Below are 60,948 nucleotides of genomic sequence, written 5' to 3'. Positions count from 1 at the left end.
GTGTGTGTTTGAGCCTCTACGAAACAAGGACAACAAGACTAATGGTTCAAACTCAGAAACTAACAAGAAGCCCTGTGAATCTCTGGCACTGTGGATCTTAGACCCTGTGGATCTCGGGCACTGTGGATCTTGAGCACTGTGAATCTTGAGCACTGTGGATCTTGAGCACTTTGGATCTCGGGGGCCTGTAGATCTCGGGCCTTGTTGATATCAGGGCCCTGTGGATCTTGAGCACTGTGGATCTTAGGCACTTTGGATCTCGGGGGCCTGTAGATCTTGGGCCTTGTTGATGTCGGGGCTCTGTGGATCTCGGGCACTGTGGATCTTGAGCACTGTGGATCTTAGGCCTTTTGGATCTCGGGGGCCTGTAGATCTCGGGCCTTGTTGATATCAGGGCCCTGTGGATCTCTGGCACTGTGGATCTTGAGCGCTGTGGATCTGAGGCCCTTTGGATCTCGGGGGCCTGTAGATCTCGGGCCTTGTTGATATCAGGGCCCTGTGGATCTCTGGCACTGTGGATCTTGAGCGCTGTGGATCTGAGGCACTTTGGATCTCGGGCCATGTTTTGCCAGGTCAGGGGTGCAGCTCTCCTCGCTGTGACTCAGGGATCATTCAGACCACTTGGGGGACTGTGGATCTGGGGGAGGAGCCTGAGTTGGAGGAAGTAGCTCCACAGATTGGATGTGTGTGTTGAGTGTGTGTGTGTGTTGTGTGTTAGGAGCAGTTACCTCTACAGTGAGAGAGTCGCTAACCACTGGACTGTAAACGGGGAAGATAAAGGAAGAGCCTGGGGAGGAAAGAAGCCGAACAACCGCAGATTGTGTCCGTGTTTAGTGGCCGACCCTCGGTCCTGGTCGAAGCGGTGCAGCCGGTGGAGCTGACGCGGGCAGCAGTATGCATTCAGACTGCAGGCTGCTATGGGCAGAGCGGTAATGGTGGGCAGGAGACCGACAGGGGCCCGGGTCCTGGTCCTGTCGCTTCTCTTCATCCTCACCGCGGACACATGTCGAGCTCAGAAAGGTTGGTTCCGCTCGACAACCCGGAGGAACCGAGCACAACCAAACACACACACACACACACACACACACACACACACAGACGCCGCCATGCTGCTTTAAAAAAACGCGTGTACACGGGCGGGTTGAGGTGTTGCGGAGAAAAGCTTTTGTGTTGTTGTTGTCCTCCACACCTCAGCCCGCCTCGCATGTCCGTGTGGACGCGGGCTTCCGAACGGTTTTCGCCGCTTGCCGCCGCCCGCCACGGTGTTTTTTTTAGTGGAGGACGGGACAAGCTAAACCAGGCAAACCGGTTCTGGAAAGCCTGATTGTAAACGAATAACTGCTTATCTGAGGATCAAATGCGCGCAGAATCAACACATCGCTTTTAAACTATGTGATAATCGTTTAAAACTACAGGTTAAACTTTGTTTACCTCCTCTGATAAGCTAGTAAACGTTAAATTGCGATTCTTCTCACCGGAGTATGGTTTTTAAGTTTCCTGTGCGCGAGACAAACAGCTCATTTTGGGAGCCTGTGGCCTTGTTGTGCTTCCAGGTTGCTCAGTTTCCGTTTTTACCTAGATTCTGATTACACAGTCTCCGTAAATGCTTCATATTTTGATTGATTAAAAGATAACTTTACACACTTGTGTGCCCAAAGCCGTAGAATTAGTAGTTTTCCTTAGAGGCCACAGGCAGCTTCAGGTGGCCAGGGATTGGGGGTAGGGGGACGCAGCCTGTGGGGGTATGAGTGTAAACACGTGGACACAGTTTGTCAGAACTTTAAATGTAAAGTGTCTGAACACGTGGTGGGCGGGTAGACGTTTAAGGTGAATTTCCGTCTTGAGGAAGTTGTGTGTTTTGGATGGTTGTAGGTGTTGCCCTGATGAACTCCTCCAGAACACCATGCAGTTGTCCCTGGGCGTCAGTGAGTCAGAGTGAGGCTTTTTGTTGTTGTCCTGTTCATCTGGATAGTGTCCACTGAGGGCCTCTTACATAACTCCAGGCTGGACCGAACATCCACTTAGCACCACGGAGCGTGACTGCTGAGTGTTATCTCAGAGCCATGAGCCCACAACATCATCACACACTCACACAAACCACGTCCGTGCTTTCTGACAGCTCAGAGATGCAGCACACGCCAAATTCAAACCTCCTCCCTCAAAACTCTGCTCTCATAATTGTCGTAAAAAGGTCACAAGGCTGTAAAAATTGAAGTTGAGTCATTAAATTGTCTTTAAAATTAATTATTTGGTCGTTCATGGCCAGAAACGAATATAATCAGATGGCTGCTTCTTAAATTTGATGTTTTAGTCATATTTAGTTGCCTTTTCTTCACAGGGCAGCCAAAAGGTTTGATTGGCTATAAAAAATGCAAAGCCAACCTAATGCGTACTGAATTATTGTGACATTAATTTGGCAGATGCTTCTATGCAAAGCAAATACCATCTGTTTTACACTAAATCCACACACAATGTGGGACAAATCAACAATTCCACTTACCTGATGTCCTGACCTGCAGAAATAACCCTAAACATAAACCTCCAACGCACCAAGCCTCGCATTAAAAGAGATAATGTAAGATAAGGGCTGCAACTAACAGTTTTTTTTCAACATTAATTTATCTGTTGGTTATGTCTACTTATTCAAATTATCTTGATTTGTCTATCAAAATATAAAATGCCTTACTAGGTGACGTCGTCAGGTTGCTCATTTTGTCGGAGTTAAAGTGCAAAACCAAAAAAGATATTCACTATGCGATTATACAAATGAAGAAAAAAAAACGGTCCCCCTGCAGAAGAAAATCAATCGGAAATGCTTAATAGTAAATCAATGGTCTTTCCAACCCTGTTTAGATTGATTACACTCTGTGATCCCTTTTATGTATTGTGTATACTTAAGGAAACTAAAGTCACTGATACAACACGTATTTTGGTAAATAAACTAGATGAAGCACAAACTGTGTACATGTAAACTCTCAGATTGGCCTCAACACAAGTGGATGATAGAAACTTAAAGACAGGTAAATTAAGGCTTGTGTTGTCCACTATTTTTCTTCTCAATGACAACTGATCTGATGATAGGACAAAAACAAGCATCACCCTATCAGCCTCTTCAGTCACAGACCCATTTTTTTCATAGAAATTTGAATGAAAGATTAATAAAGGAACCTTGCTATAATTCTTATTATTGTAACTTATTTGTTATATTACAAGAGGAATTAATTCAAAAATCTTGATCCAAAAGTCTAAAGTCTTTATTCCTCCCACTTACTTTTTCCCAACTCTGTTTGTGTTGCTCTGCAGGTGACGGCTGTGGTCCCAGTGTGCTTGGCCCCAGCAGTGGGACTCTGTCCTCTCTGGGTTACCCGAGGACATACCCAAACAACACAGTGTGTGAGTGGGAGATCAGCGTGCCGCGTGGCCACAGGATCCACTTTCGCTTTGCGGAGCTGGACATAGAGAACAGGGACTGCCAGGTCAACTACCTCCGCCTCTTCAACGGCATCGGGCCCAAGAGGAATGAGAGTGGTGAGAGCTGTCGATACCGGACTGTACCCTCTGTTTTTATTTATTCAGTGTGATCAACCATTTCCTAAACTGATGTGCACCATTATCTCACAGTACTTGTTTGAACATATGCATGTGAGGCAAGAGCACTCAAACAAATTAGGTTTAGTCACATAATGTTTTAATATGATCCACAATAACCTGGTTTAATGGTCCCATTTAGGTAGTGGGAATTGGATTGTAACCGAATTTCACTGTGAGAATATTGCTGCTTTCACACATGTACTGAGGTCAGGACCTTCTCCTGAAAGGATCTGGAGAAGCTGTGTGTGAGAACGCAAATGTCCAAATCACTTTGCTTTGGAAATTCTATGGAGTTTTTCTGCCAACCCCCCAGTAAAATGGAAATGGATAAATAAGCCGGTTTGAGAATACAGCAGGAAAATGTCCTGACATTTTTAACAATTTAAAAAACAATCTAGCACAAACATTTATTAACCCAGGAGTATAGTCTATTTCAGCTGTCTCATCCGGCAGTAGATTATAAGTGAGAACCAGCTGTTGGTTCTTGTTATCTACAGCTCAGTTAGTTACACTAACCACCACACAAGAATCATTTCTGTATTATTATTCATTACAACGAATGGTCAGTTTGTGGGTGTAAATGTTAAACTAAACCAGCTTGTGTAACTAACCAGACCCTGTTTCTCTACTTGTGCTATTTAACAGTGAAATACTGCGGTTTGGGTCTGAAAGTCAAAGATCTCATCAATTCCACCGGCAACCAGGTCACTGTCCAGTTCATGAGTGGGACCCATCACACTGGACATGGATTCTACCTGTCCTACTCCACCACTGAACACACAGGTAACCATCATACATAGGTCCTGGCCAGAGGTGACTACAGGAACAATGTCTGTGTTGTTTCTGTTTTGGTCCTGGTTGTAAAAGTCGCTTGTGTGTGACTGTCAAGTCACAGCTTATTGGACATATTTCTGCACCACCTTATGTTTGTAACAGTTCTGAAGTTATTATATCGTCCTTGAAAGACACTGATGATTAATGCGTGTGTTTATTATTCTAAAACTTAATCACGGTTGTGTGAGAATTTGATATTCAGCTCTGCCCTGAGGACCATCAAATAGAATTGTGTCTGTTTCTCCATCGTGGTGCAGTTTGTGGTTTTCAGCAGATTCCTGCTCTCAGGCTTTGTAAGAATTCTGAAGGACAAGCTTGACTCAGTGCCACAATATATCTTTTTTTGTTTTTTTCCAAGTTGAAACATTAAATAATGGAAAGTCGAGCTAACAAATGTTTTGACTGCAACCCTCGTTTCTCTGTCATGTTGGTCATAGAACAATTATCTTGGACAAAGCCATTGTTGGATCCTGCTGGTGACAGAGGAGAAGCTAAGTAATTAGTCAGTAAGATTAATCATCTGGGGGCTTTGAATATTTGCACACATGTTAATAGAAACTCGTCTCTTAATTAGGATGTAGGTAGATAATTCGGATTCGTTTGTCAAGAGTGTCGGACGGCAGGTCAGACAGTTGCTCAGTTACCACCATCTGAACTGTTTATATCATGGTGCAAAATCAAAGGAGCGATGCTTGCGAGCTCGTTCAGGAAGTAATCTCGTGCTGCTGTTCTCCCTCCACCCTCCGTATGTGATGGACTATTTAAGCTTTCCCATCGCTCACATTGCTTGTCAATACCTCTGCTGCCCTGCGTCAGTATCACTGCCTGTCGATTCAGCCCCTCCAGCATCCACCTGTGAGCTCCGACAGCGGGCTCAGAGATATTTGCTCATTGCCCCCCTGGTATATCCATGTAATCATATCTGGGGAAGAAATTTTTCTTTTTTTTGTAACATCAGTAATAAGATAAAAAAAAGCTGAATGATATGTTCCAGGCATGATTGTAGAGACCTTAGAGAGAAAAAGAGAGAGAGAGAACAGGCTCGAACCAAAACACATGATGATGAACACGTTTGTTTATTCACTATCGCACAGCATCGTGTCTCCTGATGCATGTGGTCTGGCCAGCTTTCAGTTGATAAAGAAGACAGTTGACTAATTAGTTTCATTGTATTTTAATGTCGGTTTATTTTTTTTATCAAGCAGCAAGGCCCCAAAATGTCACAAACTAGGGAACAATGGCCCTCACAATTTCCCCTGAGTTTGAAATGTCTAATGCCCCCAGACAAAGGCAGTACATCCTCACATTTGGGAAACATGATAAGTCACTGGAACGAACAATAAGTAATGAAAGTTGTTGAAAATGTTTCGCTCTGCTTATTTATAAATTGATTAATGGTGTTAGCACTTTTTTTTTTAATTTGCATACTTAGTGCAGACTTTACACAGCTGCTTCTGCATCAACAGAACAATTAGTAAATCTCAGTGCAAATGACCTCGGCGGACCTTTGCATAGAAAAAGGGAAATGGTTTATATAAGAACTACTCTAACTAACAAATTAAAAAAGGGTATTATGGCCAAGCTTTGCCAATGGCAGGTCCATAAATGATTACACAGATGTAATTCATATTTTACAATCACCTCCACCTCTAGCTATTGTGCTGTATGTAGTTTTCCACCCGGCAGTGGAACAGATACAGTTGGTGGATTATCTCTTTATTAGCACTGTGATTTGTGTTTTTGAAGGTCCTGTTTGTCTGCTGGGAAGACTTCAGTGACTTCAGTTAATTGAAGCCACAAAGCAGTGACGTGTGTGTGCAGGAGGAAAATAATTCAGTCTTGTGGTCATCTGTGTGAGTGAATCACATCGGGAGGAAAAGAAAAAGTCTGTTGAAGAGTCCGTCTCATGTTTTCACCCAAAGTGCAGATGCAATGTTTTTTTGGTCTTGTAACTGACGGGTGAACGGTTAGTAGAGCTGAGTAAATCAGTCACCAGCTAGGTTGTGGTGGTTGAGGGGTATTTGTCAGTGTGACTCACAGGTTGGTTTAGCAGATATATGGGAGTTTTGATCATGTGGTCATGACTCACAGAGAGTGACCTCCACCACAGGGTCCAAGTAGATACAGTCCGAGCAGCCCACGCATCCCACTGCATGTGGTACGCCTCTAATCACCCGAACACTCTTGTCTTTAGGAACCCTCAACATGCGTTCACATTAAGGCTGTATGACTTTGATGTTTTAGTTATTATTCATTATGATATCAAATGGTTATAATATATTTTTTTACCAAAATGAAAGTCCCTCATTCCAACAAATTCGAACAAAATGTTTTTTAGATTTCTGATTGGACTGTTTGAATGTTTCACTTTGAGCCCTTGAACGCTTGGTGATATACATTTTTCAATTGTCTCCGACATCTCCCAAACAATTCACTGGAGTGTGCAAAGAAAACACAGATCTTCACGTTTTCGAAATGAATGGTTAACTAATCTAATAATAAACTTCATGGTTTATCAACATTTTTTTCCATTACCTTTGTATCTATAGAGCAACTGGTTAATGTTGTGAGTGTTTTTGGACTGTTCTAGACTTCTTGAAGACGTCACCTTTGGCTCTGGGAAGTTGCACCGAGTAGTTTGTCACTATTTATTTACCTTTGACAGTTGTTTTCTTTACAGAGGAAAGAGAATTAAAGGTATTCAGGGGATGTGGTTGACAGGAACGTGCAGAGAGACCAGTTCTGACATTGTTTGTTTGCCCTTTCAGATCTAATCACCTGCCTGGACAAAGGAACTGATTTCCCAGAGGCAGAGTTCAGGTAAATAACATTTGCTTTGTTCAGATATCTGTGCAGCAATCAAGTTGTCCAATGCTTATTGTGTATGATCTCTCTTCGTAGTAAATACTGCCCAGCAGGCTGCCTGACGTCCACCGAGGAGATTTCTGGAACTATACCGAATGGCTACAGAGAGGTGAGTGCGTACAGTATGTGCTTACACAGCAGATGTTTTCTTCTGTCTCCAGCATCACATTTCCATGTGAGTCACTGTGCCCATTGGTCTCCTGCAGTTTGGTCACAACCTCCACACTGTAACCACACACAAACCAAGACATCACTGGGTCGTTTCTTACTCATTATTTGTCTCTACCGTTGCCGTGCTGCGAGTTTACATTTCGTTCATTTTGATTCAGCAAGTCCTTTTTTTTTGTGTGTGTAAACGCTCCCCCCGCTCCTCGGCATGCGAGGCCCGGGTCTGATGACCTCACGGCACCCCCGCTGCGTGTGAGTTCATGGGTGCAGAGTCTCTGGCTGATGACCTCATGCTCAGAGCCTGAGGTTTTTTGTCGAAGGGAAGGAGGGCGGGAGGAAGGGAGGGAGGGGAGGGGGCGATGTTGCTGGCTGATGGGAGGACAGGGAGGAGTATCGGGGTGTGCTTCAGGGAGAGTGAGGCGCCCCACAGGAACAGAGGAGGGGCAGGGTCAGCGGGTGAAAGGGAGGTGAGATAATAGTTAATAATAATAATAATAACGCTCTAATCCAGTCCAGCTGCAAGAGGGTGCTGAGCCGAGCTCTCTCTCTCTCTCTGTGTTTTTGTGTGTGCGTGCGTGCGCGCGCGCGTGTGTGTGTTGTTTTGTAGCTGGAGAGTGACTCGGTGTGATGGTGAAGAAAACCTTTGCTTACACATGCCTGTTTTTTGTTTGTATGTAGGCATTTGATTTATTCATGCTGGATCTGTGTTGTGTGTGTGTTACAGTGGGCCTGATAAAGTGTGACTTGAATCTCCTGCCCTACCCACACACTCTGCAGCTTTCTCTTTCTTAATTCTGCCTCAGTATCTTTTACTGTGATACATATGCTGGTCTCGATATTTCCACATTCAGCTGATCATATGTCTTGTGTGTGTGTGTGTGAGAGAGTGTGGTTTCCTCAGATGGAGGCAGGGTGCGGCGGTTTGGAGCACTGCTTTGTGTTTGTGTTAGTGGTTTGGTATGACTCCCTTTAGGATGTGGTGTGTGTTTTTTGGGCAGTTTAAGAGTCACAGGGTGAGTGTTGATTGCTCGTGGCAGCATTCGACTGCTGTGCATGTGTGTGTGAGAAGACATTATGTGTACATGTGCTCGTCACTCTCTGGGTCACTGGAGTTTTCCCACAATCTTGTTGGCTGTGAATTCCAGTGTGGGTCTTTTCCAGTAATAAAATTCCAACTCGCTCGAGCAGCTGTTCATGGAAAGGAGCCTGTTGCCAGAGAGGATCCAGTTTTTTTTGTCCTTTCCTCAGTGATGTGGCAGCAGGTTTGGACAGGAATGCAGTCGGCAGTGAATCATCACGATTGCCACTTGGCGTTCTCTCTCCACAGAGAAGTGACTTCACGCTGACTCATCGTCCTTTATCTCTCCTCAGTCTGAAGGTTAAGCGCTGACAGCATGGCCTGTTCCGGGCTGTACCTGCACAAGGTACAAATGGTGCAGCGCCATTTAATTAACAGACAGATTCAGTCAGACAGCGAAGGCTTTCATCATGGTTCAACCTCATTATGGCCATTCAGAGATGGTTCGAATGCAAGTGTTCGACAAACTGAAAAGTCTGTGAGAAAAGCTAATTGTTGAGCTGAATAGTTTATCTGAAGCTGATCTGACCATCAACAATTAGTTAGACTCATCAATTAGATATCTTCCTGCTACTTACTTTCACTGCAGCTCATCAGAAAACCTCAAGGAGGAAATTCTATACTAGATCCTTAATAGATAAATCTGATACGTGATGAAAACTGGCCTTTGGTAACGGATTCATCTTTAGCTGATATGCAATGATATTAAAACTTATATTTTACAGAATAAACAATGCAGAAAGGATGTTTATTTATATTTGTTTTGTTACATAAAAGTGTTGATGTTAGTCATTCAAGTTCTATATATTTGGTTGTAATTGTATTATTTTTAGTCGTGGTTATCTAAAATAAAATGTATGGTTAAACGGTCAAATATAAAGCCTCACTTACATTTCTTGGTCATAAGGGTTTGTTAACCTCAATTTTGGAATATTGTCAAATGCCTTTTTTTATTATATTTTTGTGATTATTCCAGTATCAGTTTTTGTTATTTTTATAGAATTGATTGAAAAATGTCTTCTCCCCAATGTTGGTGTTGGAATCAGCCCCAAAATAAAAAACTACACAAAGTAAATCTGTCCTCCTCTTGTTCTCCGCAGTCGTCTCCTCTGTGCGTGGCAGCCATCCATGCAGGCGTGGTGTCCAACGCTGTGGGAGGGATGATCAGTGTGGTCAGCAGCAAAGGCATCCCTCACTATGAGGGCACACTGGCAAACAACGTCACTTCCACTGGGTAAGAACTTCTGCTCACATCAAAACCCTGCCTCACTTCACAATTAATCATATTTATGTTTATGTACCTTTGTTTTGAATTGAACCGAATGTGAATCTAATTCTTCATCAATGATACAAACTGGTCACAATAATATTAAATATAGTTTCAGCAGAAAAACTTTGAGGGAGTCAAAATATTGGTAATTATTGATTTGTTAAAAACGGACTAAAACAACAATTTTCAATCCCCATCCTCTAATCCCTCACTTCTCTCCTCAGAGGAACTTTGTCAAACAGCCTCTTCACCTTCAGGACCAATGGTGAGTTTTTCTATAAAGCACCATTATGAGGTAGAATATCTTTGCTGGGAGCTGTCCTGTAAATGTCTGGACCACGAGCAGGGATCTTAAAAACATCACATTAACACCTCCCACATACTTTTATATCGTTATCCATGATGGGCTCTGTGTTCGCAGGCTGCTATGGGACGCTGGGTTTAGAGTCTGGCAGTGTCGCGGACACTCAGCTCTCGGCTTCATCTGTGTGGGAGTGGAACCTTGGTCAGTGGGGCCCGTTTGGGGCACGCCTCAAAAAGGCGGGGCTGCCCTGGGCGCCCGCTCAGTGCGACCAGCATCAGTGGCTGCAGGTCGACCTGAAGAGGGAGAAGAGAATCACAGGTACACAACTACATGCACACAATCACATGATCACACCTCTGTGTCAAATGCCTAGAATTTTTTCTGTGTAGTAGAACCTCTGTCAGTTGACCCACCACTTTTGTCTAGTCTGAAATATCCTAACAGATAACTAATGGGTTGATAATATTGTTTTACATTCATAGTCTCCAGAGAAAGATCTTGTTTTGGCACTGGCCCCTAAAAATCCATATGAGTTGGTCAACACTGAGCGAGTCGCACAAAGATAATTTCATTTTCATAAAATGTCACTAACAACTGTGGGATTTTAAGCAGAAAGTAATGTGCATGCCAATAACTCTAATTCCTCAGTTTCTTTTATTCAGCCTGGACGTCTCATAAATAGTTTTACCTGAGCTAAGACAAAAAGTGGCAGCACCACAAATTAAGACTCATGAAACACATGGGTCTTAATCACAATTACCTTCCTCATGAAACAGTTGTAAATGTAATACTAGAGGATGAAGGCAGCATATGATTTACACTCTATTTCATCACAGTGGATATTAAATATACTGCACTTTACAGAAAACCGGGGAGCGATACTGCCCGCAGCCCGAGTCCTGTTTAAGTCGTCAACTTGGCCCTTCATCATCTTTTGTCTCTGCTGTTTGTCCGAGCAGGCATCACCACCACAGGCTCCACCCTGAGGGAGTATCGGTACCATGCCTCAGCGTACCGAGTCCTATACAGTAATGATGCACAGCAGTGGTACAGCTACAGGGAAGCAAACTCCACACAAGACAAGGTAACACAATCACTAAATCAATAAACCATGCCTGCTCAACAATTACATCATTGGCTTTTATGCTTTTTTTTTTCTTCTTCTTCTTCTTTAAATTAGTGCAAATGGACAGAAATGTCACTTTAGAAGGCCAAGGGACCCGTTTCCATAGCAACTGGTATTGACTCAGATGTTTGTGGCAGGAAATGCGAACAGTCAGTGGTTTGAGTTAAGTGCTGTGGTAGACAAGTCGAGGCACTCGGGCATTAATAATGAATGGATATGGATTGAGTGGCCGGGTTGTTAGGCTGGAACTGCTGCTATCTACAAGTTGCCGGGACTCTCGCCGCCTCTTATTGGGTAAAGTGAAATACTTATGAGCTCGGCAAGTTGAAAAATAATCAGCTTAAGGCTTTTAGTGCATTTGTTCACAGTCTGAAACAAGAATTGCTCTGCTGCAAAACCTTTTCCCTCAACTTCACTACTGTTCTGAACAGTTCAAAAAAGCTGGTTTGTTTCTTATTTCATGGCAGATTTTCCAAGGGAATATGAACTACCTGCAGGAGGTGAGGAACAACTTCATTCCTCCCATCGAGGCCCGGTTTGTGAGGGTCAATCCAACGTTATGGCACCAGAGAATCGCACTGAAGCTGGAGCTGGTTGGCTGCCAAATCCCTGCAGGTAAACGACGTTGGTTAATCAGCAGCTAAAAGGTACATTAAAGGGCCCATGTTGTGTAAAATACATTTTCTGGGCTTTTACTACCTGTAATGACTTGAAGGGAGTCAGCAAAGTATAAAAACAGTCGCCCCGCCGTCTCTCACTCAGTCCATTATAAGAAATATGTTAATCAAACGTCGCGTTTCGTACTTCCTCCCCCGTATGAGTCATACGGGTTCGCACTCGCACCCAACCCAGCCTCCAAATATGTGGCCGGTGTTCTGTAGCGGTATCCAAACATAATTTTACTTTCAGCTGTTTACAGCCAGAGGTCGTCAAATGCGCCAGAATGACACCGGTGATAGGCCTGGTCGCGTGTCACTCAATCCAATAACATTGTGTTGGTAGTGGAACATATACTAAACATGTACTAAATGTACTAAAATAATTCTTGATGTATATTTGTAAAGGGAAATCTTGTACCTATATAGAACATTCTTCAATTTTTTTTTAAAATAACAATTATTCCTAAGTATGAAGTGTCATAACTACATCTCTGACGTTTATAACAAACCAAACCGTTTAAAAATCAGTTGAACAATGTTATGGGTGAGTGAGCTACATCTGGCAATATGGCCGCCATGTGCGGACCTTCGACTCCATTGGCCGAGACATCTAGCCTTTATATATATCTATGGAAGAGAGGACATGGAAATACACTGCAGTACTTTTTAAGGCTTTTAACCACTGATATATCATTTCAGGGGTACCAATACCTACAATTAAATCCAAGAAAGGTGTAAAATATGGTGCCTTTTAAATTCATTTTCATTAAAAAAAAATGAAACACACTGATGAATAACCAATGTTTGCTTTTTTTATTGATGAGACGTGAGTGAAATAACCAGTCAATGCCTTGAGAGAGAATATCCACTTCAACGTTGCAGTTAACAAATGCCAGTCAGAAATTCAAAAAGCCAGGTTGGGGGTTTAAAAACTCCTTTTGAAAATAGAATGTAATGTTGATGAAGCTGAACAAAAATAACAGGAGCTTTATTATCCAAGATTATAAGATGCAATTTCTTTACGCAGCGAGGCCGAGGACCAACGAGAGGCTACCCACGTTTCGTCGAGCTCCCCCTTCTGTGGGAACAAAGCGCCCTCGCCTCGGCCAGACCACACACACCCCGGAAATAAGGAACACCACTATGCCACCACACAACAGCAAAGGTTCGTCAGACTTCAAATATAAAGACAAAAGCTTGTTCTGATCTCCAGTGGGAGACGGTTGTTGTGTGATGCTTATTGTCCTGCCTTTGGTCCCAGATGTGGCGCTGGCTGCAGTTCTGGTTCCTGTGTTGGTCATGGTTCTGACTGCTGTCATCCTGACTGTGGTTTGTGCTTGGCACTGGAGGAACAGGTATGAATTCTTATCATTATAACGTGCAAAATAATAACCTCAGTTTTGGCCTCCATTAGTAACTTTCCCCTGTTGACAGGAAAAAGAGCTCAGAGGGAACTTACGATCTTCCCCACTGGGATCGTACAGGTATGTCATCACTCTACTTCATCGGCTCTTAGCTATGCATGTGACTTGTGAGTGTTAAACTGGAAGGAGTCATATCACTGTGCTCCTGCTGCAGACTGGTGGAAGAGCATGAAGCAGCTGCTGCCATCCAAGATGGTGGAGAGTGAGGATTCAGTTCGGTACAGCAGCAGTGAGGTGGGCCGCCTGACGGGGAGAGGAGCTGTACCAAGACTACACGCTGAGCCTGCAGGTAAATGCTGCTCAATATGGTGCCAGCTGCGGGTTTCTGCTTTCATTCTGTGTGTGTCTGGTACTCTGGAGCCATTAAAGGAGATTTAATTACTACCTCCGCTAGGGAGTTTTTTTGCAGGATTACGCAAAAAAAACGAGTGAACCGATTTCCATGAAACTTTGGGGAGGGATGGGGGGCATGAGCTACGGTAGAACTTAGACAGTTTGGAGCGTTCTGGAGGGATACAGGAATTTGTTTTCTTGAAAATGACAAGATAGGGTGTTATTCTTGGCGTCTAGTTGTTATATGTTTTTAGATTCAGATTCAGTATTGGTCACTGAAATGCTATGTGTGTAATCAACAAAAAATAAATAACTGAGTGCTCTGCTTATCTGACAAAACATTGCAAAACCTTTCTTTCTGTTGTGAAACATTTTCTTCAGTAATTCAGTCTCTGACATTGCAGCCATTAGTCGGCTGTTTGCACAGATCCTTGTGGAAATGAGGAAATTTACGACATCTTGTTTGAAATGTTTAGTCCTTCAGATAAACACCAGTAAGATTGGCCACGACATTCAAAGGTTTACAGATACAGTGAACTTTTCTTGTTTGAAAACTTGTCCTTACAAAACAAATTGTTTTTAGCTTTGAGCTCCAACAAAATGTTTTGCACGTCGTCCATTGTTCACATCTGTTTTCTGCTTCAACTTATCGTCTTTGCAGCATTTGTTGAGTTCACTTCCTGCCCCCATTTGTTGATGAATCTGGCACCTACATGATCGTGGACATGCACAGCATTTTCTCTTTAATTATTAGTTGTAATGTCACATCAGTTATCATCCAAAATCAACTGCGTCTGCACACATGTAGGTTTTTGCAGCAAAAGCAGTACAGAAGATTCCATACACTTTAAATACACCACACTCTGCAGGTTTCTTTTGTTTTGCACTTCAACATGATAGTTTCTGTGGTTGCACAGCTTCACAGACACTAGACCAGACTGTGTGCACATCAGGGGACCTTTAAAATTATTAATACACTTAAACATGCTGTCTTTTCAGAATACGCCCAGCCGCTGGTGAGTGGTGTTACAACTTTGGGTGCACGTTCCACTTTTAAACCAGACGAGGGTCCGGACCCAGGGTACTCTGATCCAGATCTATACGACGCCCCCATTTCACCGGACGTGTACCACGCATACGCAGAACCCCTGCCAGCTTCGGGATCCGAGTATGCTACACCCATCGTGGTCGATATGGGTTGCCATCCCTCAGGTGGTACATCTTTGGCCCAGCCCGCCGCTGTGTGCGGTTTCATGGGGGCCGGGCCCCCCTCCCTGCTCACAAGGACAGACAGCGGCCAGTCGGGGAGGTCAGCGTATGATACGCCAAAGAACGCCACTGGACAGGTCAGTGCGGACCTGACTTATCAGGTACCTCAGAGTTGCACTCAGAAGCAGACGGGACAAAGCTGAGGAGTTGGGATGCCTATGGCCTGACTCCGCCCCTCGCTGCTCAGCACAACCCGAGGGCCATACACAGAGGGTTTGTCAATGGCCGAGGAGGCGTGAACCTGTGAGTCCTGGGGCCTGGGCCTGAGCCTTGAATGAACACTACCTTAGCTTTAGATTCATCCGGAGATGTCTGTATTGCCTAATTGTTCCTGCATGGCCACGATCTGCTTGTGTAGTGCCATTACAGTCCTATCACTGAAAGCACAGAGATGAATGTGTTAGTGCCAGGCGGGAGGGTCGGAAACGGACAACGCTGACTACTATTTGATTAAGACTTTGTCCCTGTTCTGTGATTCTTAGTAGTTCTTTCATTCTGTGAAACTGTGATATCCACTATTCCATTTTTTTTGCCCTGTTACACGCTCAACCAGTTTCAAATGTAATGGTTCTCTTTTTGAATGAATTGCAAGTTGTTCCCCAGGTTCAAGGTCAAATAATTCCTCCTCTCTAGACAGTCTCTAGTTTTCATGGTACGTTCTTAGTCTGACTTTGTTTAAAAGCATGACTTGAAATTGTGTATAGTTATATTAATCCCATTAATGCAGAATCTGTTAAAACTCTAAAGCAATTTACTGATATTTATTTCACATCCTGCTGATGAGGAGAGACTCTCAAATAAAACCCCACATCAACCACTACTCACTGATTACAGATTGAGAAGTTGTGGTTACACTGTCTTAGACTACGATGGATTGTTAGGGACATGAGGAAATAAGTTCTGAGATTTCAAGACTATAGTTGTAAATGAGAAGATCTAAATCGAGAATAAAGCAAAACTCAATTTAGGAAATAAGCTGCAACGACAACCCGTACGTGGCAAAAATCTTGAACTAATCTTATGAAACAAAGCAATGACGTTAAGTCTGTGATTCTTTCTTTAGGAGAGACTCGATTTCTCACACCATCTTTTCAAAGTGACATTTAGTTATTTGTGAAACGTACTAAAGTATAACTTAAGATGTTCTAATTTTAACGCTGACTACAGACTGATCTTCTACTATTCCCCCTATAAAATTACACAACAATTAGGACATTTTTGACTTGTTAAATTTCAACTTTCTTCTCGAAATCCACTTCTCCTTCAACTTGGCCCTGATGCTCCGTAGTAGTAGAAGCCTTACTGACGAGTGTTCCCCCCCCCAGAGATGTACATTAACTTGAAGAGGCTGATTGGGAGAATTCATTCATCAAACTCCTCCAAAGAGAAAATACTTTTTGTAGTATTGGAGACAAATGTTGAATAACAACACGATCATCAGTGCAGGTTTAGCCAAATAAACAGTGAAACAGTCTTAACATAGGGAAAAAACATTGTAAATAAGATGGTGTAGAAAAAGGTACAGAGAGCAGAGGTATCTGGGTGAATCTGTTACAGCTGATAAAAGTTTCCTGTGTGTTTGTTTATTTGTGTATCGTGATGATTGTCTCATGTTGAAATGGGTGCGACGTGTTCCTTCCTTGTTATTAATGTGCATCGACATCTGTATGCGTGGAAAGCTGTTTCCATATTTCAGTCCCGTGTGTGTGTTTGTGTTGTGTGATGATAGTTTTTGTAGCACCAGTAGACTGCATTCCCCTCCTGTCCACCTGTGGTACTGACCCGACCAAACACAACGTGGCAGGAGTGACGATGGAGAAAAATGAAAAATGGGCCGAGCTGCTTTAAAACTTTTTTTTACCGAACAGCGACCTGCCCAGGAGGGAAGGTGTTGTTCCCTCACAGCTGTGCCATCAGTCGGGCTTTGATTTACTGCTCAGTAGACCACGCCGATCGATACGCAGAGTTTTGGTGCTCGCTCCCTGGTCAGAGGGTTTGTGTTTGTGGCTCTCACAGATTGTACATAGAGAAATAAAGAGTTATTACGTCATGTGATGTTTTATTTCAGTCTTCAGCTGTCGTCAAGACAGTCAAAATCAGTACACACTGACAAAAAGTTGTTGAACCAACCGAATATATGCAGATTGCTAACACAAAGTTATTGGGTTTGTTCAAATTACAATCAAAAAGTTGTGTTGACAAACTATAGCTTGGATTTGAAGAAACTTTATTTTTTTCCTTTTATGAAGTTGTCCTTTTTCAGTGCAGTCAACTTGCACATGATTCATGTCTGTTCATCTCAGACATGCAGAGTTCACAATTACAAATGCAGTTTTTTTCCCTCAATCATAAAAAACGTTATGGAAAAACATAATAGAATCATCAGTCATTTTCTTCGATCACAGCTAAATATCTGTTAAGTTAATGACATTTTCAAGTTGTATTTTGTGTCGCCAGACAAACACTGAGCTGGCGCACATAATAAACATACCTGCAAAACAGCATGTTGCATGTTTACTTGAAGCCTTTACCTCAAAGCTGCCCTGAACCCTGAGAGAGCTGCTAACGTGACATGTCATTTAGCTGACGCTTTTGTCCAAAGCGACTTACATTTTTAGAACACTCAGCATTCATGAGGGGCCATTTTAGGGGTTCAGTATCTTGCCAAGGACACTTAGACATGCAGATGGGAAAGGGTGGGATTCGAACCGGCAACCTTCTTGTTGCAGAACACCCACTCTATCCCCCTAGGTCACGCTCTCCCCCCAGAGAGCTGCTAACAAGATAGTGGCTTTTTTGTCTCAGGCTGAATAACATCATCTAGATCTCATGTAAACCTTGACGTAGAAACAGCACGAGCCGAACATTTTATCCATCCATCCGTTTTCTATATTTGAGGGTAGCGGAGGGTAAACTGGAACATATAGAGACAAACCACCATTCCCATTCACACACACACACTCCACACAAAAAGAGCCCGGCCGTTCCTGGATCTGAACCCGGGGACCTTCTTGCCATAAGACAAAAGCACAGATTAATCTCATTAATTATATTAAAAACTACAATTAGGAGTGACAAGGTTGTGTCGGCTGGTGTCTCACTTAATATACATCACACATGTATTAATTAAAATTAATGTAATTCTCTTATAAATATTAACAGTGCATGATGTGTGGTGTGTTAAAATAAAAAAAGTTCTTCAATTCAAATCAACAACTTAACCTTTTTAGAACCATTTTTCCGTTCTGGTATTTTAAAAACAGCAATTATCGATCTTAAGCGGCTTGAACGTTTTTGCCGCTTCTCCCTTCACTCTTCCATGTTCTTCCCGGTCTTTCCAAACTTCCACCACACCACCGTGAGGACGATGGCGACCAGGAGGATCAGACTGCTGGTCACAAGGTAAGCGATGGGCAGGAAATGGTTCTGACCTCCGAACCAGGTCAGCGTGGTCAGCACCAGTTCCTTCCTGCCTTGGAAATGCTGCACAGGGAAGTCTGGGAGGGCAGAGGTCAAGGATGAAAATATTTGATGGCAAAGTGAAGCTCGATGGAGGATGGCTGGCCTGTGTTCTGAAAATAGTCGCTAAGACACAGGAAAGAAAATCACCCAATGGGACGTGTGTGACCTGATTTAACCACGACAGCAGTGAAAGGATACTGTAGGATATCTCGATGGTGTAAGTCCCCGCTGGGAGCCCCTTAGTGAAGGGGTCGTCGCCTCGGTGTAAAACTCCATAGAGCTTCTTGAAGTTGGGGAACGCTGCTTCCCTCATCCACACGATCAGGTCGTCGTTAATGAAGCCGTTGTTGGTTGGATCAAACGGATCGAGCTCGTACACGGGTTTCTGCCAGAACAGAGGCTTAGCTGTGCCTGGGGGAGAAAATTCAAACCAGACACAATGATGGAGTAGAAAGGAATAATACAGATTCTGTGTTTGGTTACACCTGGATTTATTTACCTTCAAACACTTGAGCCAGGGTCAAGTTGTCCATCTTGGGGTTGCGGTACTTGACATTTTTGTCCGTGTACCATGAGATGCCTCTCCGCAACAATGGAACCTTCATTGGGCTTCCCAATTTATTATAGTACAGAGTGAAGGAGTCTGGGAGATGAGAGGGAAATGGGATGACGAAAAGACTGAGAAGGGATGTGATGATCGATGGAGTGATTGAGAAATGGCGTTTTACCGTTGAACATGCTGTTGGCCACAGCACCACAGGGGGCGATGGGGAGTCCGTTCTTCCTGTCGAACGGCATGCAGTAAGAGCTGGGGTTCTGGTGAAGGAACGATATGAACGAAGAAACACTGGACCATTATTTACCATTTATAGCCATTTTAAACTAAAAAGCAGTGGTTGAATTTAACTAATTACAATTAATTAACAACTTTACTTTGTTTCAGAGGGACATAGTGATTATGACTCACTCAACAGTATTTTTATGATATAATAATAGTGGTAAATATAGCCGTAAGTCTGCTTCGCTTCGATCCAACTACAGCAGGAAAATTATGCTCACACAGAAATCATTCAGTGATAATACTAATAAACATTTGATATCAATATAGACTAATTAAACATAATAGCATTTTATTACCTCAAGTATATTTTTGAATAATCCACCATATATAATGATGACATCACATATCCTCTCACCATCCAGAAATGAAGCCAAAATATCGCGGATACGAATGCTGCCATTTTGCACATAGCCAGCCAGAGTTGCATTCGGGGGAGAGGATGTTTTTTTGGGAAATTTCTAATAAATCTAACAGGAAGTGAAGTGTAATATTCTGGTAAATTAAATGGTACATTTCCTGCAGTACCTCAGAGTGCATTACACTACATGTCACATTCACACCTTGACATGCAAACATTTGTTTCGCGCTTACACTCTTTTCAATCAGGGCCATCATGGGCGGTTTAGCCAGAGCCGAGCCAATTAGTACACGGAGCTACCTTTAAGTTGGTCTTCCTACCGACCATCTGTCCATCGTCTCTGGAGTCCATGTATCTGCGGAGGTTCTGGTGGAAGTTCTTGAGGCCGTAATATATAAAGACGTCTCCCTGGAGCAGCAGAGGTGAAAAGATCATCAGGGCAGAAATTAAACAGAACTCAATCTTTGATTTACAGTATATGGAGTTGACTTTGACTTCAAGGGGACAACAATCTGAACAGGAGGTCAATTTACCATCTTCTTCTTCAAAGGTTTCAATCTGAGCTAAACTAACTTGAGGACCACATGCAGCTGAAAGTTCTGATTGAAGCTTCTACGTGAACCTTGAGTAAGATGCCCTCGTCCGACTCCATTTGTCAAACTTTAAGGTTATTTACCTTCAAGGGTTTCTCGATGTTGAGGACCACTTTGCAGATGCAGCTCTGTCCTGCGTTGCTCTCATTCTTAAGCTTTTCAAAACATCCGGAGCAATCCCCAGCTTCGGTGTAATCCATCTGCAAAGACAGGAGAGATAATTGTTGATCTAATTCACAAGCGGACCCCAGACCTTTCCTCTCTGGCACTCCCTTTCTTTATTGCCCACAAGAGGCACTCAGGTTCTTCCTCTCTCTGTATCTTACAAACATACAAAGTATTTAAATACCACATAAAACAATCCAGAAAAGGCAAGTGTTATTTTCACAACCACACACACTCACCTTTATTTCCCGTGTTCTCTGAACTGTGAGAAGCAGCCACACTCCCAGCAGCATACATATCAAAGCCATAAAGTAGAAGAAAGGCAGCACAGTGTTCGCAGTCAGCATGGGAGACCAGGCAGGTAGCCTCTGCTGTTTGAAGGCCGAGTTGTCTGGCCTCCGGGCCAAGGGCCCAGGCTTGCCCTTCACTTTTCCCATGATGGGGACCTTCAGCTGGGGACGGGAGAGGAACTCGCTGCACAGCGGTAGAGCAGAGAAGTTGTGTACGAGGAGGCTCTAGTATCTTCACTTCCTGTTCCGTTTTTCAGCGATATCTCCCTGCACGCACACACACACACACACTCTGCTTGCCAAGAGATTTTCCCAGCAGGCCTTGCAGGGCGGGGAGATTGTTGTGGCCTGTTACTTATTAACCACAATTCTTTACTACGTAACTACCTCTTTCTGTTGTTCTTACTTCTATATTTTCTTTGTGATTAGGTATGTTCTCTACCATTTCCCTCCTACTAGAAAACACACACACTTTCTGTTTATTTACATCTAAATCACACAGAGGATCATTTTATATCTTTATTTTAATTTGCTGTGGGAGATCATCTGTTTGTACTGGTCCTGTTTGTGCTGCTTTTTAAATGATTTTTAAAGGATAAATGAGGCTTCCTAGAGGGCAAGTAAACTCATGATCTCACATTGTCAGTAGAAGGGACTTCCCAAGGTCGGAGTAAACAAACAGAGGGACGCCCGTTCCATTCGGAGTTCGTTTATTCAATGCATCACACTGGGTCATTGTGTTGAACTACAAGAGTGGACAAACATTTGACACGGCCTCTGAGAACAGTTAAAAGCACAACACAGGTTTCACACAGACACAAAACGAAATCAAACAGGAAGAGGCCCCTCGGCTTGTTGTCAGGTCCACCATCGCTTTGAACATCAAGTCGTCACATGGATTGTTTGCAAGTTTTTTATTATGTGCAGTTAAAAAAGTCCAATCTTGAATTTGCCTTCTCTGCAGCCAGTCAGAATGCCGCCCTCCAGCAGCTTCATGAAGTCAAGTTTGATCTGGAAAAAAACAACAAATCCATCGCTTAAAAACTGTGTTCAGGCGTCTTTTAAAGTATAAACATGTACAAAATATGCTGCTTTGAATACTAATTTGTTTCTGATGTGCTTTTTACTTAATGACCCAGTCTCTATAAACATATGCAAACTTTTGCATATTTCCACATTTATTTTAAAGGTTTAACTGCTGAACACAAGATGTGTCTTGCTTCACCAATACAAATAACACATTTTTTTTTTATGTGCAGTGAAGGGTGCAAGTTTCCATATAACTTGTTTTAACACTTTCACTTTCAACGACACAAGGCAAGGCCTGGATGTTGGGCAGCAAATCTTTATTATTGTCATTATGAATTCATCCTTCCATCATCAGTACAATGTCAGAATGATTCATATTATAAATGAATTCCAGGACTTAAAATACCTGCTTATACTATCAAATACTTTATTAAGTCATCTTATGTGTTTGGTCAGAGGAAGCTAATTATGTTTTCAGTCCAGCAGGGGGCAGTAGCTCACCTCAGGAATGTCGACCATCCTCCTGAGCTTCTGGTCCCTCAAGTTCCAGTCCAGAACCACGTACCTCAGTGACTTCAGGGTCAAACCATCTGATAACAATAAGCAAGAGTTTCCACAGATTAGGACGATTTAAAAAACTTAAAATTCAAACAGAATCTATTATGACGTGACCTACCTTTCTCGATGAGAGCACTGATTCTGCCTGGTGTCCCCACGCCAATGTGTGTGACGCCTTTCTGCAGCAGGTTCACCTGCTCCTCAATCTGTACAATAGAAAGACACACGTACAAATACGTTTCTGGTAAAACTGTTCATTGCACAGAATCCACAGGCATCATAACAACCATGTGCCATCTCCAGTACCTTGATATGTTTTGCAAACAGTTTCATTGCTTTGGTTTCACCCTTGAATGTGGTCAGCTGCCTGTGAATTATATAAACAAACAGCACCATGTTAGGTCTGATTAAAAGCTGGAGAGTTCAGAATGTGTCGCTGTGTCACTTACTTGATGAGCTCAATGGCTCGGAGAGCAGAGCTACAGACGATGAGCAGGATCACAGAGCTCTTCTCAGTGTGCTGCTTCTGAATCTTTGCCCATTTGGGACAAACTAATGATGAAAGTTAAAAAGAATATGAAACAAAAATTAAATGTGTTTAGAAGTAACAGATGACAAAAGATCCACCAAAAGGGAACTTAGAAGCATCACTGACCAAGTTTGAGGTAAGAGGAGAGGGTGTGCGTCAAGTCGTTACTGGACAGGAAGCAGGAGTCTGGAGCATATGGGAGGACAGACGGTGACCTTGGTGAATCAACACATCAGCAGATATCGACTGAACCTTCGAGCTAAAGGGGACTGGAGCCCTGACTCACCCTGGAGGGTCAGCTCCTCCTGTTCGATCACAGAGCGCTTGTCTGAGAAGTAGAGAGAGACCATGCTTTGCAGGTCCGCCGCACAGCCCGGCTTCGGCTCAGAGGTGGCCAACACGTCTGTGATGGTCTTCTTCTTCTTCTGCAAAACAAAGTAGGATTGGATGCAATACTCACCGACACTTACTGTGTTCACAACTGCACTGAGCAACAACTGCTGCTTCTCTTTGCAGCAGCAGGTGTCGCCACTCTCACCTTCCTCTTTTTCTTGGGTTTAATTGACTTCTCATCCTCAGTCTCTGTCTTTTGAGGGATTACACACTGACTCTGTGATGAGAGTACAGATAGAACACACATTTCAGGCAAGCGATTGATATGTTGAGAATGTATTTAAATAAAAAAAAGGTGAAAGAAACATCATTCCATGAGAGAAGTGACAAATTTCTAGTTGCGTTTTCCAATATTTTGCATGAGACAGCATTTAAACTCCATCAAGATGCCGCACACTACAAAATTTAGATAAAATAGCATTCTAGGCAGTTTTTTGGATTCACTCGTTGATTTTCTGAAACATATTTGGCCTGATAACATAAGTTTTCCCTCATTAGTAGTTTGAAATAAACATGTTTTTTGGATAAATGTTAAGTTACCACAAACTAGAGCCTTTTAGAGCATCTGTGGTTCATCTCTTTGTGATTGTAGCAGACTTGTTTTACATTGTTATTTTTATTTCAACTATTTCAAAGATTTGGTCTCATCCAACAGCTTCCACTGCTGCTTTTGTAGAAATACCTCTACAACAACTCAAAAACCAAAGACAAAACTGTATTGAGGTCTTGATGACATTATAAAGTAACTTTGGTGAAAGTTTTTTGTACTTCGATATTAACTGTTATAATCACGCTTAATACTGTTATTTTTCCAATACCGGAAGGTAAACTGTTTAGATGAAGAAGAATCTGAAAAAGAGCGTAAACAATCTGAGAAGAAAAGAACAATCTGAGACCAGTCAAAGTCACAGTCCCCAAAAAAAGTTCAAACTTGGTAAGCTTGTATCCCTGAATTGGGATCCAAGGCACATGGAATGTGGGTGACATGGTTTATCATGTGTGAAATCAGCACTCCCAATTGCATTGTGTGAGGATCTAACACAGAATAAAGATCTACTGGGTGAGCAGCTATGACATAGTAATAACACAACACATTTGATACCTCTTCAATCTGTTTCTTCTTCTTAGCTTTATCTGTAGTCTCAGTTATCGTTTTCCTTTTCTCTGGTTTTGTCTTTGTGATAATTTTGTCTGTCGGAGGTATTTCTTGTTCCGTCACCTCCTCCTGCTCCGCCTCAGATGCATCTGAAAATGAAAGAGAGAGTGATGTTCTTTATTTATCTGGACTCATGGAGTTAAGGTTTAATCTGCAAGATGATAATGTTTGGATGAGGCAATTCAAAGCAAAGACCATATTTCAGATCAGTAGAAACCAGGCTTCGCTTGAAACAGAAATGCCTGACCACCAAGACATCTGGGATCCAGACAAACTCCCCTTCGATACAAGCTTACAGTGCTACAATCTGTTTCCATAGTTCCATAGGCCCTAAACCACAGATTTTGTGTTTGCAAATCATTTCTCAGAATGTTTGTCCAGTACACATTTCAGTCACGACAGGGAAACAGAAATACACAAAAGTGACTTGCGATAACAACAATGCAGCAGAGCTCAAAGCATCTGGTTATATTTAGCCTCCCCGCTGCTACCACTTCTCAGTGCATACCTCTGGTTTCATGCTATGATGTCATGCTCAGACCTTTTGATATATACACATGCTTGTTCAAGATACTTTAAAAACAGATGCCAGAATGAACTCTGCAATAAATCTGCAGGTTTTATTGCACTGCCTTGGCCTAAAAAAAAAGTGCTTTGACTAGTTCTTTCTGTGATTTTTCAATATCAAAGAACAAGCAGGCCGACATTGACTCTATGGACAAAGGCTAAAATTCATTTAGGAGAAGTTTCAATTAGTGACATCACAACAGGTAAATGACTGTCGTGAGGTCATAGATTGGAGAAAAGGCCAGAGGAACTAAACTGTCCAGCTCCAAGCTGTAAGTCTGAGTTGAAGAAGCAGGACATTTCTGACAGTGACAATTTGAACTTAAGGATAAGTTGGTTGGTTCAATGAAGTTGGTAGTAATTTGTTGACAGAAAATGAATCCATGACTATTTCATGGTCAGTCAATCATTCTAGTATTCGAGTATTTGTTAAGCAAACTGCCAAAGGTTTCTTGTTGGACCTTCTCCAAATAGACTGCATTACTTTAGACTATAGAAACTTTGGATGTTTCAAAGACAAAATGATTTGATTGAAAACAAAAATGCCAGAAGATACATTTCTAGTTATAACCCTATAAGATGATGTGTCCTTCTTGGTGAAAGATGTACAGAAGGGCAAGAACACTGCAGCAAGCCATGTCCAGTTGGAAGTTCTATCAAAATCAAAACCCAACATTAATTAACATGTGGTTTTCTATGTATCTAGTTTTATTTAATGAGAACATCTCGAAGTACGGCAAATATAGCTTTAAGGCTTTTTATCAATATGAATACAAGGCATTTGGGGTAACCATGCTAACCCAAGTAGCAACCCAGCGTAACATTTTCCTCAGATTTCCTATCCCCCAAATTATTCATCCAATCCTTATAAACAAACCCATCAACTGTTTAGTTCTCCTTTGGTGTCATCTTTGGCAACAACCATGTAACAGACAGATATTGTGACAGATGGATGGGGGATCTTTGTCCACTCTTCCGCTCTCATTCTCCCTCAGGTCTTAATCTTTCTTAAATTCAATAACCACTCCCCTTCATCCCTCACTACAAGACCTTTACTCTGCATCTGTTACAGTCAACTGTCAAGGCATACACCCCTTGTGCTGAAAGACCACCCCAATATTGATGGGCCAAGCCAACCATTCACCAGTCGCTCTCTCTTTCCTCTGCTCCTCATTCCCATCATGTCATTTTCTCATTCTGTACTGTTGGAGGGAAAGTGAGGCGCCAATGACCAAGGAAGAGAGGACGAAAATATACGATTAATTACAGATGTGAGGAGGACTAATCAAAGACAAGACCAAGCCTATAGATGACCAGAGAGCTGCCCATCTGCATCAGGTCAGTGTTTCCCCCCCTCGCTGGTATTGACAATGGTCATCTTAGTCTGGCTTTGGTTTCACTGTGTTCTCTAATTAATGAGGATATACAAACAGCATGGTATTAATCTTTACATATTTAAACTATGAACCAATAAGAACATATATCACAACATTTATCCAATAGACATTTTTAGTGATGATCATCATCGTAAAATGTTTAGCTTATAAGAAATAAATCTTACAATTAATTCATCTTTCGGATGTTATTTGAATCTAGAGGTAGAATGTATGTGCCTGCATTGACAGTAAAAAATCACCTGTCCCCGGTGCTCTGTGTTCAATGAGCTGTGATAAACTCAAGAAATTAACCAAACTGTCAGATGACTGGAAGGTGCTGACAGGGCAGCCACACTGACGTTAAGTATTAAAACTCATTTCTCACCAATAGTGCAAAGAAAAAGGGTGATGAGCTGCTGATTCAGCATTTGTTTTGATTCGTTTTTCGTAGGGAATGGGCAGTTAGAATAATTCATCAATGTGTGTGCGCACCTAATAAAAGGAAAGCACATCCGGTATGTTTACATAGATATGTCCGTGTCACCAATTTGAGAGTTGGTTTCCCTTGGGGATCAACGCTGTCTCAACATTTAAATATGAAAAGCCTGTGTAGAGGAGAAGGATGGCCATTCGAGGGTCGGTTGACCAAAAGAACTATGGAATATGATATATGTTATACTCTGTAGAAATAACTCTTAATTTCCTAATTTACTGTGTGTTTCCACTAAGGCCTATTTACTGTCTGTCAATGTGTTATGTTTAAAGATGTCCTTGTTTGTTATGTTGTTATTGTCTAATGATGTGTAGTGTATGCAAGGTGTTGCTCTTTTCAGATGTGAGTTAAGGGGGTGAATCTGAATATAAATGTGCAGTGTTTGGAATTTCCCTGTATGAGGTATTAAACTAATTAATTAACTAACAAGTAATCATAAATCCATTTATATTTTTTAATTACAAATTCCTCTTTTTCTCCTGGTCTTGGGGGAAAACTATTTCAGCACATCGAGTTAAAATTAAACCAAAATAACACACATGGATAGGTTCTAGAGGTAAAGGAGGTTTCGGGTTAAGTTATTAATTAAAACAGACCGATAATATACTAGTTAATATCACAAAGTAGCGCAAATGTTGTTTGGCAGTCTTTAAAGATTTCTAATTGAAACTAGCACATGATGATAGCCAATGACCCCATCATGCACAGTTACAAAAGCGTGCTAGTCAATTCTTTGCTGGCCACTAACTAACAACCATCGACCCAGGTATCACATATTTTACTAGATATTATAATCTTGATATTCAGTTATTTGTCAGTGGACAGCTGTCTTTACTGAAGACAGGGTAAGAGAATCAGAGTACTAGACTAATAATTCCTGGCTATTACCTTTATCTTTGTATATGCTGTCAAAGGGGATATCTAACTTTTCTGAAGTCTGAGGCCCAAATTTATTTCAAGTACAATCTGCAAATTCAGTCTGTTCGCAATTAGCACCTGACTTCTTAGAGCCTAGCGAAAATGCACTCAAAGAGGCACATATGATCATCTACTGATAAGTCAACCAAAGAGAGGACGATGCTCCTGCCAATGGTAAGTCTTAAAGGACTTATGCGTCTGGACATACATCATCTGTAAAGCAAAACAGTCCATCGTTCTTAGGAGGTTTCTAAAGTGAAGGAGGAGGGATGAACTCCAGTTTACATCATTTTCTGACAGTAGTGTCGTCAATCATGCCAGTACATAATTTTACATAGGTCTTCAATTTGGTTGAGTTACATTACATTGAGTTCAAGCGACTGTGAAGGCCACAGCAGGCGATTTGCCTCATTTTCTTACTCATCAGAACATTCAGTGAATGCTTGCACCCTGTGGATGTCAGAATAGCAATATTACACTCAGTATATCTTGTTAATTTGCTGTGGCCTTCTTCTATGTCAGGGTTGGGGGACATGCAGCCTCGTTGGGCCGCTAGACTGTTTGATCAAGCCCCCGGTCGGAATTCATAAACACCAAAATACTCTCATGAAAGCAATTACATTTCTTCTGCAAAAAAATGCAGATAGTCACATTTTCCACAGCAAATGGACAAACAATTTGTGTTGAAGTAAAAGACAGGCCAGCCAGTGTGCCTAGTTTGTGGGGACATGCTCGCAGGGATGAAAAAGTCCAATCTCAAGCCTTATTCTAACTGGAAACACACAACTAAACTGTTGTGAGGACAAACATGCTTGGATAAAGTTAACTTCCTGTATAATAGTGCATGTACACATTGTTGTCCAATGCAATATCTCAGGAAATAGAAACCTAAATTAGAACAGGAAATAGTCGCTAACATAAAGGACTATCACTAGTCAATTATTATTACTATAAAACTAAATATTTTTATATGAGAACAAGTCGACATATTTCTGCAAGGATGCATCTACCTGCCATGAGCCTTTTATTCATCTGCCAGGACGTTTCTGTCTACATCATGCATCAAAGTAGCAGCACCTGTGTTTTGATACAAGCGAGCGCTTAGCATGCAAGATTAATGTCAGAACAGCAGTTTGAAAGATGGATTGGGGTAAACACTCAAATGTCTGGCATTGCTTTGACAGAGAAAGGGACAACAAGGCTAAATTACATAAATGCAGGTGATTAGCTGCAAGTCAGGTTACGGCTTAAATCTATCTATTCCACATCTAGATATTAAAGTTATCTAAATATTTGATCCCTTTAAATTTTTTTATTTTAATGGAAAATCTGAATCAATAAGAATTGGAACTAAAATTCTAACGTGCACAACTCTGAGCTGAATGAGTGGAGGTTGTGACAAAGACATTCCAAATCCAATAAGTAAAACAGCAGCGAGGAAAAGTGTAGTCTAGAGAAAGCAGAAAGTGACCATGAGAAAACCACTATCTTCACCGTCTCCAAACACTGATTCCCAATATACTCCATGCCACTGTTGATCTAAATGGTGTAGGAGGAAAAGAGTATCCTTTTTAATGCATATGGAGCAATGCGTTTACAGCTCAGATAACCAGAGATCAATGAAGTCAAAAGCAGTTGAGAGAAATCACATGAAGGCAAATGGGGCTTCCTGCTCATCTTTAATGGGATATCAATAGAGGCGACAGCTTTTAATGGATTGGTCAATGGGGGTGACTTGATTTAATGAAGATTAACTGTCAGGAACCAGGAAACAGAGCATGTTTCAGTTCCACACAAAGGCTCTCAGATTTGGTTCTGGATGATGGCCTCACTCATGTAAACTGGCGATTTGCCAACACGGCTGCTTAAAACATTGTCGGCCATGACCTCAAAAGCTCTTAATCACCGCTGCAGCTTAAACTATTAGTCCGATTAAAGATAACACACTGGCCTGTGCTGGGGGGGACGACAAACCAAGACGTCCTAATTATTTACAGGCATGTCCATGCCCAAAGACACTGAGTAAGTTATGTTGTTTTATTTTTTTTCTAATGATTCATTCCATTAAAACCATTGTCAGCAGGCCAATGCAGCACTTGTGTCAACAATCAATCACTCATCTCAAGACATGTCTTGGGAGTGGTGTGGCTGGGTGTAGCACTCTATGGTTTTGGAGGTTTGTAGCTTTTGCTTCTATAAGCAACAATTTGAGCAGGTGTTATTGTTAAATCAATGGGGACTTAAGGCTGCAAGCACAAAATCAAGTGCAGTATAGTGACAGACTCAGTGCTAGAGGATGCCTGGCCATTCCAGGAAATTACTGTGCCAGTAATAGGACTACAGCATTTATTAAAAATGCTTGGGTACCGCACTTCAGAGACAAAGCCATTGTTCAATCTGCTGTCTCTGTAGTGGGTGAGTTGAATTTAATACCTACAAATATTAGAAACTCTGAAATTTCTGCGATGTTTAAAATCAGCTTTAAACCTTGGCTTCAAACAAATCAGTCGACCAATGATGGCCCAGTGTTTATCATAAATTATTTATTTATCTTAGGACTTTTATGTGTTGTGCTTTTTTATGTCATTTATTTGCTGTTGTGAGATTTGTTTTTCTGTACCTGCCCAGGGATAACAGCTGCAAGTTATCTACTAGCCGACTCTGGTGCAATTAGTTTTAATTGTGCAATGTCCCTGCAAAATGAAACAATAAAGATTAAACATTTAAATGAAATGGCTACAAATCCACCTCGCCTCCCACATTCCAACCTCTTACTGTTGGATGCTGCTCTTGTTAGTTTGTTTGAATATATATTTTATATACACATAAACATTCAAAGCTTAGACATGACAAAGGATGCAGGGATGGAGCATGACCAGCAGGAGGAGTATTGGATGCTCAGACAGACAGTCATAAAATGAACAGTCCTAAATCTCGCATAAATTATTTTATGGTCTTTTGGTTGATAGATCTTTGTGGTATCTCCTGATTCATATTGGTCCGTGCTGACATTCATATGTTGAAGCGATGCCAATCCTCCCTGCCAGACTGTGATAGCAGCCCCTGATGTCCTCTCCTCGCAGGAGATGCTAATCACAGACACAAGGTCATGTACAAAGGCATAACTCAAAGCTTTTAAGCTTTCACAAGCACCAAACTAGGAAACCCTTTTCTCACCTTAACATTATATTGTAACTTGTGTAATGTGGGTAGTGTTGGCCAAAAGTAGTTGGGTCTGCCAAACTACAGCTTAAATAATCAGGTTTTGGCCCCTCTTGTCCTGTTCGCATTATAGATCTGTCTCCTGTCCCATTTACTTTTTTTGCACAGGGCTAATCCTAATTCTTGCATCTATTCCTCTCTCGCTCTCTACCCCTAGTGGCAAGTATCACATGGATGATATTAATAACACTGTGCTCATCCTTCATTCTCTATCGAACATCAACGTAACACTGATGTAATACACATGCAATCTAGCATATGATATCAGAGTAACAATAAAGACCATATTTTATTACAGCACACTTCCAAAATGGTTATTTAAATTAGTACTACTATGGATGCGTTTAGGTTAGAACAACTTCATTAAAACCTACTACCGCTCTAGCCCAGCCAACACCACTATATTATAGACTTCAAAGATCACTTCAGCTGTGTGATGGCACTACAGCGTTCTCTTTCTTCATAGATCTTTTGAGTGGGGAAATATTTGATTTCAAGTGGAGCCAAACGCTCTGATCAAAATGAAGCCTTTAAATAAATTGATAACATAAGAAAATGTTTGTTCTCTTTCATTAACCTGAACGTTTTGCAAACCTTTGGCACTTAGCAGTACAGACAGCAGAAAAACACATTCACAGCTGGTGCTCAAAACTTCTCAAAGACGATACAAGGGAAATGAGAGCCAAAGTCAAATATTGAACACTTTCTATTAGGCACATCTAACAAATTGGCACTAAAATACCGTTATTAAACCCTTATGACAAAGACATGTAATTGAGGCTTTTAGTTTGTTTAGTGTATATCAGCAAATTTATGTTTATGTCTGTGAAAGGCTCATATCTGCAGGTTTTTAACCGGCAAACTGACTTTATTTAATACAAATTTTCTGGTAACGTAAATGATTTTGCAATTGCCTATTCAGCATCTCCAGCTTTTTTTAGCTGGCTTGCTACATGTATAATTTCTCTGTTAAAACACTCTTACCAACCATGCCTGCAATACCGTACTGCTGCCAAAACATGCATCAGCCATACAGATGAATTACAGGGTGCTGTGCCAATCTGACCCTGGAAACTGGAGGCCAAGGATGACTCCAGGGCACAGACGGAGCCAGCCTCCCATGACAGGTGGATCCAAAGTGGATATGAGCTGCCTGCTGGGAATGGAAAGCTAGAGCAGGGGGTCTCAAACCAGAATTATCTGGGGGCCACAGGCCAGGTTGTTTGCTCCTACAGGAGAGGAGAGGCATTCAGAGTAAAATTTTCGGCGATTTTAGAAAATAAATCTGAACCATTTTATTCACTCCAGCGATGAACCACTACCAAGCATTTACAGAGCAGTATGCTTGGTAGTGCTTGGTAGAGAAGAAGTTGTTTTATTGTCTCTAGGGATGGGCATAATTAATCGACGATCGATTAATTGATCATTAAGAATTTCGTCGATGAAATAATTTTTGCCCTGAACGCAGCACAGCGAGGATGTTAGCAGCCCAGTGCTAGCCTCTGCTCCGCTGCTTGGCTTCATGTCCGCACACGGACCGTCAGTCCACGCGGAGGGGAACCTGGACAGACTCTGGTCTGGGAGAGGGGTTCCGGGAGTGAGGGTGTGACAACAACCGGACTGAGAGATCGAGAACCGTCAAATCAAGCTAGCTGTCAGCGGCTAGCTGCTGCTCGCTCATCGGGGCTAAAGAGTACAGCAGCGCTTATTTTCAAGTGTAACCATTGAACGGATTCCGTTTAACTGCCACAAGAGTTGTTCATCTTGTATTAAAGGCCATAATGAGGAAACACGCTGTGTTTTTTTATATTTTCACAGCATTTTTATATAGCCTATAAATAGTGAATTTTAATTCAAAAATATTAATGATTAATCGAAAATCGATCGTTAATTCTCCCGACGATCGATTCAGACCATTTAATCGAATGCCCATCCCTAATGGTCTCTAAGATCCACTTCCTACAAGTGGACTGAACTTGTTGCAAATCATATAGTTTATAGTTGTTCCAAAAAGACACTGGGGGACAGAGTGAAAAGCTGGCTGTGATAGAGGTAAGGGATGTGAGACTGTTAAAAACCCAGGATAGTTACACATATTTTAAGACAGACTCTCGAGACAGACATTGAGGTTGTTCAGTGAATGTTTAAATAGTGTAACAAATGACAAAAGAGATCTAGAGAGAGATATTTTATGCCTGGCTCTCCTTCTCACAATTTGACGTGTGTGTGAATGTCAGATTGTCAGTTTGAAAGAAGTTGTCAAAATGGTTAGACACAACCTATCTGCATATTCTCACATCTATACCTCTTCTACACCAAAACTTGCAAGTAAACCTTCTAAAAAAGGATTGACTACTCTCATTCCCCCCCCCCACAATGAGTCACCTTCGATTGCACAGGAAACCAACACATCGGCAATCAATTCATGATTTTCACCACTATTCATGTTAAGACCGGCCACCACTAGTAAATGTGTTCTTTGTTTAGATTATCAAACAATGAGTCATCGATGTTTGTTTCTGGGTGATGGTGGTAGCGTTAGCAACATGGGTTTCCAGTGCCCTTTTATGTAAACAGGAGGGATGCAGCCATGGGAGGTGCAAATAAACAGAGGCAGCCAGCCACATGTGTGGCAGCCAGCCTGCCTGCCAGTGGACAGTCCTCGGTGGGGCAACCCTGGCAACCATTATTAAGACTGCTTCTGGCTTCATCTGAGCCATCTGTTAACTTAAGGAGGTATTTTCACATGCCTGGCATTATGTGGGAGGGTGCTTACACATCAGTATACATGTGCTTGTCTAGACAATACGAACACACCAAAGAAAGAACACTGTCTGAGCCATGTCATCTGAGTGTGTGTACCTGTGTGTGTGTGCTTACGAGTGTCTATGTTTGTACTTGAGACAATTTCTAAATGGTCAGTCCCTATCAGTGTTAGTCATTTGAAGGCCAAGTCGCACGTGTCTCGGCCTGACTTCCCACATTCGCAACACCACTGAATGGGTAGAGATAAAAAGGATATACAGCACAGTGAAGTACACAAAAAACACACCAGAACTCAGACCAACACAGATACAATGTGCCAAAGATTATCAACTCACATGTCTTTATCTTGATGTGCATCAGGCCTTGAAGACAGAGACTGTGTCTCTGGCTGCTTTGCTGTTCAGGAAAATAGTTTCTCACAAGCATCAGTAAAAACTTCTGAGGAGATCTTAATGATCTTAACTGCACTAAAAAAACACAACTGTTACCACATCACCCAATTGCATTTCTCAACTTCCACAGGGCAGGACGACAAAAGGGCGGTTTTTAATGATCTTAAAAAAGTCGAACAAGATCTTGGGAATTAGAGGCGTTCATGGCTTATGTGTGAGCTTGGCCGAGAGAGGCTGAGCTGAAGAACAGTGAGAGATGACATCATCTTTCACTAATATGAACCTGCTTGCTTTCTCGCTCTAAAACTGTGTTGCAAACATTGAGTTAGAGAAAGCTGGCAAGCTGACGCTGTTTAGCTGGTGTGATTTGCTTTAATAACACACATACAAATGGTACACATATTTAGCCTTTACGTATGTGGTCAGTAATCAACTTCCTACTTTTGGCAACTATTTGTACTTTTGTCTGCCAAGCGGACAGTGATTGCTGTCATTGTGCCAAGACTATGACATGACATAAGCCTCATAAAGTAATGCCAGGCGCACACTTATCCGTTTCAGCAACATTAAGGGTTATGACAAGATGCCTCCTGACTTTGGATTAGCTTCGAATGGTTTATATAATCTGCATCAGCCTGTCGCATATTAAGGCCACATAATAACCACTTGTGCTGTAAGGATACAATTCATGAACTTGTGTAACCTCCTTGATCAGAAGCACAACATTTCTCTTTTCCCCTTATTCAGCTGACAGCTCCAATCTTTTCCAAATCTCCACTTCTTTCTAGGCGGGCCAGAGAACACGTCCCTACTTTCGTAAAGGCAGCAAAATGGTTTCTTGGTTTCAAAATTCAGATATGATCATAAAAACAGCTTGCATAGTATATTTAAGGTTAAGTAATTATTCTACTTGTCACACAAGGCCAGAGATGAGGTAATCACTGTGTTGAAATCAGAGAAGATAGATTTGGCTCTCCTTGGGGCCCAGTATGGTTTCAGCGGACCGGAAAAGGTGCTCCGAGCCCTGCAGAGAGACTCCATCCAGGCCCAGCAGGACCACCTGCAGGATGTGTACGAACGACCAATTGCTAAGGTACCAACACAAAAAAACCTAGACACCATATGGAGCGGTTAATCAAATTTAATGAGATGAATGCATTACTGTCTGACAAAAGAGCTTCTAATACTTCTGCTTCATTGCACAATCTTTTTTTTTTCCTGCACTACAGGTGTAGCATGTGCTGGATCTGTTCTTTGCCAGTGACAATGCATCTGTCAACTGTAGCATTGTTTTTGCTTGTTTTCTACTAATCTACATCAACCTCCCTGACATCAATTTGTGTGATGACTATTTCTTAAGGGGGATATAATTTTTCTGAGTGACCACGGCCTTACTTCAATGAAATACCATCTACAACAATGGTTATCGAGGTGAAGGTTTTAAATCTTGAAGGCTCAACAGACCACAAACTATCTGCATTGAATATACATCTCTGTCAATTCATCTTTTAAAAATTACAAGTTATGCAAAGATGCATGAGACAGGTATTGGGCTATTAAAGTAATAATGGAAGAGCTTGAGTTGCCATATTTACATGTAAGCACTACTTCCTCACCTTGAACAACCCTTCTCCTGGTCAAGGTACACCAATATTTTCTTCACATCTGACAACTTCTGTGTTTTGTTTCCTATTATCCCTCAGGTCAACCAGTTGCTGGAAGCCCAAAAGCGTTCATCCAAACTGATGCTTGAACAGCTTGCAGAGGTGTCCCACTCTCACAGTGTTGCCCTAAACAGGCTAGAAAAGCAGGAGAGAAGCCACAGGGCTTTTATCCATAGGAGCAACTGCCTTACAACTCTACTTGAGGACAGAGAAAGGTTGGTGCACCAGACCCTAGCGGCGATTATGTATACCAGAGAAAAACTGCATTGCCTAAATTGGTAGACTGCATTGAAGAAATATCCAGCCATGCCTTTCAGAATCCCTTCTGATGTACAAGAGTTGAGGACTTACAGCTAGAGTAGAAGAGGATAAGGGATTAAAGTATTTCAGCAGTGGAACAAACCAGATCTGAGCCATGTGATGTACACTTAGTCTATGTCGGTTTGCAATGCTCTTATGGCTGAGTGACAGAGAAAAGGCACTGTTGGCTGCTGCATTTATACCAGACAGTGAATGTGACCTCAAGACTGTACATAGACTTATTCCACTCAGACACAGTCCATTACATCCTGGACAGGGTTAGACATTGCGGCCAGCCTGGCTCTGTTCACTCGCCCTTGTAAACACATAAACATGCACTCACATGCAATTACATGTACAGTCTAAATTGGCACCTTGCTCCCAATTTCAACAATACCGCGCAGCAAAGGATAAAGCCTTCTTCTAAACTAAGTAAATGGGTTGAGGGTTTGCTGGTGGTTCTCAAATAGAGAGCACATTTAGCTGTGGACTCTGGAGTATAGCTGAGTCTAATATGAAGGTGGCCACTGGTTCTCATATGCAATTTGAGGCCTACAACAGGGCTGTTGTGTCGAGGTCCATGGTTGTCTCGGCTCATGGACCGCCACAGTCCACTCTGTAATCTAGCTGCACAGAGACTGTATCCATACTGGGCTTGTAGCCTTGGGAGGAGACTAGTTGTCTGCATCTGAGTGCCGATGTGAAAACTCTTTAGTGATCCACACACACAATTTAAGACCAAAAATAGTCATGCCAGTAAAGCGATTAAGTATATTAGAATTCTGACCATTCAAATACAATGTGGAAACCCTAAACATGCACACATAAAGGCTTTGTGGTTCATCTTAGACTAATGATGATTAATACACAAGTAGACAGCATTTCTGTGGTGTGGCGTGCACCCCGTGTGGCGTGTACATTCCTAACTGCTCAAACACATAGGGGTTTGATCTCCCTGCCTGCCCTCCTTTATGTGCCGACAAGATCATCCATCTAAACATCGCAGTTGAATCACATAACACATAACATAAGTATGGGTTAACAGGAATTTAACTTTTGATTTCAGCAAATAGGATTTTTCCCCAAGGTTTCTAAAAAAAAGTTAGAAGAAAGGTGAAGCAAATATGCTCAATTTCATTTTATGCCCAAATTCCACTATTATACCTATAAGAGGGGGTACTTCAGTCACATGGATGTGGTTTAGGTATTAATAGTCTAACCCGGACGGAAAAAAATACTTTTACTTACTATTCTGCTTAGTGGTTGCCACAACAGACCATCACCAACCTCTTTTACCACCTAACCAAGAATTATGTCCAACAGTATGCAGAGAGTTTGCAGATAAAACCACAACAGTACAGTGGGGAATTCAAAAGAAACCCCAGGTTCAGACGTTACAAGGGTTTTTGGCTGTGTTACACCATATGGCAAAGAATTCGGATGATGGAAGGAGGTAAGCAAATGAAAAGCTGCAAAGACATGGCCCCTAGTTTAGCAAAAGGCAGGTGTAATGGATAATGAGGAAATTGCATTTATCAGGATCTGAAAATTCTGTCTTATCGCACAACTCTATCACTGTTGAAGTGTCCTTAAGTAATTCATCAATTTTTTGTGAGTGATTACACTGTGCACCACACAAAATAACATTGGGACTACAAATCTTATAGTGAATAGATTTTAACTGCAATCTTTGTTGTCCTTCCATAGTGTCTGTGATGTAATAGTGTTTGGCTGCTCACCAAAAAAATATTGTTTGAAAGAACGCCAGTGTGCAGGTCACTTTTCTTTTTTATTTCCTCAAAAAGAAATTTCACAAGGTGCAATGTGCACAGCAGATGATCTGTGTTAGCTGTGACGTATAAAGTTAATTCTAGTCACGACATATAATCACTTTATGCCAAGTTTTGATCCCTGTTGCGTGTCAGAGGATGATTACCTCTGCACATCACTATGCAGTAATCTGATTGTTCCAACCTCAGCTATCTGAACATGCTCTATGCCTGCATGTGTTTCCTATGGTCTGTCAATAGGCTGACGACATCTTAGCATTAACTGGACACACATGTTCAGCACACAAAAGACATCCATGCTCTCATCTGTCCACTTGTGTTCTGAATCACAAACACTTCACAGACTCCGTGCTATAGCCCAAAACCACTTTTTAACTCCATCATGTTTTCAGCACCAGATGTGGCCTTCTCATCAATACAGAATGTCATCAATAATGTTTAGGAAAAGAATGCATGTGATCTACAAAGATTATTCTCCAAGACTAAGCCTCGAAAGCAATAATAACAGCCGTGAGCCTGGTTCTAGGCACAGCATTGTTTGGAGCTAAATACTAGAGTGAGCATGCTAACTTGCGCAGTGACAATTTGCCAACATTCTGAAGTTAATCAGGTTCAATGTCTATTACGTTTCACATTGTATTTTTGTGTTTTAGTATCCTAAAAGTTGCTTATTAGCATATATCATAATGAATATCGACGTTAAGTTTGAATCTCCTTTTAAAATTTGACCCGGTTTTGGTTAGAAATAAGGAATCCCCAATGTTAATAGAATACATTGGAGAGGGAGAAATTCATGTTTGTATTCAATTTAAAATACAATCCATCTTATAATTGTTGAGTTATTTCACTCAAAACCACAATCGCCCACCTTATAGTCAGAGGGGAGTTAAAAAGTCAGAGGATTCCCATCATCTTTATATTTCATCCTCTACTGACCATGAATGCTTAATACATATTTAATGGAAATTGATCAGATAGTGGTCGAGACATCACACTAAAAGTCCAACCAGCTCTTGGTGCAAGAAGAAAAGTAAACAGATCATAAAAGTTTAATGAAGTTTACATTATTTACTTGAGAACATGAATATCTGTACAATTGATACAAATCCATTAAATAATCTGCTGACCCAAAGTTGTTCTATCCACCGCTAACACTAAAACATATCCACCATCAGCCAATAATGTATTAAGAGAAGATATCCATAATATACCATAGGAGTCTGGCACCACATTGCTTTAGAGCAGATCTCCTGTGCTCATTGCAAACTGTTGGGACCATTTCCTAACAAGCCTGAGCATATGAGGTCACTTTGGTAATTTCTTCATTTTTATTAAATGCCAACAAATAAAGAGAAGAAAACCGGCACATAGTACATAAGAAGCTCCTTTCTTTTTGCATCTTCTGTAGCCTTTTCCATGACCCAATACAGCAGTGTTTTGAACAACTGGAGGACTTATCAAAGGGAGCAGCTAAAACAAAATGATCTATATCTTAACATTATAACCCTGGTTTAAAATCGGAGATATGGCGAAAGAAGAGAGATTGCTCCTCTCATATAGGGGGGATTTTACACATGGGCAATGTCTGAGGGTTTTCTTGGAAATGCCTCTGAGGAATTGGATCATGCTTGTAATTGAGGACGAGCGGTGCAGATGCCAGCCCCTCCTCTAAGGGACCTCATGAATTCTGGTTTGGGAGTTGGTCTGTGGACAGAAATTGCGAGGAATGAGGCTTTTCTTTCCCCCTCACATTCCACACCAAGAGAAATCTCTCATCTTACAAGACTTTTTCTCACAAAAGAGTCTTCAGAGTCAAGCCAGAATAATTATACAGGTTATTTATATAAATAACCACACCTTCCTTCCCCTCTAGGACCTGTGGCTGATCAGGAGTTTGGAAGTGGTTTTGAATGAAGGCTGGCAAGATCAATTTCTTAATGTGTAAGGTGGAGAGAATTTTAACAGCCTTTCTTCATCTCCAACCATTAGCAGGCTTCGGTTTAAGAGCAGTTTACAAACCACAACAGCACGTGAACACTGAATAAACGGAAAGCAAGAGCAACAAAACTCTTTGGGCTGCGTTTCAAGGCTAGCGTATAAAGAATGATCAAATGGTGTTTATGTAGCTCATAATGAAAAAACGTGTGGATTGGTTTCAAATAAGTCCTGTGATTCAGGTTGGGACGGATTGAGTTTTGACCAAAACCTATGTATGGAAGCAATGTAGTTAAACTTAGGTGCAAATTTTCGCCATTTATATGTTTCACCTTAACGGTAACCTGCAATAAACCACAACTCAGGAAAGTCTGGCAGTGTGCCTAAGGTGCCCATTTTATCTAATGTTGTAATTATTGTTTGTGTTCTGTAACTAACCACTGCAGTCTACTGAGTCACCAGTTGCATTTCAACTTCTTTACTTAAGAGTGAGGAAAGTAACTCCAGATAGGTGTATATTCCTCTGAGTATTGCCATTTTACTAAAAACACTTAGATTAAACTAAGTCTCATAGAGCAGCTTGCATAAATCCTACTTTAGTCAATTTATATCATTAGTGGGGACTAAATATTAGAAACATGGCCCAGTATAATGCAATACTATTCAACAGAACCACAAATTACAGTCTGCAAAAGTTGAATTAGAATCTCTACAACAGTTTCGACAAAACATTACATTTCCATAGCGACAACCCTACAACATTTAACTTTATTCAAAATCAAGACATAGCAATCACAGACCAAAAGAAAGTTGAGATGAAATGTTAACGCATAATCTCTGACTTTAAAACAGGCAGCCAGTGCTGTGCTGAATCAATTAATGGATTAAAGAGAATGCCAACAAAGCACAGACCAGAGGCCTTGCATCATTAACTTGTGTATCTGGCACAGACTGTAACTTTATATATTGAGGCTTGTGAACATAAATGTCCAAAAAGTGAAGTTTAGGCTGCTTTGCAAATTCTTTTGTGATGACAACATGATACAGGGGAAATGGTTCTCCTTTAATTGGGGACTGGATGGGTTTGCTTGACAGAAAGAAATACCACCATCAGTACATTTTGCAGGGAAAGCTGGAACTAGGAGGCACAGGGCTTGACAGTGTTCTCAGAGGGTAACATGCGTCACACACAGACCTACGAGTTTATTTTGTCCTGCAGCTCAAGTAGTACCATCCCCTAGCAAGATAAAATATAATTTATCTTTCTAATAGTGTTCATTCTTGTTGTAACAGACAAGATTATCAGTGAGAATAAGATGAGTATCATCTGTCATTCCTCCCTGCCTCACTGTACACATGTACTCAACTATAGTGCCACTAAAAAAAACGAGTTACAAAAGATATTGATAGTGTAATAGTAAAGATCAAATCGCACAAAAAACTTGCACTCCATACATTGAAGCAACAAAAAGGATAAAAAGAAAGAAATGACAACAAGATAGAGAAGAGGTGTGGGTGAGGGTGAGAGAGAGCGCGGGAGAGCGAAAGAACATATGGATGTAATTGAGGGCCGATGAACTCATGAAGTCATCTCCCAGTCAGGTTATCAGGCCCCAGGCAAAGCAACTCACAAAACATGTCTCTCCTTAAAACATGAGAACATTAACACACACAAACACACACTTGTAATGCAGTTTGCATGCTATTAGATGAGCGGGGACATACTAAATTAGGTTTAGTACTTATGTTGCATGGTTAACATGTTTGCTTGGGCTAATCCCACCACAAACTGAGAGTGTTAGTCTTTTGAGTCTGAATTGTGATTGAAGATTTAGTTTTCTCACACACACAGACACACACTCTGTCCTTCACATTAGCCTCTTTGGCATGGCTGCACAATGACCTCATCTGGAATGGGCTGAACTCCAGTACAAACACACACACACACACACAGTTACACACAGCCGTTGAGCCTGTAGAGTTCCATATAAGGACTTGCTGATGATGTAATGGGCGCCACTGACTGCGAGTGAGACTCAGTGTTCTGAGCACTTCTCATAATGTTTGGTTTTCTGGATGGAATGTCCACATCACTGGGATCTCCGGGAAAGGGAGAGGTGAAAGCTGAGAGAGAATTTATTCTCCGAGGATTTTAAAGGACAGGAGGCCAACTACAGGGCACAGGTAGGAACATTTAAAAACTTGCAAACATTGGAAAAGTGTAAATGTGTAATTAGAAACATTAATGACTTCGAAAACTTTGTAAGTACAAGATGAGCTGTTTGGCGTTAGGTAACCTTTGGGTTATTCTCCATAGATTAAATCGATCCAAGTAAAAGGAACACACACAGAGAAATACATTAATTTAAGTCTCCCTCTGAAACTCTTGCTCTGAAAACTAACACGTTTAATTGCAACTTTTATTCCAACTGCCCAGTTCTTGATTTTTTTAAGAAAACTTAATTGAGAAAGATAAAACGTACAAATAAAAGTGGGACTCTATAAACAAATCTTGCAGTTAAGTTGTGAAAGCTTTTAAACTACTCATAAGAGATGCTGACTTTATCTTTCCAGACCTGTCAACCATTCCATCCAGTTAACCTACAAACATTAAATACAAATGTGCGTTTAGATTTTACACTTAACATCATCTTCCCTACAAATCTTAGCCACAAATATCTCTCCAACTCTCACTTTTCAATTCTACAAGACAAACATTTGGGAACTCAGTATGCAACACTGACAGAAGGAATGGAGCAGATGGATTATTAATAGTAAAAATGTACTGGTGAGAAATGACTCAAGTTCCCCCTCCTTGCATTATCATGACAAAACGTATAGTGTGTATTAAACGCATTTTTACATTGCTGGTATGCATCTGTGGGAATGTGAGGAGTGACAGCACCTCGTAAATGTAGCCAGTCTGTAATTACTTATGGATCAGGGGGGAATTCCTGCCTCACGTAGCTGGAAATGGGGTAGCATGCGAGGTGCACAGAGGGAGGGTGATTGGTCTGCAGTGTCGAGGGTACTCAAGGGTAGACGAACTTCTTAATTAACAAACACTCCCTACCAAGGGACCATCTGCCATGCTAGTCAAAACATCACACATCACGCTGCATGGAGAGAACAGAAAAACATGGGAGTACATGGATACATGCCCATGTTTTAGGGGATTAAAGGTAGGCGTGCGCACACACACTAAAAATAATGTATTCTTGGCTTCTCTAGACGTTGACATAAGGACAACAATGTTTTTCGAATCATTCCTAAAATGAAAATAAACTTTATGCTGGATATAGACAATTAGGGAATTATTTGTGTTTAAAAGCTCCGTTGAAGAGGTTTAGCATAAACATCAGAGAGGGTCTTTGGAGACTGAAAGTAGAGTAAATTACCCAATAAAACTAGACCACAACTTTCCTGTTTCATCAGTGTCATTTGTTTTTTTCTTTACAGACTCAAGCTACTGATTGAAAAGCAAAGAGAATACCAAGGAATAAAGGAGGAGAAAAATGAAAGAGAAGTATCTGCCCTGAAAGAGGATCTGACCGAGCTGAAGTCTTTTGCACTGCTGGTTGTGAAGGAGCAACAGTGTCTGAGTGAGCTGCTGGAGGAACACAGGCATTGTGTCAAAGAACTGACGGCCATCACTGAACACATCAAGCAGGACGTGGGTACTGCTTACTCTCGTGCAAAGGAAGAGGTCAAATCACTCCATTCACCGTTGGAGCACCACAACCAAGTTTCAATCTTCAGCCAAAACAAGATCACCATGACGACCCCAAGTCTGCTGTCAGAGGTGGAGGTACTAAGAAGAAGAGTACTCGAAATGGAAGGGAAGGACGAGGAGCTAATACGCATGGGGGACCAGTGTTGTGACCTGGACCGCAGACTAGCAAGGGAGATCAGCCATGGCCGTAGCCTCAAAGTTGAGGTGGATAACCTGAATGGCAGAATCGGTGGATTGGACAGGATCGAGGAGACTTTAATTAAGAGCAAACAGGACCATAGTATTCTGAAGAGCAGCTTGGAACGAGAGAGAGAGGTTAGCAAGGCATTGTCGAGTGAGCTTGATAATTTGAAAGTCAAGGTGAGAGAGCTTGAGGGAGCTGAAGGACAAATGGAAAAGAGTGAGGCAATGATTAGACAGGACCTGGCCCAGCTCAGGTCACTCACTGTGGCTTTGGTGGAGGACAGGAAGACCATGGCTGAGAGGCTACGGCAGGCTGAGGAAAAACTCAACAGGAAGGAGGGCAATAGACATGAGCAAAGCGTTACGTCAACAATGACAGAAAGACTCAGAGAGGAGAAGCAGCAGGCACTGAGGTCTCAAGCAGAGTTAGAGGGAAAGCTTAAGGACATAGCAAAGGAAAAAGATGAGCTCCAAGATAGACTACAAACAGAGGAGGGAAGGAATATAGAGCTACAGAATAAAGTAATAATAATGAAGAGAAGATTGCAGGTCTTGGAAAATAGGAAGGAAAAAGAGGAGAAGTACACGCACGGCTCTATTCCAAACAACATAAGCCATCACTGCCAAACAGAGGACAACCAAGTCAAAGAACTGACCCAGGAGCTGGACAGGCTGCGAAAGAGACTCCAGGACAAGGAGGTGTTTGAGGGTGAACTGTTGAAGGTGGAAGAGGACTTTGAGTCCCTGGAAGAGAGGTTCAAGGATGAACAGAGGAGGTCTAGGGCTCTAACAGAGGAACTAGAGCTGGCAAAGAGGGAGCTTTCCAGGTATGAGCAGGCAGAGAAGCCAGATATCAACCAGGAACACATTCTCCTTTGTCGTCTTCAGAAGGAACAGGTTAAGTCCAGACTCTTAGCCAGAGAAGTAGATACCCTGAAGGAGAAACTCCAGAAGCTGATGGGGACTGAATCATCAATCTGCAGGGTGCAGACAGATCACTCCTCATTGCAGAGGAAGTTGACCCAGCAAGAGGCCAGGAACAGAGAGCTGGCCAGAGAGATGAAGGAACTGAGTATTGAGCTGGACAGATATAAACGAATCAAGAATCTGACACCTGGTAGTAACAGAAAACTCTTTTCAGACCTCCATCAGACCACCAAAAAGGTACAAACTGATCAAGAAGACAGCCAGCCTCCTGACTACAGTGAGCACAGCGAGAAAGTAGATGATGAAAACGATGACAAGGACCCGAACCACAATGCACAAGTCATAAACAGAAGAAGCTCTCTTGACAGTAACCTCAACAGCTTGAACAGTGCAAATAACAACATTTGCCAAAACAGCAGCCATTCTGGCAATGGCATAGATATGCACCAAACAGTTAATGGGGAGGTGATGATGTTAACACACACACGAGGGCAGCCCTTGCACATCAAGGTAACACCACATCATATACTCAACACAACGACGCTTGAGATTAGCAGCCCCACTGGAGACACAGCTCCATCATACACCAGCACGGCTGTCATCCCAACAAGTGGAGCTTCACCCAAGCAGAGAATTACCATCATCCAGAGCTCAGGTCTGCCTGTGGTAAATACTAAAACCCCCCCATCAAGCCCTGACCGCACCTTCTCCCCGCTTCACGGGACAACCATAACTCGAGTGTTAACTCCAAATTCATCACGCTCTGTGACACCTGACCTCAATGGCTCCCCCATTCAGATCGTAACAGTCAGGACCTGTTCTCCAGAGCCAATGGAAGCGGCAAATCAGGCTGTTTTTTGCAAGAGTCCGGAGTGGCAGAATGGCTGGCACCATCAGAAGTCCAATAGTGTCGACATAAGTCCCAGTATCATCACCACGGAGGATAACAAAATACATATCCATCTAGGGAGCCCATATATCCAGTCTCTCAATGGTACGACCCACAGCCTCCCACAACCTGATGGAGCGTACTATGTTCGACATGAGCAAAGGACTCAAGTACTCGCCAATGGCTGTCAGGTCAAAGGTGCTGCAAAGATTGCAAGTAGCATAACTATATCCCCTGGTAGCTCTTCGGCCTCACATTCCTCATATAATAATACAGTAAGTGGCCTTTGTGACTAGGTGAAAGTACAACATACAGGTTTTTCAATTATATTCCTGGACTACACAACTATAACCACATCCTCCTTTCATTGATAACCAAAAATTAGTTGGTTTTAGTATCACTGACAATATAAAGATTTTTCAAAGAGAATTAGATAAAAACCTGTTTTTTATAATTAGTATTTAGTGTTTATTGTTTGTTTGACATGTGTGTAGTACCTATCCAAGAGCTAATTGAGATATCATTGCAATCAAATGCATTATGTACTTTTCATAAATTTTGTGTTTTGTTAATGTTTTTTTTCTGTTCATTAAAATCATTTCTGTTGTTTTTACTTATTCAACTTGAACAACATTGAGGATTTAATATCAAAGGTCGCTATGCAAATAAAGTGTCTTTTTCACTTTTACCTTTAAAAAAAATCTTGATTGCCACTTATTCTGACACAGAAGGTTGAATATTTGACACATGCCAAACTTCGGAATGCATAAAAAAGTGACACACAAATAGTTTAATTTATTTGATTACTTTATGAAGACTTCTGATTTTCTTTATCAAATGTTCTACATGGGAAAATGGCCAGTGTTTTCCCATGCATTTTAACCTTCGCTTGCTAAAATGCTCTGTAACACATGCAGCTAAATATTAAAGAAGGATGCAGTTGACAAATATAATGGAAAATAAATAGATGCAGCAAATGATTTTTTGAAAAAAGAACATGAGTGTGCATCACTGAAGGCGAGCAGTGGTAATGAAAGCAATATAAATAATCCATTTTGGTGAAATATAAAGTGTGTTCAACTTAAAACAACAGATAGTCTTGAAAACAATGTTAGAATAAAACAATCTTGTATTTAGTTCAGCCAAATTTTTTTAATAAATCGATTTGCATCCGGGCATTCAGAGTTATAAAGGTTCAGTGTGTAAAATGTAGGTGAAAGGGATCTATTGGCAGAAATTGAATATAAGATAATCCCAGTCATTTTTTCACTATTGTGTACTAATTGTAGTTTTCTTTACACTAGAATGGGCAATTTATATACTTTATATTTACATCTGGAGCAGGTCCTCTCTATGGAGGCCATCATGTTCTTTTTTTTTTTTTAAATCGTCCAAACTGAGTTTTTATGACAACTGAAGGCTGCCACAGGTTCTCTTCTATGTTTGAAAGGGGAGGGTCAGGTGGGGGGCATTCAGCTACAACATGCAACTTCACCACTTGATGTCACTAAATTCAACACACTGAACCTTTAAGCATCATATAAAACTTTTAAAGGTCAACCCCAAAAAATATACTGTGACAGAAATAAATGGACTAAGATAATTGGCTAGTAAATAGCTTTAATATTTAATTTCCATCTGGCTGCCAAAGTTGTAATGAGTTGCCATCTAAATAAGTAACTAGCTGACAGTTAAGGGGACTCATGGCAGAGAGCCAACACTGCAGTATATCATTACAAACATGGAGAACATTTAGTACCCTGACATCATCCATTGGAAAAATGGAAACCAGACGATTCAATTCATGAAAATTTGGAGCTGACTATAATGTTACAAAGGCTGTAATTGGAATCGTTATCATTGTTGTGAGCACTTAGCCACAAGACAAATTCACCATAAACATTATACAGCTTCTAAAAGGTCTACGCTTCATTCTTAAAACTTCAAAGTCAAGAGGCTCTCATTAGACTCGTTATTGTGGGCATTTAGCCACAAGACACATCAGCACAAACGTTACACTGCTTCTCACAATTCTCTGCCTCATTCATTCTTAAAACTTCAAAGTCAATCACATCTTACAGACGTCTGCTCTCCTTTCCTGTCTTGTCAGTTTTAAGTCAGCATCAGAGCCTTATTTCTGTCAAGCATCTCTCTGATACAAATGTGAGTACGGATGGGATGCCAGTCAGGGTAAAGAGGGGCCAACCTAGAAAAAGAAACAGCTGCTCAAAGCTCCTAGTACAAACTGTACCTGGGTTTAAATGAGTGATCTAATAAAAGGTTTGAGTCTAGAATGTTGTAAATACATTCTTTCTACATGATGAAACATATGTAGCTGACCCAGTTAGAGCTTGGTATGGATGTATGTGGTTTTTAATTACAGTTTTATGAAGGGGCAAATTCAACAACTAAGAAACATGCACCCGCTAATTATACTTCATCTCTGTGTATCCTGAATAGGGGTGTATATAAGCACAGATCTACCTAATTAATTTTGCTTTACAAAGTCCAGAATTTATTTTACTTGTTTCGATTAATGATGATGACTTACATCAGCTCAATGCTAATGTTGCATTAATCACTTTCAGGACTTATTCTGGGAACTCACATTTTCTTCCACATTCAACAAGTGAGCAACACTGTTGTTTTCTGGCTAAATTGGAAGCACATTTCCCAATTACAAAACCATGGGCCAAGGATATATTTTACTTGGCAAATGCTAAACAATCGATATTTCTTTGACCGACTTGTGCAAAACAGTAGAGCAAGAATAATGAAAGAACTTACACCAGTTACACGGGTGTCATTAATATGCATAGTTTGAAAAATAAGCTCTACCCCATGCAGCAACGCAGCCTGACAGTAGCAGAAGCTTCACCTAAGTACAGTACATCCACTTTAATTATCACAGACAGAGCTGAAAGTTAGAGTCTGCTCACTAATTCATCTGCACTGTTTGTGTTGACAAGACATCAGCCTGATCTCTGTAGACAGCCGTTAGCTAGTGTTAGCTCCCCGGCAGGGACACCCGGTCCACTTCACTTCCAAGGCCTCACATGAAGGCAGCCAGACATATTACCTCTTAAACAAACACAAACAGGGATCACATCAGTGTGCAGTCTTTTCTGTGTGATATCAGGATTCAGTACCTCTAAAGGCAGAGTAACATAATAATACAAGATCGAGACGGTCATGCAAATCCATGCTATTCATGTCACAGACCAAAGGACTGTCATGCATCAAGGCAGCTCATAATGCCAATTACAATCTAAAACTGCGTAAACTTTCCATGTGTAGCAGAAGTATTTACAGTGAGGGTGCAAATGCAAAGATTTTAAGAATCGTATCGGATAATTCAAGTAAAATGTTCTCCCAACATGATCCACAAAATCAGTAATGAAGATACACATGATCATTGCACTATGGGTTGGTTAAAGCATGGTACAACAAGCCAATGGAAACAAGCCACATGTTCCTCTTTAGAAAGCACAACACTAGCGCATCTTCACACAATCAACGCATGCTTTAACAAAATAAATAAGTGATAAATCGGCACTATGAGAGTGAACATAACAAATTGTTACGCCTCTTTTCCTGAATCAGATTCCTCTGGGGTCACTACAGAAGCCTGGCCAAACAAGGATTCCAAAGATCAAAGGGTGTGGCACTAATTGGAGAAGCAGCACAGCTCTCCATCCAGTACAGAGAAACAGAAAACCTGCCACAGTGCATACAAGGAAAACACTATGCAACATGCCTGCAACTATATCATGTGTAGCACTACAGCGAGATGTTGAAAAATAAGAAATGCTCATTATTTTAAGACAGAGTATATGAAAGAAATGTGAATTTTTGCAGATAATGCAAAGGAGAAAAAGTAGTACAAGCAGTAAGAGGTATTCGATTTCTCTGTTTTTGAACCTAAGTAAGGTGTATTTGAGCCATGCTGAAATAACTTTTAAAATATTGAAAAACATAAACTTGGAGTTAGAAATATGCATGTTTATGCAGAAATAGATTTTCATTGCATTTAATTAAAAAGGCCCAATATGTATTTGTCAAAAATGTATCAAATTGAGTGGAAAAAGAGATTAAATCCATGAAAAAAGTTGTGATATTGTATGAATTTCATGTCGTATTTCCTTTAGAAATTCTCCTATAATTATACTACTTCTGTTCCGAAGTGTTACCATAGCATTGTAAAATACAAAACAACCTAAATTCCCTTTAAGTGATTAAGAAATAAAATGCTAACATGTTTCCCATGATGGTATAATGATGTGCAGTAGAGGGTTTATAAACCACAAGCTGAATGTAGGTGCTCAAATCCTAGGCTACATGTGTGTCATGCATGGGTTTTGAATGCATGCATTTGTGGTCTTATTTGTTACCTCTGTAGGACCTTTTCCAAAATAAACACAGACTTTGTCAGGAGCTGTAGACCTCAGTATGATCAAAGCCTCATTCTAAAGAGGTAAACCACATTTCAGAGATCCTGGTTAGGGGTAAGATGTGAGGGTTTTACGGTTAGGCATGAACTGGTTAAGGTTAGGTATAAGGTGTTGGCCATGATGTCCACAATTATGGAAGTCCACGTGGGTTAGAGTAGGTTTAGGGTGTCAGGAGACACAGTAATTCAGAAATATAATGATACGGATCGCTTCACACACATCTGTGTGTGTGTTACAGAAAAAGAAAGAGGACAGAAATAGAAAAACGATACGACTAAATGAGCTTAATATAAAAGGCATCATTTTAATACGGCACTGAAAGGTTCAGAGAGTAGAATTTAGTGGTGAATTTGAAGGTTCCAGCTGAAAACACCTGACCCTTCGCTTCCAATCAGGAAAGAGAACCTGTGGTAGCCTTATGTTGTCATAAAAACTCAAAAAGGTGTCTGGCTTATCCAGTCTGGGCTACTGTAAAAAGCATTGACCCGTTCCTGATGTAAATATAAAGTATTCAAACATGAAGGGCCCATTCTAGGGTAACGAAATTAACAATTCGTACAATTTAAATGAAACACTAGTCAAAACATCACTAGGAGTATTTTTAATTCAATCTCTGCCAATAGATTCCTTTCGCACTGAACCTTAAAAACACTGTCCCAACATGCTCAGGTGAACAGTCCCTGAAGAACAGGAGTGCCCCCTGTTGGTGTGCAGAGTGCATGAGGCTGTGTGGAGTGTCCACAGGGAGCTTCCTCTTGTTGTGTGGAGATGAAGGTAAAACGCACCAAAATAAAATCCGACATCTGAGGGTGTGGATGAGAAACAGTTATCTGTGACGTTCGGTGGAGGGAGAGGGGACATGAGAGTGAAGCTAACACACACACACACACAAAAACACACAGACAGAGACACACACGTGTTACACATCTTCTGCTCATAACAACGTGTGTGAACGACTCCAACTTTGTCTGAAAGTCGCAGGTAAGAATCACACACAGACATACACACACTTCCTGGTACTGTAAGTTTCACAGTTATCACCATGGTAAAACACAGACCTGAAACTTCCCAACGTGCCACAGCCAGAGGTGGTTAGCAAACATTAGCTCGCATTTAGCTACAGTTAATTATTTCTTACGGCAGCAACATGCTAACGTCCAGGACCGGCTTATCGTGATGCAGCAAAAGCCTCCCGGACCGCAAGGCTTTAAAAACAGTGAACATGTAGCGACAACGGGGCTGAATGAGATGAATGAGTTACCCTCGTGTTGCCACCACTCGTCTCCCAGGTCGTCCCCCATTTTCGTCTTCACAGGCTGTGTGTCCAATCAGAGGGTGCGCGACAGGGTGCGTTCACAAGCAGCACGCTGACAAACACAGACAGGAACCATGAACTCAAAATCCCATGAGGCTTTGCGCCACCGTTAACAGTATAAACCAGGGGCGTCCAAACTACGGCCCGCGGGCCAACTGTGGCCCGCCTTCCATTTTTAATTGGCCCGCATCAAAGTCTTAAAATATAATATATACAAACTAAACTAACAATTTAGTAGCACTTTAATGGCCCTTACTTATAGCACTTTGTTTTTTTCTTCATTTTTGAAGAAATTGTACTTTCTTGATTCTGGTTGTTCTGGGTTTGTACCCTCGGGGTTGATGCACTTATTGTATGTTGCTTTGGATAAAAGCATCAGCTAAATGAAATGTAATCTAATGTAATGCTGCCAATTCTGCAACTCTGTTTTTGTCTTCATTATATCAATGTCAATGTCAATGTCACAGTAAAGTATAAGATGTGCAAGAAAATATCTCCCAATGAGACATTTAATATCATGGTTGCATAGCAAATGCAACATGCTGCAAGACTTATCTCCACCATGTGTGATCTAAACTCCACAAAAGTACAGCATAAGGACAACTTTAAGTACTGAATATAAAGTTCTCTAGTTAGCAATTTTATATGATGCTGAGGCTAAAACCGCAGAGAAACAGAGGAAAGATCTCAAAGATCCTTGGAGCAACCTACCTGCCAAAACTGTACGAGTGTACCCAGGAGAACCATTGCTGTTTTAAAGGCAATGGGTGGTTGCATTTGCAAAGTACTGTGTGACATAGACTCTGACATATACAATGCTGCGAGTTTTTGTCTTCACCACGAGAATTCCTAATTGGATATTTAATGTCATGGTTGCTTGGAAAAACCTAAGTCATCTCTAATATTTAAAAGCAAAAAGAAAGCTGTGTGCCCAGTGTCTCTAAACAGGCCTAAACAGAACCTCATTAATAATAATGATAATGTTTAAGAGCAGCAATCTATGCTAAATAATTTGCCTGCCTGCATATAATTTAGTTTGGCACAAAATAAGACATTTTTTCTGAGCAAGGTTGCTTCCATCCTGCACCAGATGAAAGACAGAATGTGTTCCCTGCTGTATTTGCTGTTGAACGAAATGAGGACATGTTTCAGTAAAGAGAGCAATTTATTCAATAGCTAATGTCATCTGAAGACTGTAGATACAATGGATCATGTTGGATTAGTAATATTGTAATATTGTGGTGAATAGCAATAAACATGAAAATAACTAGTTTTACTCTATTCCCCACACTTTATACCTTCTACAAGAGATTTTCTGTAATGAAAAAGGACTGCAGACACATCACTTTACCTCAGATGCTGTTCCTTTCTTTAACATTTAATTATACATATTTAGCCTATAAACATCAGATGTTTACCTTTTTAAAAATGGCAAATGAAATTGCAGGATAAAGCCTTTTTATTCATCATAAGGTGATGTTCCCACAGAAGAAGATAGCAGTAACCTAGTGTTTAACTAAGTGTTTCTACATGTTGGAAAGAAAAAAAACCATTACGTCCTCTGTCATTATGGCCTGGACAGGGTGATCTCATTTTCCAACACACAGAAGAGAGGAAAGTGGAGAGAACGGAGGAGGACGTGTTTGGAATAGTGCCCTCTTTTCTGCAGCTGTAGCGGAGAGGAGGGACAGATCCTCTGGGAGTAATTGCATGCTTTTTTGTGTTTCAGTCAGAACAACACATTTCTGGCTGGTAGAGGCTACGAGATGTTTGATTAAAGCTTTGCCATGAAAAAAAGAGAACAGACTGATTACTGGGGGAAATTATAAAGGGTTGAGGATGGTTATGCTGTGTAACTCTAAAAGGGGGGAAGAAAAACAAATCAAGAAGGAGAAAGGAAGGATGCAGTCAACACATTGTGCTGAGGTCTGCCAACATTCAGGCAGAACAATGGACGCTAAATGGCAGCTTTGAATGTAATTAAGCATCATTCCTATAAAACACATGCCTCTTCCTCGTGTCCCCTTCTTCCATGTTTGGCTGCATTTTACTAGAAACAAGATGCCGAAACCTCAGAGAGACTTATTATATTTAGTAAAATTTAGTTTTTCTTGTGTTGATCAGCCAACATGTGTGTGCGACAAAAGTGCGTATTGAAAGGATAAAGTTTGGAGGATGGTTCACAATGTATAAAAAAGATCTTTTGGTGCAAATGAAGGAGAGATACAAAAGATGGGTTGGAAAATACGTTGATGGGTTTTTTGAAGAGGTGATAATGGCCGAAAATTGCAATTGTGTGCATTTGCTGATGCAGAATTAAATATATATATATATTTGGTTATCTACATTTTTTTGAATGACCCTGTCCTGTTGTCCTATTGCATCCTTAATTATTTTCCAAGTTTTGAAAAACATTTTTTCCTGAGAGTTAATTGATAAGATTGATACCAGTAGGATAACGCAAAAAAAATTAACGGATTTCCACAAAACTTCTTTAAAGGATGGGACATTTGCCAAAAAAAGACCATTACATTTTAACATTGCAAGATGGGTTGTTTTGAGACATTTCCACAAATTTCCCAGGAAAGATTTTGATGGATTTTGATGAAAAAAAAATCTGCTTGATGAATTTTAAGGGGCCTTGAAGGAGGTATGGACTCTACTGAGTTTCATAGTAGTTACACGTTTAAGTGTCAAGCTGTTACCTTTCGACAAAGACAAGTTACCTGTTGCCCATTGTTTCCAGAACTATACTAAGCTAAACTAACAGACTGGAGTTCTAAATCTAACTGAAAGCCACAAGAATTGTGTTGGTTGTCACATCTAACTAAATTCTTCTTAAATGGATTAAAGTCTCACATTTGTTTTTAGGTAGCAACAAAGTAAAAAGATATAAGATGCCAAAAGACCTAGCTACTGTCAATAGCTGTCTGGGAACTTGAGAAAACGCTGAAGAAGAGCGAAAGAGAAAATAAGCGTCACTGTAATTAAAGGCGGACAGCTGTCTCTTCAGGCGCCTCTGATTGCACACTGCGGAGCATTGGTGTTAATGTGTTTAGTTTGTTGTAAGCAGCTGTTCTTCCACTTTCTCATTTTAATGATCTAAAAGACTTGTGTTATTTCCAGTTACCATCCTCCTCTTCTACTGAGTTTATTTTTTCCTTGTGTTGAACAAGAGAACGGGAGGGAGGATGAGCGATCGAAGATGGACACGGACTAATTATGGCTTAGAAGAAGTTCAGTGCTAATTACAATACATCCACAAAACTGTCTATTTCCTACCTATTTTCATGCTTTGTGTTTTCATGTAGGCCCTAAGGTAAAGATATTCTTTATCTTAAATCTTTACAGTGTCTTTCCACCAAAAAACATCTCCCAGATTGCAGGCAATTTAAAACTGTTTTGATTGATGCCTTGGTCGTCCTATTTGTAGTCCACAAAGTAGCAAAAGATTTTATTACTTTCCTAATTGTGCAGTGACCTCATATAATTAGTGGACAACCCAAGGAGAGTTATACATTAAGTCAACTACAGAGAGAAAAAAGAAAATGATGATTCAAATTTATATGAAATGAAATACAGTAACTGCCATGTTAGCGTGCCACAGCCAGAACGGAGGGGTCGGCCAGGTATTTAATGGTCTGACAGCCAGTATGTTACAGAGCGCAAATAAACAGGAAGTGACCTTGAGCTTTCTAAAACTTCATCACACACAACTTCCAGTCCAAGTTACAACTGTATTCATGAGCAGCTGGCTGAGCCTGACCTGCATGGAGATGTGCTGCATTATAAACACTTGGCAAATATTCATTTGTTCTGTTGCTTTCTGTCATGTTTGTTGGTTTTTTAGGCTTTTTTGTGAGTGTTCTGTTGTAATGGTAGAAAAACAAAGACATTACAGCTGGAAATATTCAAAATGGTCAAAAAAACATCCATCCATCATCATCAGTTTATCCTGTTTAGGGCCCGGAGATAGTCCCTGGACATGTCACCAGTGTAGTGCAGGCCCAACATCCATCATCAATCCATTTGCCTGTCCGTCCATCCGTCCATCCACCCATACATCCATCCATCAATCTAAATGTATGCCAATTTTCTTTTTTATGAGTATGGGGGGGGGGCTTGAGCCAATCCCAGCTGGATTTTGGCAAGAGGCATTATACACTACTATACTATCGCCATCGTATTGTAGGGTTAAATTACAACCATTTAGTCTCACAATGATACAATCAAATTAGGGTCTTCAATCAACCTGACCCCAATCTGCATGACTGTGGGAGGAAGCAGGAGTTCCCGGAGAAAACCCACCCAGGCACTGGGTGAACATTCAAACTCAAAAAAGAAAAGCTCTTGCCAACTCTGGATTCGAACCAACAACCTTCTTCCTGCGAGGCAACAGTACTAACCACTGTAGTAAAAACAATGTTCAATATATGTGAAACCAGAGCAATAGACGTCCTCTTTGAATTGATATATCCAGTTTGAAAGATGTGTTCGCTCTGTTAGGATTTAGTCATGTTCGTACACACGTCTGTTGCCACAGATGGGATTAGTGCGTGTCTGCCCTCCTGTCGAAGTGTCAGGGGTTTAGAGGTAGGACAGAAGTTATTTCAGCGCAGGCATCGTTGTGGCAAAGGTCCCAGTTACTGTCAGCTTCACCAACTGTCCGACCACATAGGTCAGGCTGCAGCTGATAGAAGTTTTAAGGCCACACACTGTACAGCGTGCCGGAGAAGAAACGACAGCTCAGAGGTTACAGCCCATGACATGCTGTCCAGCTGAATCTTCAAATTATTGTGCTTGCATTTCAAAACACCATTAGGTCAGTCTTGTTGCTTTCAGTCAGCGACTTCTACACCTTCACAAAGCAGAGAAGATTATGAGATGTTGTCATTTGTTTCTGCTGCTGAAATGTTGCTGATGGAATCAAGTGGCAGGATTTTGGAAACACTGACAACATGGGTTATTCTTCCCGGTGAATGCATATGTGAAGTTGTAAGTATAGTAAAAAGAGTATTTTTTTCTTTGAGATTGAAGACGTCCTATTTATTTTATATTTTTTGATCCATGCTACGCTATACTTAAGAGAAAGTTATAAAGCCTTATAAAGCTCCAGAACGTGATATGGAAGATGTGATAAATTGCCGCAAGTGACGTCAGCTGGGTCTGAAGTCAAAAATCTGCAAGTGTGGAGTCAGAAAGACTCAAGTTTAACATACTTTACTACTGCACTCCATATTTCTGCTTGAGGCTGGAGGCTACATTACCTGCCATTTCACCCTTTGAAATAACTGTTGGCAGGTGAGATGCATTATGGGTAATGTGGCCACCAGGTTTTGGCAAGAAGAACGTTATATTGCCTTTGGTCCCCTTCTTTTAAAACTTTCCATCATGACTGAGTGAGCTGAACCAGTTAAGAACCATAAATAATAATAGAAGTAGAGCAGTAGAGCACACACCTACACCAAGGCCCAATTGTCACAATAAATTCAATCAAGCTGCACCAAATATCACACACCAATAGATATCAGTTCCTTATATATGTCAGATTTCTTTACATCCATGAATTATGCCCTTAAAATGGAGACAATGTCAAAAAACACTGCTATCTCAATGATAAAGAAAATGAAAGAAAACAAGCTTTTATTTCCCCCCTGATCTAGATCCGCAACAAAATGTAATGGCTTCTTTCTTTACCTGCACCACTGTATATCTTACCACCAAGTTTTGTGGTGATCCGTTAAGTTGTTTTTGTGTAAAAACACATTCAGGTAATTAATTTAATTGCTTTTAATAAATGTTGCACAGAATGCCCAAATGTGCAAAACGTGTGCAGTAATGTTATGTAGACTGCTGTTCTTATCAGTAACACCCCCACTCCCGATTCCCAGATCCTCCTTCATTGCCACTGAAACATTAACAGTTGTCAAATTATAATTGAAATTTTGAGGTCATGTATCTGACAGTTAGCTTCTCTCCACAATAAAAGAAAGAAGAGGATAATGTCAGACCTATTTTTTCTCTTTTTGTGATCAAAACTGACCTTTTTTCTTCAGGGATTGTACATTTTAATGTCAAATGCAGCGTGTCTTCTATTTCACACCTTTTATTTCCAGCAGATGGGACAGGATATCAGCTCCCACGTGTATGTGAGACCTCGGAGTGGATGGACACAGCTTGTTTGCGCTGCGGACAGCAGACACTGTGTGGGCCGAATGACATGACCTCGTCCTCTCTCTGATCAAGGTATGTGGAGAGTCAAAGCGTTAAAGGGCTGAGTTCAGTGCACACAGGCAAGAGCTTTGCGACATGTACATATTTTTGCTTCAGCGCATTCATCACTGAGGGAACACAGAGGCACAAAACAAGGTGAGAAGGGACTTCTGGATAACACACCTGTCAACTGGGACATTGCTGCCTTTGACGCTATGTGACCCAGCAGAGGAAGGGACAGGACAGTTGGAGAATGAACAAACACCTTGTTTGCTAAATGAGTTGAGGTTTCTATGAGACGTGTTGCTCGTGAATCGGTTACTGCTTCTGCGGTGAAGGTGGATGTGGTGTTATTACCTCGGCCAATGTTATGTTTTCATCCCTGTCAGTTTTTTAAAAAGTTCTTTAAAAAGTAATAAAATATTAATAATATAAAGAAAACTAGATCGATAGATGGATAAAGGACAGACATCCAAGTACGATCACACTTTATTGATCCCGAACAGGTATATTCCTGAAGAGGGTCTTCAGCGATGGTTTAAATATTTTAATGGGACTGTTGGACCCTGGCAGGCGTATGCACTCTACTGCCATTCTAGGTTCAATATCACATTTTCTAAGGCAATTTGAGACGCCCAAAAAAACCTTAGGGACAAATAGAAAAGATGGCGACAGTATATTGCTTCATCAAGACCCCCTGTTATGATAACCAGCCTCCCACACACTATCAAAACAAAGAGCCATTTTGTAATATTGTTATTAATATTAATATATTCTAAATGTTTCAGAAGCAAACCATGCCATGGCATTAATTCACTGTTGGAATCATTTAGTTTTTTCCAAAGCTTCATATAGATTAATTTGAACCACAATTCATTATTAATTTGAGCAGTAGGAGGCTTTTGTGTGGATATCATACTGTATTGAGGAAACCTGATTCACAATCCAATAATCCAACACTGTCAAATCATAAAAAAGTCTCAGAGAGAAAGTGAAACAAGCTGATATACTGTAGTGCACTCTGGTGATCTTTGAAGCCCTTCTGAAGCAACAAATCTACTGAGCAGTCTGTGAGAGCCCGGGCTCTTAGCAGCCATCAATAGCAATTGCTGAGGAGCTCAGTGTGAACATTATTGAATTAAACTCGAAAAGACCAAACGCCTCAAACGTCTGCCTCCATCGATTGTTAGTCAACAACAGAGAGTTGACATTTGCACAAATTTGATTCAGTCCATTGTTGCAGACCCATGGATTTATGTTTATGTTTATTAAACAGCATTAATAAAAGATTGGGTGATCACAACAAATGATTTTAATTTTACTTTTAGTCTTCAATAGTGTCTTTGTCCATAAAAAGGAACTTTCAAAATTTCGAGATTGTTTTCCATTGTGTCTGTGAAGAAAAATGGAATATTCTTAAATTACAATTCTGATTTACTTGTCTGATTTCATTTTATGCTTTAGGCCTATTTCATTGCCTACCTTTACATTACATGTCATTTGGCTGACGCTTTTGTCCAAAGCGACTTACAATTAGTACACTCAACAATCATGAGGGGCTATTTAGGGGTTCAGTATCTTGCTAAGGACACTTAAGGCATGCAGATGGGAGAGAGTGGGGTTTGAACCGGCAATCTTCTTGTTGAAGAACCACCACTCTAACCACTAGGCCAAACCGCCCTCTTTACTATACATTTGAGGGTCAAATAAGGGTTCCATCCTGTCAGGTAGACAGTATCACAGCAGTGAGACACCTGGTCAGTGGAATTTTCTTCCACACGTCTTTACATTTATTTGAGATTTTACCTGTAACATTATTTGAACATTGCTGTATTGAACTTTGACTTGAATAAAGAATGTAATAATGTCCTCCACCACTGGAACTGGGCAAACTCCATCTTCTCAGTAAGATGTGATCAAAATCTCCCAAACAGCTATTGAATTGCCCTTGAGTTGAGATAGTTTCATAACATCCTCAGCAAAGTCATATATAAACACTTAAACTTGGTTCAAAACAGCTTAAAACTTATTAGAAAACATAGTTGATCATAAGTAAAAGAAATTATATACATGTACATTTTCTCAAGTGACTCTAATCAACTTTCGCAGTCATTGCATTTGAATAAATATTTGTGTTTCTAAACTTCTGTTTACTCTTGTGTACTATTGATCACATTTGACTGTAAGACCTTGAGGCACTGCACAAACAAAGAAGCTTCCAGTATTCAGACATGAACATGCAGTTATGAAACATTGAACGTGTTCATTTGATAACTTTGTGGAGTCAATAGGATCATAGCCAGAGGATCTTCTAGCCCAGACAACCCATCTACATCATGTTGTACAGTAGCTCTGCGAGATGCAGTGGAGTAATAGAGTTCTATATAGAAAATGTGGTTTTGTTGTAACCCAATCTTCTTCATCCTTTGTTTTGGTTCCTGGTCTGAGTGTCTGAGCCCTTTTCCAAAGAACAGACAAAAATGATAAACATGCCCACCACGATGCTTTTAGTTTGGAAACTATACATCACATGGAAGGGTTGTGCATGATGATTGGGGCTGCAAGAGTTGTAAAAACACACATTGATTGATCACGTGTGGAGGCTCCGACACTGAAGGGGAGCACCAACCTGTGAATTTGCTCGTTAAGACAGACGTTGGAACTGATTGGATTAGATGCGACACAAAGCTTGTCTTTTGCTGATGCTCGCTAACATTAGCTAGCTAGGGTTAGCAAGGCAGCACAGAAGACATGACTCTGCGAAGACTGAAATTAAATTGAATAAATTAGTTGAATAATTTGTGCTCCTGGTTGGCTGGAAAAAAAACGTGAATGTATTGATGCCTGATATAATTCACAGGTTCTGCCATTGTTGTTTGCTTTTGACCTGACGATTTTGACCCGGATATGAATTTTACTCCATACCCTTAAGCCGATTAGAAACAACACAGCCATTTTACGGCACGGCAGCTAGCTGGATTGCCTTTTATTGGTTCTGCTGCACCCAAGTAGCTTTATTCAGTGTTAACTCTTGTTGCAGGGGCTACTATCATCGTGCTTTGAGAAAATAGTGGGAGTGAATATTTTATGTACAGTATAACCTTAAATACCTGATTTCACCTCACAGTCCATCCTAAAGACAGATTAATGACTTGAAACGTTCAATAACACCAGGGTATGAGAGTAAAGCAGTCAAATATTAACCTTGTGCCTGAAATAATCGCTGCTCTATGTACCCCTAATAAATCTATGAGAATCTGAAAAATCTGTGGGGAAAAAGAAAAAAACATGAAATTTAATAGTAAATCCCAAATGTGCTAATGTGCTGAAATTCCAAATTCATTATTGGTTAATTCCATTGTAAATAACCTCCTAACAGACTCAACGTTTATGTAGTCACGTTTAACTTCAGTATATTATAAGACAGGGTACACTAAGCTAATGAAGCTAATTGTCCTTTTATAATGTAACAGCAAGAATCCATTTAGTCCTCATAATCAATTTCTCAAGTGGACACGA

General features: G+C 41.0%; 4 protein-coding genes across 4 annotated transcripts; 2 read left to right on the top strand and 2 right to left on the bottom strand.

Moving 5' to 3' along the window:
* The first annotated feature begins 715 nt into the window (after positions 1-715).
* On the top strand, positions 716-16,969 carry dcbld2 (discoidin, CUB and LCCL domain containing 2). Its single transcript, XM_062403311.1, has 15 exons — positions 716-1,020; positions 3,304-3,528; positions 4,237-4,374; positions 7,194-7,245; positions 7,327-7,399; positions 9,637-9,770; positions 10,031-10,071; positions 10,228-10,428; positions 11,070-11,194; positions 11,704-11,851; positions 12,923-13,060; positions 13,157-13,250; positions 13,330-13,379; positions 13,474-13,608; positions 14,652-16,969. The coding sequence occupies exons 1-15, from the start codon at positions 918-920 to the stop codon at positions 15,062-15,064; spliced, it is 2,070 nt and encodes a 689-aa protein (XP_062259295.1). The 5' UTR covers positions 716-917; the 3' UTR covers positions 15,065-16,969.
* tmem30c (transmembrane protein 30C) lies at positions 16,956-20,922 on the bottom strand. The gene is made up of 7 exons (XM_062403312.1): positions 20,580-20,922; positions 20,259-20,375; positions 19,883-19,990; positions 19,112-19,199; positions 18,883-19,026; positions 18,582-18,794; positions 16,956-18,418 (listed from the first exon to the last, which is right to left on the bottom strand). The coding sequence occupies exons 1-7, from the start codon at positions 20,775-20,777 to the stop codon at positions 18,231-18,233; spliced, it is 1,056 nt and encodes a 351-aa protein (XP_062259296.1). The 5' UTR covers positions 20,778-20,922; the 3' UTR covers positions 16,956-18,230.
* A 401-nt stretch (positions 20,923-21,323) lies between these two features.
* cmss1 (cms1 ribosomal small subunit homolog) lies at positions 21,324-51,299 on the bottom strand. The gene is made up of 10 exons (XM_062403430.1): positions 51,163-51,299; positions 24,242-24,384; positions 23,285-23,356; positions 23,033-23,171; positions 22,873-22,932; positions 22,667-22,769; positions 22,524-22,584; positions 22,336-22,423; positions 22,161-22,249; positions 21,324-21,641 (listed from the first exon to the last, which is right to left on the bottom strand). The coding sequence occupies exons 1-10, from the start codon at positions 51,200-51,202 to the stop codon at positions 21,558-21,560; spliced, it is 879 nt and encodes a 292-aa protein (XP_062259414.1). The 5' UTR covers positions 51,203-51,299; the 3' UTR covers positions 21,324-21,557.
* Positions 41,774-46,068, top strand: LOC133967619 (filamin A-interacting protein 1-like). The gene is made up of 2 exons (XM_062403190.1): positions 41,774-41,902; positions 43,178-46,068. Exon 2 carries the CDS (start codon positions 43,494-43,496, stop codon positions 45,744-45,746), a length of 2,253 nt encoding a protein of 750 aa, XP_062259174.1. The 5' UTR covers positions 41,774-41,902; positions 43,178-43,493; the 3' UTR covers positions 45,747-46,068.
* Positions 51,300-60,948: the final 9,649 nt, after the last annotated feature.

This window comes from Platichthys flesus, chromosome 13, assembly GCF_949316205.1.
Source record: "Platichthys flesus chromosome 13, fPlaFle2.1, whole genome shotgun sequence".
NCBI classification, from domain to species: domain Eukaryota; kingdom Metazoa; phylum Chordata; class Actinopteri; order Pleuronectiformes; family Pleuronectidae; genus Platichthys; species Platichthys flesus.
Note: the sequence above shows the minus strand (reverse complement) of the source record. Positions and strands in the feature narration are given on the sequence as shown.

Excerpts from the sequence above, each read along its gene's own strand:
- dcbld2 (XM_062403311.1), top strand. The coding sequence starts at position 918 with ATGGGCAGAGCGGTAATGGTGGGCAGGAGACCGACAGGGGCCCGGGTC. Across the intron at positions 9,771-10,030 it reads AACAACGTCACTTCCACTGG|AGGAACTTTGTCAAACAGCC; the intron begins GTAAGAACTTCT and ends TTCTCTCCTCAG. Across the intron at positions 13,061-13,156 it reads GCCACCACACAACAGCAAAG|ATGTGGCGCTGGCTGCAGTT; the intron begins GTTCGTCAGACT and ends CTTTGGTCCCAG.
- tmem30c (XM_062403312.1), bottom strand. The coding sequence starts at position 20,777 with ATGGGAAAAGTGAAGGGCAAGCCTGGGCCCTTGGCCCGGAGGCCAGAC. Across the intron at positions 20,376-20,579 it reads AGAGAACACGGGAAATAAAG|ATGGATTACACCGAAGCTGG; the intron begins GTGAGTGTGTGT and ends CTGTCTTTGCAG. Across the intron at positions 19,200-19,882 it reads GTAGGAAGACCAACTTAAAG|AACCCCAGCTCTTACTGCAT; the intron begins GTAGCTCCGTGT and ends TTCCTTCACCAG.
- LOC133967619 (XM_062403190.1), top strand. The coding sequence starts at position 43,494 with ATGACGACCCCAAGTCTGCTGTCAGAGGTGGAGGTACTAAGAAGAAGA.
- cmss1 (XM_062403430.1), bottom strand. The coding sequence starts at position 51,202 with ATGGGGGACGACCTGGGAGACGAGTGGTGGCAACACGAGG. Across the intron at positions 23,172-23,284 it reads AACCCAAGAAAAAGAGGAAG|AAGAAGAAGAAGACCATCAC; the intron begins GTGAGAGTGGCG and ends TTTGTTTTGCAG. Across the intron at positions 22,585-22,666 it reads CGAGCCATTGAGCTCATCAA|GCAGCTGACCACATTCAAGG; the intron begins GTAAGTGACACA and ends TATAATTCACAG.